Below are 72,089 nucleotides of genomic sequence, written 5' to 3' on the forward strand. Positions count from 1 at the left end.
TTTCGTTTATGAAAATTCTTTGTAAATCCTTCATTTCCTACGCGAAATGCTGTTCGTATTTTGGGAATATAAATCATTGATGATCCTTTGTTTAAAGTTATGTGATCTTCAAATTGTGTAAAGGGAAGATATTCTCTTAAAAAATTATTTTCTATTATAATGTCCATTCCTGATTCTATTTGATATATAATGGGTATTACAAATTTTGTTTCTTCTATCTCTATTTTTAATTTTTCTGCTACTGTATTAAGCATGATTATTGATCCATCTCCTATTCGAACTTTTAATCCTTTATCATATTTCTTCCAATAATGATTTGGAAGTATATGCTTGCTTCCTAAACACATACTTGCTCCTGTATCAACATAAACATGTATATGATATGGTTTATGTTCTTTGATTTTAATTTGAATTTTTATATATATACTATTTGGATTAGTTTTGTTTTTATTATCCATTCTCTCATTTTTATTTTTTTAAAGATAAGGGTAAAATTGGTATTTAGAAACAAAAGTTTCTCTCTCCAGGGAGTTGAAAGTAAGTTTTATTTATGTAGGGATTTATAAATAAGTTATAAAGTATTTTAGGGAGTGATTGACAACTAACCCATGATTTATTTATTAAGTTGTAATTTTATTAAATATAATATAATATTGATAAATAAAAATAGTTTATATATATGTTTAAAAATATTTTGAGTATTTAATTTATTTATTGAGATAAATTTGTATTCATTAATAATCATAATATCTTAATATAAAGATTATGATATTTATTTATCCTAATATAATTTTAAATAATTATTTATGATTTTTAAAAATTTAATCAATAAAATAGCATTTAAAATAAATATCTGTAGTCAATTGAATTTAATAATAATAATTGGACTTAAATAAAAATTTAGATTAAGGATAAATTTGATTATTTTTATATCATATTTCAATTAAGTTACTTACAATAATTTATGTACCAAATATTGTACCAAATGGCAGTTTATCGATAATTCATACGTGGAAAATGCTTTTAACTCAATTCCAAAATAGGATCATAACTTCCTTACATTTTTCTAGTAATTTATTACCATTAAATATATTTCTCCAAATCAGTTTAAGATAGTGGGGAAAATTAGCTAGACACATGTACGAACCTTCAATTTTTCTTTTCTTTTCAATTTTTTTTTAAAAATAAAATCCCTCCCGACTTAAGTAAACCAAATACTTTAAAAATAAATATTTCTCATACACATAAATTCCATAATATTTCTACTAGTATAATGTAGGTCTATTGTGGGATGATCTCATGAATTTTTATTAATGAGACAGATCAACCTTATCCATATTTATCATAAAGTAATACTTTTGACACAAATAACGAGTGATCTAAAAAAATAGACCCGTCTTATATAATTTACTCGGGCGCAAAAGTTTTTGAAACTAGTATATCATAATTTTTCATTATTGCAGTACGTCTCTTTTTTATGGGATAATCTCACAGATCTTTATTCGTGAGACAGATCAACCTTATCAGTATTTATCATTGATAAGTGAAAAAATCATATAAAATATAACTGCAACTTTTGGTGAGAAAAAAATTGAAAAAGATTAAATGAGGAGAAGAAGATCGAAGCAAAAAGGAAGTGTGAATATTGATGTTGGACCAAGGAAATGAGTGTAAAACAGGGTGCACCCGCTCTCAAGCTGTGGCGCACCCGTGCCAAGCGAGTGCATTTCCAAAGAAAAAGTGACGCCGATCAGCTCCCCTGCGCCCTACACTCAGTGCACCCACACGGAAATAAAAAAAAGTTGCGACGCCCCTGCACCTGGTGAGCAGCGCACCCGCGCCCTGGATGGATAAGTTGGCAGTGCCCCTGCGTTGTTTCTATAGCGCACCCGCGTTGTTGCGCAACCTCCAAATATGGAAAGTCTCTAGTCAATTTTAAATTGGATTATTTGGCTGATTTTAGAGTTTATCGAGGGTTTATCAGCAAGAAGGATGGCCGAGAGACTTGGAAGCACACAAGAGAAAAATATTTTGGTACAAAGACGGAAGACGGCGGCATTCGGGGACGGAGAAGATTCTTCTAGCTTCGTTTTTGCTACTCATTCTTATTATATATTTTTGCTTTGATGGATTGTTGGACAAAAATTTTTAGTTTATTGATTAAATTCATCATGAAATAATCTTTTAATCTAGAGGGTTGACGGATCTTGACTTAAAACCATACTTTTGATATTTTGATTTATATATTTGAATTCTTCGCGTAGTTTATTTGTATTTTTCCGTTCTTAATAATTTCAATTTATTTACCATAGATTGAATGATTTATTATTAAGAATTCATCACTCGGGAAAGGAGATTTTGAATACGGTATAAGAAAATACATTGTTGGTGTTTATATTATTCGGAAGAATATAACTCCATTAAAGTCATTGTAAGAATTTTTGTGTTATTTACCGGATTTGATATCTAAACTTTGATAGGAATATTGAACTTCTACTATCACTTGAGAAATAGAGTAGAAAATATTGGATTCTTGACTAATAAATTGGAAGAAATTATAATTAAGAAATCATTAGGAATCATGGTGGATAGTCAAGGCTATGAAGTTGAACCTTTAGAATTCGTCTCTCATTGAATTTCCGTCTTTGAAGCTCGTCGTTAATTAATTTACTCATTGCAATTTTTAGTTAATTCACTTCAACTCATCATCGTAGCTCTAAATAGGATTACGATTTCTTAGTTACAAATATTTACTATAACATCATTTTATTCATTCTTTGTGGGATTGACTTGGATTTATTCCTGAATTATAACTTGATACCATGCATGTAACGCCCCAAATTTATATTAATTTAATTTATTTGAGATAATCGGAGATTATAGTATTCAAGGGCCGATTTATTATTGATCAGGGATCTTTTTGCAATTTTCAAAATTTTCAGGGACTAAAATGCAAAAATAGAATTTGTTATAATATCTTGGACTTGTTGAATTGGTCTTCACTTTCTAATTTCTCCATTCGTCTCCTCCAACACGCCATCCTCTATTGAAGAAGAAGAAACGCCATCTTCAAGCTTTTGATCTTTGGTTTTCGGTCGATCCGTCCGGTAGGATTTAAATCCAAAGTTATTTTTGCGATCCCGGCAACGAGAGCTTCGTTCTATCATAAGTATTTTTTCGATCAGTTATATTTCATTTTTCGGATGTCGTTGGAATTCAATTCTTTTTTAGTATGATGTTCTTGAGCTAGCTCTTATCGTTTATTCTCAGTCGGATCAGAAAAAAACGTCGTTCGAAATTATTATGATTTTTGAGGCTTATTTAGAAATATGGAGTTTTGTGATTTGTTGGTATTGAATTGTTATTTATGATTTTTGAGGCATATTTCGAAATATGGAGTTTTGTGATTTGTTGGTATTGAATTGTTATTGATGATTTGGTATTGGTATGAGTTGGTTTCGATGTTATACTGTTGTCTGTGTTTTCGATTGATCAGAATATAGCCGTTATGCCGTCGGTTTGAGTTTTGGGTTATCGTTTGAGTTGAAATGATTAAACCATGTTAGTTTGGGTTTTTTTTGTCGTTGTTGATCCTCTATTGCCTCCGTACAGATTGGTTTGAAGATTGTTGAGCCCAGAGTTAGCGAAATTCGAATCGTCGAAGAGTTAGTCGAAGAACGGTAAAGAGTTCTACCTTGATCGTTTGAATTATTGGTTGAATATATTTTGATATAAATCTTTTATTGTAGCTTATTCAGAGTTGGAACTTTTGAATCGCAAAGGTATAAGCAGACATCGGTTAAGCGGGATAGAACACTCAAGATAGATGTTTTTTGAGTTTTTCCTAAATCACATACTTGCATCAATACTTGTTCTAGAGTGGGAAACTTGTATTTTGTTGATTGAACTCTTGTTAGTAATTGAATTATGGTTTAATGCTTTGCATTTTCTATGTGCATTCATCTCGAGCCTAAATCTGTTATTTCAGCGGGCTGAACGGCCCTTTTAGTTTAGAAGTTTTGGGGGCTATATTCGAGTGGCCTGGGTTGTATAAGTTCATCTAGTGTCAGCATACTCATTATAGTCGCACCAAAGTCTAGAGGATGAAGATACGTGACACCACCTCGATCGGGAAAGTAGGTGAGTAGTTACGTGATCTCATCCTTGGGATCCCAAAAGAATAGCAGAAATTCCTTCGATTATCAGAGTTGATATCCCGATTTTAAAGACATGCATTTCATTCGTCTTAACATTGAATATGTTGTCTTTATATCATGTTATTGATATATTACTTGTTATTGCATGTTATATTGCTTTTACTGGGAATATCATTCTCACCGGAGTTATCCAGTTGTTGCTTTGTTTTGTATGTGTACTTGGCGACAGGTGGGGTAGAATCAAGTCAGAAACATCAAGGATAGATCGAGATTGAGGAATAGAAGTGGAACTTCGGTTTAGAAGTTGAAAAACATGTCAATCTATTTTATGTTTTGAGAGCATATTTAGAACTCGAACTTGTTTGATGTTTGTTGTATCAAATATTCGAATATTGAGGATTGAATGTTGTCGGCATGTATTTATACCTCGTTATGTATTGAATGGAGTATGGAATGGAGTTTGAAATTGAGAAGTCAGTTTGCTGAGTTTAGATTTGGGCTCGCTCGATCGGTGGAAAGTTACCAATCGAGCGAGGAGTCCTCACCCTTTGAGGCATCACTTTTCTCGCTCGATCGGTAACTTTTTACAGATCGAGCGAGAAGCCCTGGAGATGTTGAGCAGGTATTTTCTCGCTCGATCGGTAAGAAGTTACCGAACGAGTGAGGCACTGTTCACCAGAAAAATAATTTTTTTATTTGCGTTTCATCTTGCTTCTTGTATGTTTAGTGATTGTTTTATCCGAGAATAGATGTTTAGAATCGAGGTCTCACATTAAGTGGTATCAGAGCGATAAGTTTTTGGTTTTGAACTAGAAGTGAGCGGGGTAGATCGAGTCCGCTTGTATTGGCTTCTTGCATGTGATTGAACTATTTAATTGATTAATTGAATTCCATGCGAGCATGATTTATTATTTGAGAATTATTTGAATTACATGATTATGTGATTTAATTTATAAAGCATGAACTACTTGAGATATAACTGTATTTGTTTCTCGACTTGTATCCGAATTCTTAAGAGGTTAAAGGGCAATGAATTATAGAGATTGAGATATCTCGTGTCATAACCCTTTGATTATCAGATGGGTCCTTGTCGAGTAATTAACTAAAACCCACCGCCGGTTACTCCTCGAACGAACAGGCTAGTACCGAAACTGATCAGATGGATGTCAACAACGCCTATGGAAACCTTACTAAAGAGGTTTCAGTCGTTTAAACCGCTAACCTTGAAGGGTTCTGAGAATGCTATTGACTGTGAGAGTTGGCTGGAGGACATCGATCAGTTGTTCGATTCTCTCGACTATTCATATGACCGCCGAATCAGGTTATTGATTCATCAGCTACAGGATGTTGCTAAAAGCTGGTGAATTTTGATGAAAAAGGCTCTGGAGAACCGATGTAAAGTTGTCTCATGGATTGTTCAAGACTGAATTATATAAGCGTTTCTTTTCAGTGTCTTATAGAAAGGACAAATGTGCTGAATTTGCTACTCTGAAGCAAGGGAACATGAATATTGAGGAGTATGTGTCTAAGTTTGATAGCTTGCTGAAGTTTGCACCGCACTTTGCCAAAAAAGAAGAAGAAAAAACCGACCAGTTCATTAATGGCTTGAACCCCGAGATCTTTATGTTGGTAAACACTACTAGGCCTAATAATTTTGCAGATGCTATGAATCATGCAAAGAGAGCTGAAGTAGGTTTGATGAGATAGAGAGGAGCCCAGTTTGTGCCTCAGCAGCCGATACAGTATCAGAACCAACCGTATCAGTATCAGAATTAGCCATCACAATATCAGAATCAACCACCGAGGAGTGAAGGGGATAGCAGTGGCAGTAATCGAAGAGATCACTTTCGTCCGAAAGGTAAACATTTCAAGAAGCCAGGGAGCAGTTCTTCTAGTTCCAGTGGCTCTAAGCAGTTCGGTTCAGGATAGAGTTCTGGATTTTCATCTATGTTTTGTAACAAGTGTGGAGGTAGACACCCCCAAGAGCAGTGTAGATGAGTTTTCGGGAACTGAAATATCTGTCAGCACCCAGGACACTTTACTAAGGTGTGTCCTCAATGAGGTAACGAACAAGCTCAGAGTGGGAGTTCTTCTAGACCAACAACTCAGCCTGAGAGGCAGACTTCTGCGGTTCACTCCTTCCAGCCTCAGCAACAGAATAAATAGATAGGTAACCCGAATGCGAACCAGCCTCCAAGACAGCATGCACTAGTTTTTGCTCTGACTGAGGATCAGGCTCATGCAGCACCTGATGATGTTATAGCAAGTAACTGTTGTTGTAGAACGCGGCGATCAGATCAATCAGAATTGATACCCGGTGCAGCGGAAGTTTAAAATTTTTATATGGAACGATTTCATAATGGGTATCAAAACTTAATGATTAAATTGTGTGTGTAAAAATTAAATAACAATTATAAATTTTTACCTCCAATCTCGAAGCGAGATTATGGACACCAACAGATTGCTCTGCTCTTGTTGTATATCCCTGGAACTGATGGACGAACTGTTCTTCAATCAGGTCCACGAACGGATAATTAATCCCTCTGATAGATTGCACTAGAAAATCTATCAGAAGTTTCTACGAAGAGAATTAACGAATTTGATCCGTTAAACCAGACTGTAATTCAAAATTCACAGATTGGATTTTCCGAGCAGAGAGGGGAGGGGGCGGCCACTGTCAGAGAAAAATACTAGGTTTTTCAAAAATTTGTGACCTGTTGTATGTAATTTCTGTACTGCAATAACTTATTTATAATGTAGGCCGCTAACAGCTTAGGGCCCATTAGTCATAAGTTCAAGCCCGACAAGCAAAGCCCGCATGTTCAGAAATTAATATAAAATTCATCATGACTCCGATTGATAAACCGATTTCACCAATGTGCACAGAAACCATTTCTGCACCTTTTAAAGTCAAGATAAATTTTTCTGAATCCGAATTCAGTGGTTTCCAAAAATGCCCATCCCTATGTCATTTTAGGAAATCTTACTCCTCTACTCTTAAATAAGAAGTCCAACTTCTTTGTTCATTAAATTTAACTCTTCAAATTTAACTATCTCAACGGGGATTAAAAATCCATTACTCTGTGTGACCCTCAATGGTTCAGGGATACAGCTAGCCGTGGGCTCACAACTCCTTGTGACTCGGAACAACAATTTCCGACTTGCCCATCGAATCATGGTAAGAGCGCCTAGCAACATCGCCCCATGATTCCCTAGGTATCACTGATAGTGCCTGCAAGAACCAATAGATTTTGGTTAGCGTACAGTACGGTCCCTTCATCCATACATCCCGATCGAATCAACAACCATTGGTAAATCGAGAGTCGTTCGAGATTCGATATCTATGCAATACATCTTGAAGATCAAATAGTGACATCGCATGTGTTACTAAGAAACCATTTCTTAAAACACATCATGTACTCTGGCCAGAGATTCGTCACACTAATATCTCCTCAGATCGCATAGGATATCCACACTCGCAAGTATGTGGTGAATCCTTGACAACAAAGCATCGACTCCTATATGTGTTGTAACTGTACCCAATCCCGACACCTGATGACCCCAATAGAGTCGGTAAACGAGTCAAAGCACAGTACTAGCATATAGAGTCTCAATGATGTTTCAAGTAGTAAGGACTAATGGTGTACAACCAAAACCGCGGACTTTATCCACTCGATAAGTGATAACCACTTGGAAAGTCCGGATAGGGTAGTTCGATCATTCATCGTATGAATATCCATTTGCATGCTTCGAACATCTCTATGTTCCTTACCAATGAAACGTGGTACTCTGCATCGCAAATGCTAGTCTCAAACTCGAGAAATCCTTATCCTTATTATCGGACGGCTCAATCGACTAGGAACAGTTTAGAATACACAGTGACTATAAGATATGTTTCATGATAGACATCCCCATGTTCTACCACATCTTACATACACTATAGTATATTCAAGGTCTTTATCAAAACAACAATAGTATATCACAATATAACAATATGAAGAAAGATAAAGTCATTGCCATTAATAAAAGTGTAAATTATATTAAACAAAAGATTGTTTATACAAAGAGTCATCAAAGCCCTTAGACACAAGTTGGCTCACCGGGCACCTACTCTTTCAATCTCCCACTTGCCCTAAAGCCAACTAGTCATACTACGTAGACCCATTGCTTCGCGATGTTTGTCAAATAATGGTCCTGGCAAGGGCTTAGTAAGTGGATCAGCGATATTGTCTGCAGAGGCCACTATTTCGACAGTGATGTCTCCTCTTTCCACAATCTCCCGGATGATGTGGTATTTCCTCAGTACGTGTTTGGATCTTTGATGAGACCTTGGTTCCTTTGCCTGAGCAACGGCACCCGTGTTGTCACAGTACACCGGGACTGGACCAACAACTTCAGGAATGACGCCCAACTCTTGGACGAAATTCCTCATCCAAACGGCCTCTTTAGCAGCAGCTGATGCTGCAATGTATTCTGCCTCAGTGGTGGAATCCGCTGTGGTGTCTTGCTTGGAACTCTTCCAAGAGACAGCACCGCCATTGAGCATGAACACAAATCCAGAGGTTGACTTCGAGTCATCCACGTCACTTTGGAAGCTAGAGTCGGTATAGCCTTCCAATTTTAGTTCTCTTCCTCCATATACCATGAACATATTCTTAGTCCTTCGTAAGTACTTAAGAATATCCTTCACGGCTTTCCAATGCATTTGACCGGAATTAGCTTGATATCTGCTCGTGACACTCAGAGCAAATGCTACATCCGGTCTGGTAGATATCATCCCATACATGATACTACCAATGACTGATACATATGGTACATGTGTCATTTTCTCTATCTCTTCATCCGTCTTGGGAGACATAGACTTGGATAGAGAAACTTCATGACACATGGGTAGATGTCCTCTCTTGGACCCATCCATTGAAAACCGTTTCAATATGGTGTCGATGTAGGTTGATTGAGTGAGTCCTATCATTCTCTTAGATCTATCTCTATAGATCTGTATCCCTAGAATATAGGATGCCTCACCCAAATCCTTCATCGAGAATCTACCTGATAACCATATCTTTGTTGACTGCAACATCCCTACGTCATTCCCAATGAGTAGGATGTCATCAACATAAAGTACTAAGAATGTCACTGCATCCTTAACTACTTTCTTGTACACGCATGGTTCCTCCGGGTTCTTGATGAAACCAAAATCCTTTATTGTTTCATCAAATTTCTGGTTCCAACTTCTTGATGCTTGTTTTAGACCATAAATTGATCTCTGAAGCTTGCATACCTTATGTTCGCTTCCCATGGATGTGTACCCCTCAGGCTGCTTCATATAGATTTCTTCCTTAATGTCTCCATTAAGAAAAGCAGTCTTCACATCCATTTGCCATATCTCATAGTCATACCAAGCACCTATGGCAATAAGGATTCTTATGGACTTGAACATTGCAACTGGTGAAAAGGTTTCATCATAGTCAACTCCTTGTCTTTGAGTATAACCTTTCGCCACCAATCGCGCCTTGTAGGTCAATACCTTACCATCAGGCCCAAACTTTCTCTTGTAGATCCATTTACATCCTATTGGAACAATTCCATCGGGAGGATCTACTAAAGACTAAACTTGGTTTGTATGCATCGAATCTATTTCCGACTGCATAGCTTCAAGCCATAAATTTGAATCCGCATCAGAAATTGCTTCCTTGAAGTTTCTTGGATCACATCCAACATCGGGTTCATCTTGATCCCCTTCAAGAAGAAGACCATATCGAATAGGAGGTCTAGAAGTCCTCTCGGATCTTCTAGGTACAGGCGTGTCTATCAATGGTTCCTGAGGTGTAGGATCGTTATTTTGTATTTCGGGTTCTTCTCGAATTTCTTCGAGTTCCATCATCTCGCCTTTCTTATCCAATAAGAACTCCTTCTCCAAGAATGTGGCATTCCTTGAAACAAACACCTTTGTTTCAGCAGGATAATAGAAATAATATCCGATTGAATTCTTCGGATACCCTACAAAATAACATAAGGTGGATCGACTATCCAACTTATCTCCCACTGTCTGCTTCACGTAAGCAGGACATCCCCAAATCCTCAAGTACGAATACTTAGGAGCTTTGCCATTCCATAACTCGTATGGTGTTTTGTCCACTGCTTTAGTGTGGACGTTGTTCAACAACAATACCGCCGTTTCAAGCGCATAGCCCCAAAACGAAGGTGGAAGCCCAGTGAAGCTCATCATGGATCGAACCATGTCCAACAAAGTTCGATTACGACGCTCCGATACACCATTCAGCTGTGGTGTCATAGGAGGAGTCCACTGAGAGAGAATCCCATTCTCTTTTAGATAATCCAAAAACTCGGTACTTAAGTATTCTCCACCTCGATCCGATCGAAGTGCTTTAATACTTTTACCTAGCTTGTTTTCTACTTCAGCCTTGAATTCTTTGAACTTTTCAAATGCTTCAGACTTATATTTCATTAAATATAAATACCCATACCTAGAATAATCATCAGTAAAGGTAATGAAGTAGGTGTGGACATATTGAGTACCAACTCTAAATGGACCACAAACATCTGTATGGATCAAATCCAACAGATTTTGACTACGCTCAGGTTTCCCCTTAAAAGGAGATTTAGTCATTTTTCCTTTCAGGCAGGATTCACAAGTAGGTAGAGAGTTAATATCAGACATATCAAACATGCCCTCTTCCACTAGCTTGTTCATCCTCCTTGATAAAATATGATCTAGCCTAGCATGCCAAAGGTTTGCCGGGTTTTGGTTATCGATTTTCCTTTTGTTTGTTGTTGCCGGTTTATCAACATAATTTATTGGAACGTCTTTTAGTTTTAAGTTATATAGATCATTTTCAAGTTGTCCATTTCCAATCAAACATTCATTCTTGTAAATATTGCAAATCCCATTCACAAAATTGCAAGAATAACCATCTCTATCAAGCATAGTAACAGAAATAATGTTTTTAATCAAATCCGGAACAAATAAAACATCTCTCAAAAGTAACTTAAAACCGTTCTGCAAAATTAAATAAATATCTCTCACAGCTTTAGCTTCAACTCTGGAACCATTTCCGAGCCTCAGCTGGGTCTCACCCATTCTAAGCCTGCGACTTCTTGTCATCACCTGCAAATCATTGCAAATGTGAGATCCACATCCGGTATCCAATACCCAAGAAGTAGTATTAAGTAAAATATTTATTTCAATATAGAACATACCCTTCGCAGTTCGCAACTGCTCTAGATATTCCTTGCAGTTACGCTTCCAATGACCGGGCTTCTTGTAGTAATGGCAAACATCCTTGGATTTTTCCATGTTTGAAGCCTTTGTCTTGTACTTCTTCTTGGGTTCGATTTTCTTGGGTGGGGCAGAACGTTTCTTACCCTTTGTACTTGGCCCCTTCTTAGCAGAAGAAGAGGAGCCCACCAAGAAAGCCGGTTTATCCTTCTTTAAAGTGGATTCATATGTCACAAGAATATTGACCATCTCTTCAAGGGAGGCCTCTATCTTGTTCATATTGAAATTCACCACAAATCCGTCAAACGAAGAAGGAAGAGATAGAAGTAGTAAGTCCACGTTGAGTTCATGCTCCAACACCAAATCAAGGGTTACCAACTTCTGTATGAGCCAAATCACTCGTACCCCATGATCACGGACCGAAGTCCCTTCACGCATGCGACACATCATTAGCTCCTTTACAGTAGCGAACCTTTCAGCCCTCGATTGAGCCCCAAAAAGTTCCTTGAGTTGTATGTGAATGTCAGCAGCATTCACGGTGTCCTCAAATCGCCTCTGGAGTTCATCAGACATCGAGGCTTGCATATAGCATTTGGCCTTGATATCATGGTCCCACCATGTATCAAGTTTGGCTAACTCTTCCGGACTTATGTCAGCTGGTGCTTCCTTCGGAGGAGATTTTTCTAACACGTAGAGCATCTTCTCCGAAGTCAAGACAATCTTCAACTTACGGAACCATTCCGTATAGTTTGCGCCAGTCAATTTATTTTGTTCGAGGATCGAGAAAAGTGGATTACGCGAATTCATCTTTATGAAATACTGAAAAGAAACAGACAAATATCAGTGATTGTTTAAGTAATTTACTAAGACATAAGATAGGCGAAATTTATTTTATGAATCTCACTCCCACTATTTTTACGATTTCACTACCCTCTAGTGAAAACGGGAAACTGTTTTCCTTAGTGAGAACATGGAGTCCAATTGACAAACTATGGTCCCGAATAATATTAGCCAACCATAATTTTCAAAAGGTAGAGCCCAATTGCTTCCAAAGCAACCTCCACGTTTTTACCTCATGTCCAATAAGGGCCCAATAATATGACGCCGTTTATTGTGACATGTCAAGATGACCCATCAATATTAAGTTGTGATGGACGGTCGCCATGTGGATCCCCCAATAATATGAGCCGATCCCATGGGAGTTCCACCCAACTTACAACATGTGTCGATCCAATGTACAGCTTTCCGAACGGGCCCCCCCAATAATATGAGCCGAACCGTATCCGCGGGTAGCATCTCATACATTGATCGTTGATGGAAGGTAGGAACATTTAAACAAATTTAAATTTCCTTTATTTATCTTGATATCAATTTTAAATCATATTTAAAATGAGGGATTTTAATTTTTGAAAATTTGTCTCATCATTTTTAAAATTTTGTATGCTTGCCGGATTCACACAATTTTGTCTAAAACATGCATACAACAATAATATCACATATTATATAGGATGATCGATTCCATTTCTAATCGACCCGTGGTTGCCAATCACGAGTCTTAGTCCAATCCTAGGTAATATGCAGTATGCAATGCAATCCTATTACATTGAGCTTCCAATTTACATTTCTTCTGTCTTTATTGTCTGCAGGGCCCACCACCGTCTTCAAATCTTCATCTCCCACTAAATCTAATGTATTTACAATAAATAACAATGACAAGTAGGGGATACATTTTTAAGGGGTGGGAACGGGCCATAAACCAAGCCCACTTTTATTACATATGACAATTCATATTGGGCCATAAACCAGACCCATTAATAAATCCAACAACAATAAAAACAAATGTAAATTCCTAACATACACCTACAAAATTGGTCATGGAAATCGATCATCCTTATCCAATAACATTTAATTCAAAATTAATTTATTGGATAACATGAAATGTCAATTTAAATTTAAAAGGATAAAATCATATTCCATATATAAAATCTTATTTTACATACAAAATCATATTTTATCTTTTTATCAAATAAAATCATATTTTATCTATAAAATCCAATTTTATACATAAAATCATATTTTACTCAATATATCCATAAGATCATATCTTATCATCAATTGTACCAAAAATAATTAATTTCAAAATTCAATTTAACGGATAAAATATTTAAATTTTCCAAAAATTCAAATTTATCCAAAAATCAATTTTAAAATTTTCGGACTCGAACAATTCGATCCGACGCCTCGTGGACCAATCAAAAACAATTTTCGATCGGACCAAAAATAGAATTTTAACATATTAAAATTTAATTTTAAAATTAAAAAATTAATTTTTCCGCGGGCCGCCCGGGACACTCCCGGGCTGCCCGGCTGCCCCTAGGGCAGCGATCACATCGCTGCCCATGGGCAGCGCCCTGCGCAGCGCCTAGCGCTGCGCTGGGCAGCGCACGGGGCAGCGACCAACGCTGCCCCCCCCCCCCCCCGGGCAGCGATCCAATCGCTGGCCGAGTTTTGCCTGAAATTTTTTTTTTTAAAATATTTATTTTGTTTCAAAAACCGAGGCTTAAAAATTTTTGTACAATCGATTAATTTAATCGCTTGATCTGAGCAAACTGGCTTTGATACCACTGTTGTAGAACGCGGCGATCAGATCAATCAGAATTGATACCCGGTGCAGCGGAAGTTTAAAATTTTTATATGGAACGATTCCATAATGGGTATCAAAACTTAACGATTAAATTGTGTGTGTAAAAATTAAATAACAATTATAAATTTTTACCTCCAATCTCGAAGCGAGATTATGGACACCAACAGATTGCTCTGCTCTTGTTGTATATCCCTGGAACTGATGGACGAACTGTTCTTCAATCAGGTCCACGAACGGATAATTAATCCCTCTGATAGATTGCACTAGAAAATCTATCAGAAGTTTCTACGAAGAGAATTAACGAATTTGATCCGTTAAACCAGACTGTAATTCAAAATTCACAGACTGGATTTTCCAAGCAGAGAGGGGAGGGGGGCGGCCACTGTCAGAGAAAAATACTAGGTTTTTCGAAAATTTGTGACCTGTGGTATGTAATTTCTGTACTGCAATAACTTATTTATAATGTAGGCCGCTAACAGCTTAGGGCCCATTAGTCATAAGTTCAAGCCCGACAAGCAAAGCCCGCATGTTCAGAAATTAATATAAAATTCATCATGACTCCGATTGATAAACCGATTTCACCAATGTGCACAGAAACCATTTCTGCACCTTTTAAAGTCAAGATAAATTTTTCTGAATCCGAATTCAATGGTTTCCAAAAATGCCCATCCCTATGTCATTTTAGGAAATCTTACTCCTCTACTCTTAAATAAGAAGTCCAACTTCTTTGTTCATTAAATTTAACTCTTTAAATTTAACTATCTTAACGGGGATTAAAAATCCATTACTCTGTGTGACCCTCAATGGTTCAGGTATACAGCTAGCCGTGGGCTCACAACTCCTTGTGACTCGGAACAACAATTTCCGACTTGCCCATCGAATCATGGTAAGAGCGCCTAGCAACATCGCCCCATGATTCCCTAGGTATCACTGATAGTGCCTGCAAGAACCAATAGATTTTGGTTAGCGTACAGTACGGTCCCTTCATCCATATATCCCGATCGAATCAACAATCATTGGTAAATCGAGAGTCGTTCGAGATTCGATAACTATGCAATACATCTTGAAGATCAAATAGTGACATCGCATGTGTTACTAAGAAACCATTTCTTAAAACACATCATGTACTCTGGCCAGAGATTCGTCACACTAATATCTCCTCAGATCGCATAGGATATCCACACTCGCAAGTATGTGGTGAATCCTTGACAACAAAGCATCGACTCCTATATGTGTTGGAACTGTACCCAATCCCGACACCTGATGACCCCAATAGAGTCGGTAAACGAGTCAAAGCACAGTACTAGCATATAGAGTCTCAATGATGTTTCAAGTAGTAAGGACTAATGGTGTACAACCAAAACCGCGGACTTTATCCACTCGATAAGTGATAACCACTTGGAAAGTCCGGATAGGGTAGTTCGATCATTCATCGTATGAATATCCATTTGCATGCTTCGAACATCTCTATGTTCCTTACCAATGAAACGTGGTACTCTGCATCGCAAATGCTAGTCTCAAACTCGAGCGATCCTTATCCTTATTATCGGACGGCTCAATCTACTAGGAACAGTTTAGAATATACAGTGACTATAAGATGTGTTTCATGATAGACATCCCCATGTTCTACCACATCTTACATACACTATAGTATATTCAAGGTCTTTATCAAAACAACAATAGCATATCACAATATAACAATATGAAGAAAGATAAAGTCATTGCCATTAATAAAAGTGTAAATTATATTAAACAAAAGATTGTTTATACAAAGAGTCATCAAAGCCCTTAGCCACAAGTTGGCTCACCGGGCATCTACTCTTTCAACTGTTTGATTTTTGGTTATTCTGCTCATGTATTGATAGATACGGGTGCATGCCATTCTTTTATATCTGAGAAATTTGTTTTGATGCATTCCTTACCTATTGAGCTTTTTCCTGCTGTAGTAGCTGTTATTTCACATTTGGGTGGGGGAATTGTGTCTGTAAGATGGGTTCGGAACTGTGAACTATGTTTCAAAGGTAATGTGATTAATTTCAATTGTATTGTGCTTGGGTTGTCAGATTTTGACTGTATTATCGGTATAGATGCTTTGACCAAGTACAAGGCTACCGTTGACTATTTTTAGAAAGTAGTCCGTTTTAGATCGGAGATGGCAGAGGAGTGGAAATTTTTTGGTAAGGGTTCTCGATCCAGAATTCCTTTAATATCTGTTTTGTTGATGACTCGTTTGTTACAAAAAGAAGCAGAGGGATTCTTGATATATGCAATGGATGTCCTGAAATCTAGCCCAGAATTGGTTGATATACCAGTGGTTAGAGAGTTTGCTGACGTCTTTCCAGATGAGATTCCTGGATTGCCGCCTATTCGTGAGATCGAATTCAGCATTGATTTATTGTCAGGTACTCAACCGATTTCCAAAGCTCCTTATCGTATGGCACCGGTCGAATTGAGAGAATTAAAAAAAACAGCTCGAGGATTTGATTGCCAAGGGATACATCAGACCTAGTGTGTCGCCTTGGGGTGCTCCTGTTCTCTTTGTGTGGAAGAAGGATGGATCTATGTGACTCTGTATTAATTACCACCAACTGAATCAAGCGACGGTAAAGAACAGGTATTCGTTACCTCGAATAGATGAATTTTTTTTTATCAACTGCAGGGTTCTTATGTCTATTCAAAGCGAGGTGCATTATTATTTTTTTTTTAAAAAAAAATTTGTCTTTATGCTTTGAACTTGTTTTAATTATGAATTAGTCATTAAGTGCCCTATGAATTGAATTAGCGACCCGAGCCCCCACAACAGGTGGTATCAGAGCGATAAGTTCTTGAACTGGATTAGAGTGAGCTGGGTAGATCGAGTCCTTTTGACTGACTTATTTATTCTTAAAGCATGATTATGATTTGAATTCATTTATTGCTTTACGAATTACATACTTGCTGAAATTTCTGATGTGATGGAAAGTATGTGTTATTTGAGAAGGGATCAGTATAGATTCTTGATCAGACTCGATCTCTTGTGAAGGTATGATTATGCTAATCAGAGGAGGACAGAGATTGAACTGCTGTCTATGATATATATTTCTGAATTGCACATTAATCTGTTTGATTATCAGATATTCCTTGAAGATTAGTGACTAGACAGACAGGCACAGTTCCAGTGCCAGAACAGGCAGTTGTAGCACCGACAGTGCCTCAGGTAACTGTAGCTTCTCGACCTGAACAGGGTAATACTTCCGGGGATCCGATGGATGTGGCTGCCACTCCGATGGAGACACTGTTGAAGAGATTCCAGTCATTTAAACCTCCGACTTTGAAGGGGACAGAGAATCCTGTTGAATGCGAGAACTAGTTGGAAGATATCGATCAAAGGTTTGAATACCTCGATTACACTGATGAACGTCGACTCCGATTGGTGATACATCAACTACATGAAGTTGCCAAGAGTTGGTTGATCAGTACCAATAAAACTCTGAAAACAAAGGTACGACCGTGACTTGGAATCTATTTAAAACTCACTTTTATCAACGATTTTTCCCAGTGTCGTACAAAAAGGACAAAGGAGCCGAGTTTTCCACATTGAAGCAAGGCAGTTTGAATGTTGAAGACTATGTGGCAAAGTTTTCAGGTTTATTCAAATTTGCTCCACATGTTGATGATAATGAAGAAGCTAAGGCTGATCACTTTATAAATGGATTGAATCCAGACATATTTACTTTGGTGAACACCGGACGACCGAATAACCTTGCTGATGCACTTGACAAAGCAAAAGGTGCTGAAGCTGGTTTGGTCAGACAGAGAGGAGTACCATTCATACCACCTCAAGCTATACCTGTACCATCTTCTGATCAACCACCACCTCGATTTGAAGCAAGTGATAGTAGTAACAATAGAAGGGAATTCTCCAGGCTTAAGGGAAAGCAGTGCAAGAAGGCAAGTAGTAGTTCCTCAGGTTTTAGTAGCCAACGACGATCCAATTCTAGACAGAGTTCTGGTTCTTCTGGTGTGTATTGCAATAAATGTGGTGGAAAACATGCTAGCAACCAATGCAGAGGGGTATTTGGCAGTTGTCATATATGCAATCAAACCAGACATTTTGCTCGAGTATGCCCACAACTTGGTTCCGGAAGTTCACAGGATACTGGATCATCTCGATCGGTAACTCAGCCTGAGAGGCATGCATCTTCTGTTCACTCATCCCAGCCACAGACACAATCACAAAGCAGAGTAGGAGGAAGTCAGATAGTTAGTCAATCTCCTAGGCAATAGGCTAGAGTGTTTGCCTTGACTGAGGAGCAAGCACAGGCGGCACCTGATGATGTGATTGTAGGTAACTGCTTTATTTATGGTTATCCTGCTTATGTATTAGTCAATACAGGCGTTTCACACACGTTTATTTCTGAACAATTTTCTTTATCACATTCATTGCCTGTTGAATTTATATCTACTGTTGTATCAATCTCTTCACCTTTGGGGAGAGGTATCATATCTGTGAAATCAGTTAGGAATTGTATGCTACAGTATGAAGGTAACGAGATTGAACTAGACTGTATTGTGCTTGGTTTTTCCAACTTTGATTGTATTATCGGCATCAACATGTTAACCAAGTACAGGGCTACAGTTGATTTCCTTCAGAAGGTTGTGAGATTCAGACCAGAGATGACAACTGAATGGAAATTTTATGGTAAGGGTTCACGAGCCAGAATTTCTTTGATATCTGTTCTTTCGATGACTAGTTTATTGCAGAAAGGAGCAGAGGGATTCCTCATTTATGCAGTAGATGTGTTGAAAACTAGCCCAAAATTGGCTGACTTGCCAGTGGTTAGTGAATTTGCTGATATCTTTCCTGATGAGATTCCAGGATTTCCTCCGACTCGAGAGGTAGACTTCAGTATTGAGTTAATGCCAGGTACTCAACCAATTTATAAAACTCCTTATCGTATGGCTCCTGTTGAATTGAAAGAACTGAAAGAGCGGTTAGTAGATCTTCTTGCCAAAGGGTACATCAGACCGAGCGTTTCACCTTGGGGTGCTCCGGTTCTGTTTGTACGAAAAAAATATGGTTCAATGAGGCTTTGCATCGACTATCGGCAACTGAACAAGGCAACGGTAAAGAATTGATATCCTTTGCCTCGTATATATGATTTGTTTGATCCGTTGCAGGGTTTTTCAGTGTATTCAAAGATTGATCTACGATCTGGTTATCATCAATTGAGGGTACGAGATGAAGATATCTCTAAGACTACTTTTAGAACCAGGTATGGACATTATGAGTTTATTGTCATGCCTTTTGGTTTAACGAATGCACCAGCCGTATTTATGGGATTGATGAATAGAGTATTTCAGAGATATCTTGATGAATTTGTGATTATCTTTATTGATGATATTTTGATATATTTCAAGAATCTGCATGATCATGCTGACCACTTGAGAATTGTTTTGAAAACATTGCGAGAAGAGAAATTATATGCCAAACTGTCAAAATGTGAGTTTTGGTTGCAGAAAATTGTGTTTCTCGGACATATCATTCCAGGTGATGGTATTTCAGTTGATTCGAGTAAAGTTGAGGCAGTGATTAATTGGCCGAGACCGACATCTGTACCAGAAATACAAAGTTTCATGGGATTAGCTGGGTATTACCGTCGATTTATCAGAGATTTTTCTTCTATTGCGAAGTCTATTACGCACCTGACACAGAAAAATGCACCGTATATTTGGTATGAAGCTTGTGAAGCCAGTTTCCTTGAACTGAAGAACAGATTGATGAGTGCACCAGTCTTGACAATTCTTCAGGTACTGGTGATTTTGTTGTATATTGTGATGCTTCTCAAAGGGGACTAGGATGTGTTCTTATGCAGCGAGGTCATGTTTTTGCGTATACCTCAAGACAATTAAAGCCGCATGAAATTAGATTTCCGATTCATGATCTTGAATTGCCAGCTATTGTCTTTGCATTAAAGATTTGGTGACACTATCTGTACGGTGAGAAGTTTAAAATCTTTTCTGATCATAAAAGTTTGAAATATCTATTTACACAGTCCGAATTGAAAATGAGACAACGAAGATGGCTCGATTTATTGAAAGCCTTTGATTGTGAAATTAAATATTATCCAGGGAAGTCCAATGCAGCTGCCAATGCATTGAATCGAAAGAGATGTTCTCTTTCTTTATCTACTATTGGTATTTCTCATTTAGTAGATGATTGTTGTACTTCTGGACTTATATTTGAAACAGATGTGAAATCTATTCGAGTATGTGCTATTCGAGCTAAGCCAGATTTGTTGGTTAGAATCAGAGAAGCGCAGAAAAATGATCAAAGTATTCAGAATTCGATTGAGATGATCAGAGCAGGACATCAATCCGAATATAAGATCAGTGCTAATGAGGTTCTTTATGTGAATAACCGTATTGTTGTGCCGATTATTTCTGAGTTGAGACGGGATATTTTGAAAGAATCTCACTGCAGTCTATTCAATATTTATCATGGAGGCAGAAAAATGTACAATGACTTGAAGAATCAGTATTGGTGAAAACAAATGAGTCTGATGTGACTGAGTTTGTGTCTAAGTGCTTGAATTTCCAACATGTGAAGGCTGAAAGAAAGAAACCAGGTGGTTTATTGCACAGCTTATCTATTTCAGATGGAAATGTGATCACATTTCCATGGATTTCGTAATGAAGTTACCACGATCATCCCGAGGATGCGATGCTATTTGGGTGATTATTGATCGATTGACGAAATCCGCGTGCTTCATTCCGTATAAAATGACATATAGACACGATCAAATGGTAGATTTATATGTCAAGGAAGTGGTAAGACTACACGGTGTGCCTAAGTCTATTGTATCTGATAGAGATCCTTGATTCACATCACACTTTTGACACAATTTGCAACAAGCTCTAGGTACGAAGTTACATTTGAGTGCTACTTATCATCCTCAAACTGATGGACAATATGAACGAACTATTCAAAGACTTGAGGATATGCTTAGAGCTGTGGTGTTAGATTTTAACACTACTTGGCAAGAATCATTACCACTGGTGAAGTTCTCATACAACAATAGCTATCAAACGAGTATTGAGATGGCTCCATTTGAAGCGTTGTATGGGAAGAAGTGTAGATCACCATTGTATTGGGATGATGTATCTGACGTTCCTAATATTGGGCCTGATATGGTCAGAGAGATGACTGAGAAGGTGGAATTGATTCGAAAACGAATGAAGATGGCACAAGATCGACAAGCGAAGTATGCCAATATCAGACGAAGACCGTTGTGTTTTGAGAAAGGAGACATAATATTTTTGAAGATCTCACCTTTCCGTGGCACAGTTAGATTTGGCAAGCGAGGGAAGTTATCTCCACGATTTATTGGTCCGTACGAGATTCTCGAGAAGATAGGCGATCTTGCTTATCGACTCGCTCTTCCTCCATCTTTGTCTAGTATTCATGATGTATTCCATGTCTCTATGCTTCGAAAATATCAGCCTGATGAATCTCATATCTTGCAACCTGATGAAGTTGAGCTTGATGATACTCTTAGCTATTTTGAGCGGCCTATTCAGATACTTGATCGAAAAGAAAAACAACTCCGAACTAAGACCATTCCACTGGTGAAGATTCAGTGGAGTCGACATGGAGTTGAAGAGGATACTTGGGAAGCTGAAGAAGATATGAGACAGAGATTTCCAGAACTTTTCCATTGATGTGAGTCTTATTCTGTTTTTCCTTATTTCAGTATTTATGTGCATACACATTTATTGAGATTTAGAGGACGAAATCGTGTCTTAGAGGAGGAGAATTGTAAAGCCCCGAAATTATTTAATTTTAATCTGAGACTATTTAATTTGGGAATATTTGGAATTTAGAATTAAATTCTAATATTATTAAATTATTTAGGATTGAAATTGAATTATTTTGAGTTTTCGGGGACTGAATTTCAAATAGTGGAAACTTGAGGGGCCAAAGTGCAAATTCTGAGTCAAGTGGAGGACACATGGCTGTTAAATATATTTATACGTGTATGTGCATCTTTCCATCAGATTTGTGAGATTTTTTCAGCAGCATCAAGCAAGAACCTCATCTTCTTATTGTCATTTCATTTTCAAACTTTCATATCTTTTGATCCGGTCGTTCGATTTTAATTTTGAATAAAGTTTTGGAATCCTCTCTTAGAGAGATTTGAAGTGACGTAAGTTTCTCTATGATTCCTTGATTTTGAAACTTATGTTGGGAGGAATCAGGTTTTGATCATGAATTGGTGTTTTTTTGAGCTTGTATATCTTATATATTCGAAACCGGATCGAAGAACATAGATTGTTTGTGTTTCTTATGGTTTTTCAGCTATGTTCGAACCTATATGTTTTTGATATGCTGAGATGTTTATGATATCTTATTGATATATGTTGGTTTGAAGTATATATGATTGATATAATGAGTTTGATATTGTTTCGGTTACCGGTTTTCAGTCGTTATGCCGCCGATTTACGATTTGATGCGGTTTTGATCTCTTGTGATTGAGTTGAAGTGTTATTTGGATTGTTGCTGATGTTTGTAGCATATATATCCTTTCTTTCAGATTAGTATTAAAGGATATCGACTCGAGAACTTCAATTTTAATCGGTGAAGATTTGATCAAGGTTTGAAGTTAGTATGATTTGTCATGACTTGGAGCAGAATTTGATATGTGTTCTTGACGATAGGTTTTCCAATTTGAAGCATTTAGAACCGAGAGATTGAAAAGGTATAAATTGGTATCGAATGAAAATGGAATTTGATACTCGAGGTTGATGAATCTTGAGTCTTCCCAGAGAAAATCACATACTTGATCTTTTATATGTTCTTGATTTAAACTTTGAGTTGTTGATCCATCACAGGTAGTGGATCTTTGATTTTAATTGATATTAGCTTATCATCGAATCGATTACGATATGAGAAGATCGGATATATCCATATCAAAAATCGTATACGAATCTTGGTACCGAGGTTCAGATGTGAATCTTGAGGCCGTGATTGGCTTAAAACATCTCGATGATTGAAGTTTATTTACGAAGCTCTTATCGTTTTTATTTATATCTTGAATTGATATTATTGATATCGCATGTATATATCGTTTATACTGGGAATGATTTTTCACCGGAGTTTATCCGATTATTGTCTTGTTTTGTATATGTGAATGGTAATAGATGGGGCAGGAGCTGGTCAGAGACGGCCTTGATAGCTTGGGAGAGAGATTTAACACGTGTGGACTCGGGTCTAGATGTTGAAATGCTGTCAAACATGTTGTGTTGAACAAGTTTAGCATGTTTATGTTTCTAAGTAGTGAATAAACGTTGTACTTGGAATTTGGAACTAAACTTGTATATTTCTAGCATTCATGAGTATTTTTAGTTGAGTATACATGTAAACCTTCTTGTCCTAAACTTGTTCTTGATGATATAACATGTCTAGAATTGGTATATGAAGTTTGGAACAGATTTTGACAGCACAGAAATCTGCATATTGTCGAGCAGGGTATGCTCGCTCGATTGGTTGCTTTTGACCGATCGAGCGAGACCTGTTATTTTCAAAACCGAGAGTTTCATATTTTTGCTTGCTCGATCGGTTGATGTTGATCGATCGAGCGAGGTGCATTATTTTTTTAAAAACAAAATTTGGTCTTTCATGCTTTGAACTTGGTTTAATTATGACTTAGTCATTAAGTGCCCTATGAATTGAATTAGCGACCCGAGCCCTCCATCTTTATCTGATATTCACGACGTTTTTCACGTCTCTAAGTTGCGAAAATATCATCTAGACCCTTCTCATATTCTTCAGCCTGACGAGGCCGAGCTTGACGAGACTCTAAGCTACTTTGAGCGATCGATTCGGAACCTTGACCGAAAGGAGAAGCAGCTCAGAACCAAGTCGATTCCTTTAGTGAAAGTTCAGTGGAGCCATCACGGAGTCGAGGAAGCGACTTGGGAGACAGAATCTGACATTAGACAGCGATTTCAAGAGTTATTCTGATGATGTGAGTTCTTAATTCTATCTTATGTGATTGATTCAAATTGATTTCGAAGACGAAATCTATTCTTAGAGGGGGAGAATTGTAACACCCCAAATTTATCTTAATTGAATTTATTTGAGATAATCGGAGATTATAGTATTCGAGGGCCGAGTTATTATTGATCAGGGGTTGTTTTGCAATTTTCGAAATTTTCAGGGACTAAAATGCAAAAATGGAATTTGTTATAATATCTTGGACTTGTTGACTTGGTCTTCAATTTATACCTTCTCCCTTCTACTCCTCCAACACGCCATCCTCCATTGAAGAAGAAGAAACGCCATCTTCAAGCTTTTGATCTTCGGTTTTCGATCGATCCTCCCGGTAGAATTTAAATCCGAAGTTAGTTTTGCGATCCCGGCAACAAGAGCTTCGTTCTATCGCAAGTATTTCTTCGACCAGTTATTGTATTTTTTGGATGTAGTTGGAATTCAATTCTTTTTTAGTATGATGTTCTTGAACTAGCTCTTATCGTTTATTCTCAGTCGGATCAGAAAAAGAACGTCGTTCGGAATTGTTATGATTTTTTAGGCATATTTTGAAATATGGAGTTTTGTGATTTGTTGGTATTGAATTGTTATAGATGATTTGGTATTGGTATGAGTTGGTTTCGATGTTATACTGCTATCTATGCTTTCGGTTGATCAGAATATAGCCGTTATGCCGCCGGTTTGAGTTTTGGGTTATCGTTTGAGTTGAATTGATTGAACCGTGTTAGTTTGGGTTTTTTTGTCGTTGTTGATCCTCTATTGCCTCCGTACTGATTGGTTTGAAGATTGTTGAGCCCAAAGTTAGCAGAATTCGAATTGTCGAAGAACGGTAAAGAGTTTTACCTTGATCGTTTGAATTATTGGTTGAAATAGAATTTGATATAAATCTCTTATTGTAGCTTATTCAGAGTTGGAGCATTTGAATCGCAAAGTTATAAGAAGACATCGCTTAAGTGGGATAGAACACTCAAGATAGATGGTTCTTGAGTTTCCCCTAAATCACATACTTGCATCAATACTTGTTCTAGAGTGGGAAACTTGTATTTTGTTGATTGAACTCTTGTTATTAATTGAATTATGGTTTAATGCTTTGCGTTTTCTATATGCATTCATCTCGAGCCTAAATCTTTGATTTTTGCGGGCTGAACGACCCTTTTAGTTTAGACGTTTTGGGGGCTATATTCGAGTGGCCTGGGTTGTAGAAGTTCATCTAGTGTCAGCATACTCCTTATAGTTGCACCAAAGTCTAGAGGATGAATATACGTGACACCACCTCGATCGGGAGAGTCGGTGAGTAGTTGCGTGATCTCATCCTCGGTATCCCAAAAGAATAGCAGAAATTCCTTCGATCATCAAAGTTGATATCCCGATTTTAAAGACATGCATTTCATTCGTCTTAACATTGAATATGTTGTCTTTATATCATGTTATTGATATATTACTTGTTATTGCATGTTATATTTCTTTTACTGGGAATATTATTCTCACCGGAGTTATCCAACTGTTTCTTTGTTTTGTATGTGTACTTGGTGACAGGTGGGACAAGATCGAGTCAGAAACGTCAGGGATAGATCGATATTAAGGAATCGAAGTGGGATTCTATTTAGAAGTTGAAAAACATGTCAATCTAGTTTATGTTTTGAGAGCATATTTAGAACTCGAACTTGTTTGATGTTTGTTGTATCAAATATTCGAATATTGAGGATTGAATGTTGTCGTTGAATGTAATTTATACCTCTTTATGTATTGAATGGAGTTTGGAATGGAGTTTTAAATTGAGAAATCTGTTTGCTGAGTTCAGATTTGGGCTCGCTCGATTGGTGGAAAGTTACCGATCGAGCGAGGAGTCCTCACCCTTCGAGGCAGCACTTTTCTCGCTCGATCAGTAACTTTTTACAGATCGAGCGAGAAGCACTGGAGATGTTGAGCGGAGATTTGCTCGCTTAATTGATAAGAAGTTAACGATCGAGCGAGACACTGTTCACAAGAAAAATAAATTTTTTTATTTGCGTTTCATCTTGCTTCTTGTATGTTTAGTGATTGTTTTATTCGAGAATATATGTTTAAAAACGAGGTCTCACAGTGCACTTGCGAGAAGAAAATACACTAAAATCATAAAATAATACTTTTGGCATAAACAATGAGTGATCTAAAAAAGAGACATGTCTTATATAATTTACTCGGGCGTAAACGTTTTTGTAACTAGTATATGATAATATGTCATTATTTCAATTCGTCTCTTCTTTTAGTTTCTTATATAATTAGGGAAAATAAAATGCGTTCACCGTTATATGATAATTGTTGGGTGCAATAATTATTTCTGCTGGTTAGAGCAATCGAATCAAGACGCTTGGACTGTTATGCGGTTTAAAAGATTTGACTTTTATTATTACCACCAGCTATAGCTTTTGGTAAAGCGACAAGGGCTCGGTCCTACAATTGGTATCAGAGACAAGGTCACGAGTTTGATTCCCATTGATTGTAAGGAGTGTAATTATTTGGAGGGAAATTGTTGGGGTGCAATAATTGTCCCTGTTGGATAGAGCAATTGAACCATGACGCTTAAGCTGCTGTGCGGTTTAAAATATTTGAGTTGCACCATTACCATCAGCTATTGAGTGACAAACGCTCGGTCCTACAATAATGAAATAAATAAAATCACAATCAAATATTTATTTTAAGAAATCTTGAATGTGAAGAAAATCAAATAAAATAGTTCTTCTACAAAATTTTGACTGCAATCGTAACATATGTAAACTGAAGATCCTCTACTTTAAAATTAGGTCTATATAAAACGGTCTTACGTGTGTGTGTATATATATATATATATATAATTCAGATCGACAAAACTTGTATTTACAATAAAAAGTAATACTTTTGTCATAAAAAGTAAAAACTAATACTTTTCATGGGCTAGGTCAAGTCAAATCAGAGACCGTATCACAAAAAGTGATATCTTTTTATGGGTCAGGTCAAATGATATGGATCGAAAAAAATTTAAATATTTATAGTTTAAATAAAGTTCTAATAATAATTACTTCCAAATAAATTCAATAATAAATGATAAATTTTACCAAAACTGAATTATTTTTAAAAAAAACTTCTTTCTTTTAATTTGTATGTTTAATATTTAAGAAAGAAATTCTAAATTCAGATTTGTTTAAATCATTCAATAAATAAAAATATTCAAAATAGCACATAAAAACAAGAGTATGTATTTTGAGAGACAGTCTCACAGATCTATGTGCTGAAATTAGCAGACCTGTTCCATAACTGGAATGAAAAGAAATACTTTCGACATGAAAAAAAATAATTTTTCATGAATTGAGTATCTAAGAGATCTTTTTCACAAATTTATATCGCGAGTAGTTCTCACAAGAGTTTTTGTGTAAGCAAAATTATTATCGGATTGAGATTCTAAGACTATAAAATTTATAGGAACTAGCAATCGAGGCACACGCGATACGTGTGCGACGTTGTACATGAATATTGTGTAAAAATCTGCTGAGATTGAAAAAGACCTAAAATAATAAGTGTATCTTGCCTCACGATTGCAACGACATAATTATTGATAACACAAGAAAATTGACATAATTTTCCATCAATTAAAATTTTTCAAAAAACCATATCTAAAATAAACACTATGAATTTTTCATAATAATCATTTCCAAAAAAATAAATACAACACCACCAACACTAAATGGTCGAAATTAATATTCTAGATTCTAAGTTATAAATATTTGTAAGCTCTAAAGAATCTCTACTCTTCAAAACGCAAATTTAATATTGTTTCACAACCTCTTATAATCGTTGTGCATTGACAAGTTCTCTGTACAAACACAAACAACCTTAAATGAAATTAGTGCAAATAAATAGTATTAAACCTGCACTTATGACTAAAATATAACAAAATAAGTATGTGGAAGTTGAACTTATGATTTTCTAGCAAATTAAATGACAGAACATCGTCTTTTCCAAAATATCTTAAATAGAGAAAATGAAAATAACTTTAATTCAATGTAAATCATCTAAAGATATTAAAAAATTCAAAGAAAATGTGAAGAAAGACTAAAAAAAGGTAGAAAGTCACAAAATCTCATCAATATATTTTAATGTTGAACACAAATTAAACACCATAATGAAGAAATATTAAACAACATGCTCATGAAAATGGAAAATGTAACAAATAGGAAGTTAATATTATATGAAATCCCAAATTATGAATCATACGCAACAATTATAAGCCAAAAATATATTGGGTAGTGTTTGCAACCTCTAAAAATTAGTGATTATGGAGATTTTCTTCACAAATTTGTGAACTGAATATCCATAATCAATTATTTTTAGAGGTTGCAAACATTGAGTAATTTACTGAGGGAAAATTCTGTCACGTGAGTAATTTTTTAATGTTGTCCTAAAAGAAAAAAAAGTTTACAACAAACATGATCATAAAAAAATAAAAAAAAGCCAGGCAGAAGATTGTGATGAATCGATTACCGAGTAAAGGCCTCGTATGTTAAAAGAAAATCGAATAAGAAGGATTTCAAAGCTTGAGGTATGAACCTGTAGAGAAATTAATCGTCAATTCTTGAACATGCACAGATTGCGATGAATCAATTACGGAGTAAATAAATTATAAAACAGAACGATGTTTAAGAAAAGAAAAGAAGAAGGCCCCGATCGGTATCAGAAGCCAAACAAAAAAATCATTTTTTTACTAATTTGTATTGTGTTTAGATTAGTTTTTTAGTGCTAAAAAGCATTTTTTAATTTAAAAATAGAGTTTTTTCAAAAGTTCAAAATTAAAGATTAAAAAAACTTTTATTTTTTTAAAAAAAGTCTATGAAAAGCAAACGGGCTCGAAGGCTTGCAAACCTGGAGAGATTAAATTGTAAAAAAGCTTGGTGAAAATACTTTTCGACCATGATCTGAGAGAAAGGAAAACGATCAATCAACGTCGTGTCCTGATTTCGTCAATTAATCTTGAACACGCATAGATTGTGATGAATCGATTACGGATTAGAGAAAATATAAAACACAACGGTCCCATGTTTAAGAAAGTCAAAGAAGAAGGCCAAACCTGAGAGATTGATGTAAAAATTCTAGGTGGAATACTTTTTCAAAGCGAAAGAAGAAACAAAACTATGCTTGATTTGAGATTGTTCGATTGGAGAGAATTTGATGTTTTGATTTTTTTTTTTTTTTTTAGAGAAACATATGGGTCAACAGGAGAGAGGAGAAAATGAAAACATCAATGAAGAAGGAAAAAAAAGAGAGCAACGCCCTATGCACAATCAGTAATTCGGAAGGAAAGGAAGTAAGTAAATTGAACGTGGTGGGTGGGTGGAAGAGCATTTTTGGGTTTGGAAAAACAAGACCAAGACACCATTCAGTTTGTATGCAATGCTTAAATGTAATAAATAGCAAAAGATTGTTATAAAATCAAATATGGTACTATGTACTAACTTAAATAACACGAGATAGACTTCAAAATAATAATAATAATAATAATAATAATTACATATTTTAATGTATATTTTCAAACATAATCTTAGTTTTTTTTGGAATTTATTTTTACATATAAAATTATGGGAGAATGTTACAGGCTGAGTTACACATTCAGTTTAATATTATATAATTAAATGCATTTGGTATAGTTCAAATGCGATATATAATCTAACGTGTCTCCTTGGATGTACATGTCATATCCATAACGGATTATATTGGAAACCACTGATTTGATCCAGTTCCACAGATCCACCAGTCTGTTGGCAACGGCCATCATCGGCACAGCGACGAGGTGGACCAAAATAGCAAAGAAGCCAACAGGAACAAATTTGGCAGCAAGGCCGAAAGGCCAAGAAACCATCGCAATTGCAATGCATATTGCCCATTGTTTCCCATCCAATCTCTCAAAATACCCAATTCTTGCAAGAATTTCGACCAACACAAAAGGCACCACCATGAGCCCGGCTACAAGCCCAATGAACCGCGGCCGTATGCCCGAAAATATGTTCTTTTCCTCGATCTTCCTTGCACTGATCATGTTAAGAACTTGGAGGAATATCGGTACCACAAAAGTTGTTGCGTCCAATGCTTCATCAGCGAAGCCAAAAATGGTCCCTTTGAATTGTAGCACGCCGAAGGCTATTATTTGATACGCAGATTGAGTCATTATGTTCCTTAACATGTAGCCAGTCAAGATCCAAATCTTGCCATCTTCTGGTACTGGTTGCTGTGGCAGAGTAACCGAGCTGGGTCGTCGGTGCTTCTGCCGTCCGAAAGTTATAACAGCGATAAAACCCATTCCTGTACTCACCCATGTCTGTTGAACCACTTGATATCCTAGTGCCTTGTTCACTCCTGATGTTTTTACTGGCAACACCAAGCGAACAAAGGCATCGGCTATGCTGGTGGACATTAGAGTGAGCTGGAATTGTGTAAATGATCGTGTGTTGTGTAAAATACCTTTAGACCACGTTAAAATCAAAGATGTGGGGATTTTTCTATCCAAGATCATGATATCTGAAGTCCCCGTTGTTTCATCTCCTTGTATACCCACAGAGATTGATTCTGATGGTGCCGTCGTCTCAAGATTAGTAGCATCTGAATTCATCTCTGTTTGGCGGAGTTCAGCTACATCATCAAAATTCTCCTTTTGGACAACATCTTGCACTATCTCCTTCAAAACCACAAATCCCAATAGATTGTAGCAATCCTCATTCTTGTCCGAGTTCGAATCGTCTTTCAACTCTCCGTTAGGAACCTGCTGTCTAAATGCAAGAGCGATGGTTTGCGCCCTGCTATCAGAGTTGATGCTTTGAAGTTTCTGCTCAAGTAAACTTCTGGTATCTTCGTCTAGAGTATGTTGGATTCCCGCATCGTCGTAATAGCCCAAACACATTGCTAGGATCACTTCAGCAGGTCCTCTTCTATGCTCAAGAAAAGAATCATCCTTTTTCACCAAAATGACTCTAACTTGATTCTCCAAGTTTTCGACTTTGACAATGGCACAGTCATTCATCAGCTTCTCCCAATCCATGTTTGATTCAAGATCTGCTTCAGATAAAAACGCTCTCTCACTAGGACTTCCCAAGAACTTAGTCCCGCACTTGTGTTGTGCGTGGTTAGAAATTCCTGTCGTGTTTAAACCAATTCCCTGGCGAAGCAATTGAAGAACGTCGGGAGAAACGTGAGATGAAACTTCCTTGTTTGCGGTCATTTGCGGGACAAATAGAAAATTTGAAATCATCAACCGGTTCAAGGCACTGAGTTCATGATCAGTCACGTTTATGGTAGCCATACCAACTCCTATTTTCTCCCAAGAAGGAAGGTTCCGGACAATAACATCGGAAGCCGCCATCATATTAATGGCATGAGAGAAACAAACCTTCAAAGCCCAAGAAAAGCTCTTGGCATCCATAGCCATGAAAATTACACCAGCCGCAACAACATACTCCACAATCGCATACGAGACTTCAAGAGTACTTGTTCTTCCACGATCAAAGAGCGAATACCCTTGATCATCTTCTGCTCTCCCAGCCGCATAACGGGAAACTGAAATTAGGATGGAGCTCATTGCAAGAAGCCATTTCATTATTTCCACTGATCTGACAAGATAATCGATTTGAACTCTTAACTTTGTCTTCTCAATGATGCCACTAGTGTTCGTCCCCACAACACTACTAGTAACCATCATTTTAACTTGCCCTTCCCCCACTTTGGCTCCAGCTCGCAAGAATGGATCGGAATAAGTAGTTTCCACAATCTCCCTATCTTGGGATTCGCCCGATTTCAATGACTGATATCCTCCAGATGCCTCCAAGAGAAGCCCATCAGCTGGAATCCTGTCCCACTTTGTCAATAGAACAATATCTCCCACCAGAAGGCTTGAGACAGGAATCTGATGTTTAACACCATTCCTCAAAACTATTACTAATTGGCTTCCTTTTATTGCCTTGTCGAAATAAGCCCCAACTCCTTTTTCAATGGTCGAAGATATCACAGATAAGAATAAGGAAAAGACAAAGCCATACGTCCCGTCTTGCCATCCATCTTCCCACCCGTACAAGATGATTCCGACTATAATAAGATACACAGAACATGCACATAGGAAAAGAAACGAAATCTTTTTGAATCTGCGTAACATGGCCAATAAGTACTGATAGCAAACATCTCTAGTACTTCCACAAGTGTTGGATGCAAAAAAGTCAATCCGGTTGCGCAGATCAGCATCATCTCCACGAATTCCGTAACCGGCATGCGTCTTGAGTGACAAAATGATTCCATCAACACCTCCAAGCTCCCTCAACATCTCATGATTCTTGCTCTTTGCGAGTTGCTTCAGCTTTTCCTTGTCGACGTTGTTGAACGGAGAGCTGCTGTCTGTTGGCATCCACACGATCACAAAAGAGAGCCTACGGAGCCTTTCCATGATTATCTATGCGAAAGACGAGTTCTTTGAAAGTTCCTTTGAAATTTTTCATTTCTGCAATATCAACACGAACAACATGCTACTTGCAATTTGCAAAATGTTGTTTTCCGAATGTACATAGAATTGATGTTGGGCCCTCCGAAAATAATAAATTGTGGATAATGGGCAACCGCTACTTGCACACCCCATTAATGTTGGGCCCAACTGCTTATTTTTGTAGCTACGACCTTAGATTTGCAGATGGGCCACTGTCTAAATTTTTTTTTTTTTTTCAAAATTATCCAAGAATTTTCTTATAAATTTCATGGGCCTCACATGCTCTTAATGCTAATCTTATTGTTGATTTTGTGGACTCACTTCCGATGTATCTATCTTCACATATTTCCACACTGATTCCTATTGAATGAATGATAAACTTTTTTTTTTTAAAAAAAGAATTGTATGGGCTTCATTTTGTTCAAATTCCAGACATATTTTAACTCCAAGTCTCTTGTTTCTAACAATTCTATTATAAACTCTAGCAACTTTCCTTGGTTCTTCAATTGTCTCATATCTTTTATTTCATTTGATTCTACTAAAATCATTTTAATATATTTCAATAATTTTTTAAAATCATGATTTGAGGAGATCGGGCTTGTAGTCCAATTAGTCTCACCTGTCTTACCAATTAATTAACGGATACTTGAGTTATAGTCTTCCCCTCATATTTTTTAATAATATAAATATAAATAAATAAATAAATAAGTAAATAATGATTTGAAAAATTTCTCTAAAAAAAATGATTTGATAAATTTACTGAACAAATCTCCGAAAAATAAGGGATTGCATGTAATATTGGATATATATGTATATGAAATTCAAGAGGTTACCGTTTGTACATGTACTTTAAAAATATTTTTAGTGTTTTATGAGGGAAAAAATTTTAAAATATGTTTGGATAAGATTTTAAAATGTGTTTGGACCTTCTCTGGTTTTCCTATTTACATGAAATAACGCAAAATATTAAATTTAAGTGTATAATTTATTTATATTTAGTAAGATTTCGATTAAAATAAGTGCAAATTGCTCAAAAATCCCCAATGCAAATATGTTTTGCTCTGCACTCCTTAGCCATTTTTTTGTACCACAATTTTGGTTAATTTGTACCACATTTTGTATGATTTTGTACCACATCTTGTATTGTTTTGTACCACAGTTTATGACTAGGGACCCCAAAGCAAAACATGTTTGCATTTGGGGATTTTTGAGCAAATTGCCCTTAAAATAAAATCCTTTAATTGGCACGGAAAATAAAATATTGAAAACCACAATTTTGTTGGAATCAATCTTTCTTTCATACAATAATGTAATGAGTTTATGATAAATTATTTGTTACAATATAAAGATCTTTTTTAAAAAATTAATCACTACTAGAAAAATCGCGTAAGACTTCGGTTAATAACCGAAGTCGTAGGACCTTTTTTTTTTTTTTTTTTTTTTTTTTTTACCGAAGTAGTGTCACGTGAAGTAGGGTACTTTTTTACTTCGCTGAATCGCCGAAGTCTTATACGTTAAATTATACCGAAGTCTTTGGTCATTTTTTGAAGGCAGAATTGGACCGATGCCGAAGTAAAAACATATATTTACTTCTCTCATTTAATAAGCTACGAAGTCAAAAATATACTTATACTTCGGTAGTTAATGAATTTAATGAAGTAACAACTATGATTATACATCAGTTTTTATACGAAGTGAAAGATTATGTTTTACTTCGGTAATTTCTTTTTTTACCGAATTAAAATTCAATCTTCTACTTCGCTTATTAATGAAATTACTGAAGCCATAGAATTTCTTTTACTTCATCAATTTCGTTAACAGACGAAGTGATATAATCTCTTTTACTTCGTTAATTTTCTATATTACCGTAGTAAAATGTTTTCTTCTACTTCGTCTATTAATGAAATTGCTGAAGTAATAGAATTTGTTTTACCTCGGTATTTTCATTAAAATACGAAGTAGAAGATAATGATTTACTTCGTTTATTCTAAAATTGCCGAAGCAATAGAACACATTTCTAAATTAAAAATTAAGATACAATAATGGCATAAATATATTTTTGAAACTTAAAAATACACTAATAATTAATAAATCCATCCCAAAACGACACATACATAAATGAACAAGTACTATATCCACCAAAATAACCCGAAATTATATGCACATATCCACACATATTTTCTCAAAACTATACGTGTACACATCCACACGTATTTCCTCAAAAAGAAGTATTATCCCAATTTCAAATGCAATATTCAACCACCTAAACATGTATACATCTACACGTATTTCCTCAAAACAAAGTATTATCCCAATTTGAAATGACATATTCAACCACCTACATGCGAGTAGACAAATTCACTCCATTCACTTCTAACTTCATCAAATTGTTCTTGACTGTACGCCTTATTCTTGATGCATCCTGCAAACTGAAATTCAAAAAAAATATAGGAATGTCACGGTAAACCAACAAGACAACTGGTTGCAAACTGAAATCCAAAATAAAGAATAAGCAACAACCTATTTGGTATGCATGCTGACATATATGATTAGCTTGTTATGGGTTTTAAAAATATCCAAGGATTCTCAAACATCGAAACCATGTAGCAGTTAATTCTTCAGTTCATGAGAAACTAGCTAAAACTCACACACAATCCTAATTTATTCTCATAGCAAGTAAAAGCATGCAAGTGCATTGAAGCCTAGGCTCAAGAGACTAGGCAAGGGAGGGTTTGAGACAAAGCAAACTACCGCATTATATTAAAAACTCTAATTCACCTAGAAATTTTGCCATATAAAAACCATCACTAATGAAAATTGTGCCTCGATCCTTTAGCACATGTGATTCAGAAGCTATAGTGCTGAAACCATCACAAACAGAAGCTAAAGTGCTGAAAAGCCATCACTAACAGAAGCACTAACAGAAGCACATGTGATTCCTTTTGCCATATGGTAATAAAAACCATCACTAACAGAAGCTATAGTGCTGAAAAACCATCACTAACTAGGGCTTTTGGAAATACGTTTTCTTTTTTCTACTAATCACACTTGAGAATTTTAGAAAAGAAATGCAAGTTATGGCTGAGAGCAGTGTCGAAGCAGTTTAAATGGTTTGCTGAGCCTCAGTTTACCAGGCATGATTGACACTCCCTATATTAATGAAGCAAGTTGAATGTCTTACATAACGCAGACATAACATAGGCATTTAAAATCAAATACTGAAGCATGATTCTGAAGGATAACAGATATGGTATTGGAAAATGATTCAAATTGCATAAACATAAAACTAAACAAATTTGCAGTTGGCTATATTGCTAACGTTATGCTTAATTGGCAAGCATATTTTGAAAGGAACCAGAGCATAAAATAAAATTTGAAACTCACCATCATTTCCACCCGTAGAACTTCACATTCAACTATTTTCTTCATATACCTCATCACATAATATCCATATTCAACACCACCACTTTGTTTTAGATTTCCCTATAATAAAATTGAAACGCAATTGCATCAATCACAATCCAAATAATATTTCCCTATCAATTCATGTCATTCATACGTAAGCACACAACATGCCAAATCCAATTGACATAATTTTGAATAAAACCATGAAAAAAAGATGCTCTCAAATGGACGTAACCGGTCTTTTTTCAGATTTATACATTTGCAACAAGGACAATGAATTAAATTGGGGTCAACGTGGAGATTTTGCAAACAACAGCTGATGAACTGTTCAACACCCTCCTGATACTATTTAGATCTTCTATCCGAGCGAATCCAAGATTTATCCATAATTCACACTAAAAAATAACACATTTGAAGCAATTAAAATATGAATCTTTTGGTTGTCTTTTCATAGCTGTCTTAGTTCAAACTAAAATCTTTCCACTCAATATCTAAAAAAGAACCAAAGCACAATATTTGGTATGAGTTAATTTGTATGATTTGTTAGAAAAACTAAATTAGTGTCTATAATTGTATTTGCAGATAGAGGGGACATGGAAATTTAATTTGTTTAATTATGTTGGGAAAAAAATTTAGTCTCTACAATTGTAATTGCAGGTAAAGGGGGACAATTTCCATGATGCGTATAAATAACAAAAACGTAGTAATTGGACAAGATGTGTCCAATGTTCTTTTCAATATCCAGATAATTCACCTATTTGGTGGAAGTTAACAAAGTTGAGTTACCTTTTTGATACAGCTTTACCAATAATTCTTGAACTCGAGGATCCTAAAAAATGACACTAACAGTTAGAGCAACGACTTCCTGAATAATTGGAAAAATATATCCTCATCAATTGAGTCAACTGATATGAAAATATTTTCTCCAAGAGTCCTAAACAAACATTTGAGGCAACTCCTTGATTTAAAAAATAATAATTTTCCTACTTTGGTGAAGTTATGCAATACCCTAGTCCAGCAAAAGTGAGATTCTACACTTAGTTCATGACCACAGTAAGTCAAAAATGCTTGCCTCAAGGAGTCCACAATGCTTCCCAGTAAAAAATCAAAAGTACATACTTTCGAAAAAACAAAAGAGGAACAAATTAAAGCAAATAAAAGCATGTAGAAAATAGAAAGTCATGTGAGCAATTACAGTATATGATGAAAATTTATATAAATAATACTTAAAAATATATTATTTATTTTCTTCGCAACAGTTGTCATCATAGTTAAAAAAGTGGAAATCAATATAACTTCGCAACCTCCAGAAAGCCTTTGCAGGTGTCCTCAAAATTAACCTGTTATCATAAAGAAACTCTTTCAAAAAGATGAACATTCTCCTGTAAATATATGATAAATCCAAGCATAAATATTATTAAATTAATGCCTCGATCTCCTAAAAAGTGAATCAACAATAAACAACATTATACTATAAAGCGAGTTGGCAACAAGACCAATTCTCCAAAAATAAGCAGCTATAAACAAGACTAATATTCATGACAGATTAGAGTTTTTTTTGGCTCACAGCTAGAGTTTTTTTTAATAATCAAATTTATGAAGTCTGTACACATCATTCACAACCTTGATTTGCTTCTTTATCTGAAATCAAAGAAATAATATACCAGTCCTACATCATTTTAAGCACAAATGATAAAAGTTACTCAGGCTTCACAGGCCTACGATTTGCATTCATATCGTAAAAAACTCTTTATGTCAGACGTATTTCAAGATGCATGATGTCATGTGGGAAGATTTGGACTCATCTTTACATGAGAACAACATGCTGCTATATCAAAATTGTTCGAACAATTCTGTAGTTCTTAAAGTAATACCTAAACCAGGCTTAGTAACTATAACCAAAGAGCTTTCTGTGGCCTATTCTCAAACTAAAACAGCCACCATATTTGAAAGCGGCCAGCAAGATCTATGTGCATTTCAAGATTCAGCAGTTCTTGAGAGAATGTGATAACTTTTTTAGCCTATCTGCGGGCCAATAAAGCCCCTTCTTTTGTACCCATTTTCACACACACATGTACAATTCCTATCATAACCATTTCATACCACGCATTACTGCTGCTTTTTCCATTTTGTTAATATGGGATCGTGACAGACCCGTTGACTGAATGTTAGTTTATTGTGCCATAAAAAATGCAGCACAAGATTAACCGAGAACAAGAGCACATTCCTTCTAATTCCCATATTTTTTGACTTGATTATTTTGCTAAGAGTGTTAAATTTGCAAAAATCCACATAATATTCCTACATAAAGCTTTTCACGAAAAATAATGATTCAACATTGTACCTCAGTTAAGCCTCCAGCGGTAACTTCCAAAAAAAGAAATGTCCGGGTATAATCATCATTGACAAATACTACCCACTTAGTAAAATCAATCAAGTATCTAAATTTTAAGAACAAAAGTCAGCCATGAACTTCAAACTTCTAAAGTATCGACCATTATATAAAAATGTTAGCTTCTTCCATTGTCACTGCGAAAGGGCAAGGGCGAGGGTGAAAAATTACATTTTTCAGAAAATTTTCAAGTGAAAAACTAAAAAATAGTCTAAAACATAAAAATACATAAAAATATTCTAAAACATAAAATTACATAACATAGAGAAGGATGTACCTGTTGAATTCTTGGGCAACTACATAAAGAAATTGAGCATAATTTCTTAGCAAAAGGGAATTGCTGGGATCTTGCGCCAAACCTGTCATTGAAACAAAAATTTGATGTAAAAAGGTAAGCCATACTTACATCGACAAAGAAGGTTCAGAGATAGAAAAGGAAACAGACTTTCTGCACTGAAATATTCCAAAACATGTAAAACCTAAATTGAAACAAAAATAGAGAGATTTAGACCTTTTGCTTTCGAAATAGGGCGTTGGCGTCGGTTCCCGGCGGTGGTTGATGGTGGCCGGCTGAAGAAGAAAGGGATCGAGCAGCTAGGTTTTCTTTCCCATGACGAAGAAGAAAGGGGATCGGATCGTGATTTGTTTTTTCACAAGTGTTGAAAAAGTTAGGAACAAAATATCCGGTTAATCCTTTTACTTCATCAATTATAATAAAAAATATTAATTCTTTACTTTTTACTTCGTCAATAATAGTATGCCGAAGTAAAATACTGTCCAAAATAATAAGTAAAGCCCGCGTTTTTCAAGTACCAAAGTAAAAGTTGCGTTTTTACTTCATCCGTGTTATTACTGAAGTAGATTGTTACATTTTACTTCGTAATTACTAATTGGCGAAGTAAAAACTGGCTAAGTAAAAGGTACAAATTCTATTAGTGAATAAAACAGTTTATATTTTATGTTGAACTTGAGAGTGTCTCAAACTTCTGTTACGCCCCTGATTTCATTATCCTTGTTGGATTGGGCCTGACCAATTATGTCAACTGGACTCAAAAGTTGTTACAAGGGTTGTGTGGCAACCCAACTGGTGCGTGGATGTCTTGAAGGATGACAACTAATACCGATCCCTTAGGGAGTACTATAAGTTTCTGGGAAGCTTCAAGGATCAAATTATATACAACAGAGAACTTAGTTCAAATACATAAGAGATAGATCAATCGAAGGAATCTCGAGTCCAAGCAAGAAGATACAGGGCAGAAGAGTTGCATGCAAGGGTTTGATTAAAAATTTTTGTATTCTTGGTGAATCTTGTATTTTATTCATACATGGTTATTCAATAAAGATGGTTATGGTGTTCTACCGTGGATGTACGCGTGCAAAGATGGCTGAATCATGTAATTGCTAGTGTCCCTTCGATTACTCATATTGAATGCATGTGTTTTGTGTTAGTTCTTTACAAATTAAGGAGATTGGTGAATTCATGTGATCTGCTAAGTGATCGAGGTGATAGGATCAAGAAGTGTTTTCACTGAAGCTTGTTGATTGATTTCATTGTTCTAAATTAAACATTTAACGTCGATGATTTGTATTTGGTCTCTAATTTTGAGACATATTGCAGTCTCAAATTTGAGATGGATTATTTTGTTGGTCACTGAAATTAGGAGAGAACCTTTTTTTTAATGTAAATTTTAACTTAATGTGTGCTGAATTTTGTAATTACAAGACAACTGAGAAGGGAAGGGACTAAGCAAAATTGAGAATAATATTAAGAAACAAGAGAGTTCTTTGATTATTTTCCCTAAATTTTTTTTGTATGAACACATCAATTGACGCCGTATATGGGAACGAAAATTAATCCCACGAGTATAGTCTCAACGGTGTGATTGAATTGCGAGGGAGGGTTGTCTTGGATACTTCGTCACTCCGTGTACCATCCCTCTTATTCTTGACGCACTCTAATAATTTGATGAATTATTGAGTTAATCACACTTTAGCAAGGCGCTACACGAGTCGATAGAATGTCGCTTCTCAAATCCCCGGTACCGATTTAATTAATCATCAGAAATTTGAAGAATGGTTAATGTGAGATCTAGCAAGTTCGCCTTCAAATTTGGGTCGGTTCTCTCGGAGCTAGACCATGTGTTAATTTGGAAGATGCCTCTATCTCGATTTTGCTAGGAGTGCTCGGATTCTACAATTCTATATCAACAAGATTTTTTGGAACTTCCCAAAATAAATACATCTGAGCTTCACGACAATCGAAAGCTGGTTGCGGTCTATGTCGGCAAGTTGGTTGCCTATATCTGTTTCTCATCCTTGAGATCATGAAAATCAGCATCATGCGTGTAAATCCCACGTCTCAATTCCTGTCAGCACGTGTGTTTTGATAGATAAGTCTAAAATTCATTCTACTTAATTGCATGAAGTTTATTCTTATTTATAGATCTTTAATGATGGAATATTAAAAAATTTTAATTCCTTGAAATTCTCGGCCTTGTGAATATCCCATATTATTTTATTTTTCTTTTTATACAAGTTAAATTTTTTTTGTAAAATATTGTGTATAATTCGAAATCTATGAGAATTATATTTACCGTGTTCAAATATATCTTGATAAGGAAATTTAGAGATATATTCTTGTATGATATTATCAAGATATGATTTGATATGATTAATAGAGTTTTATTCCTACTTAAAATTGGTTTCTTATTCATGTAAGACTTTATTCATGGAAATCAACTTACATTGGATTCAAATCTATTTAAAGAAAAATTCCACGCACAAGTTGATACGACTTCAGACGACAACTCATAGAGTTATCTTTGAAGAATTCCGATTGAAAATTTGAAGGTTTCTGAAGACGATTTTGCAATCATCGTTATTGCATGTCTCCGTATTGCTGTTGGTGTTGAAGACATCATAGACAACATTAGTGCTTAGTATTGATCGAAGATCTTTTCTGTTCTTTAATTTAGGCTTACGGGTGTTGCATCTGATTTTTTTTATACTCTGATTATTTAGGATGCAAGTATGATTTTTCAACTTGTTGAAAAATTTAGGATTTATTGATTTTTCGTAAAATCACTAGTATTACTTTGTAAGACTAATCTACGCTTTTATTTTCTTTACATTGTGTTGTTGACCGCGTTAATCGGTGTGAATAAATTCAACTGGCAAGCGTACCAGGTCAAGTAATAATATAGTGGACAAATGTCCAAGTGTCGAACCCACAGGGACTGTATAAAAATGATTACCAAAATCTATTTATTTCTACTTAATCTAGACTAATGAAAAAAGATGTTTTCAGATTTTAAACTAATGAATAAAATTGCAAATAAAATTAAATTAAATAAAAACGCAGCAGACAACTTTGGATTACTTAAAATTTGGGAAAAGCTTCGATCAAGGACACACGTAGGTACCAGACAATTCGTGTAACAAGCAGTCAATCTAAGATATCAGACTTAATTGTAATTCACGGGAATTTTCCTAATTTGTTCGAAGGACTATTTCTAGAACAATCAAACCTATTCAAATATTGATGAACTAATCTTTCGTAATTCTAATCAAATTTGAATGCATAAATTGCTGTGAAAATTCAGTAAAAACCTAAACCGCATAATGAAACCGAATTCTATTTCTAGTCAGTTTTACACTATGTTGATTATCGAAGTGATCAAAATCGAGACCTCCTCTGTCGACTTGGAATCGATTAACAAGCAAACAAATAACTGGCCAAGAAATTTGTAAGACAAATATAAATTCGATAATTAATAAAATCAAATCAAGTCTAAAAATCTCAAATAAACAAACGAGTTTTCTACATAAATTGTCTGGCCCAATCACGTGGCCTTGATCGAAAAAGAAAAACTACTCACAATTCATAATTCAAAACCAAGTTTTAATCATGAATTGACAAATAAAATAAAATAAAAGAGAAGAGAAAAAACTCCCAAGCCTGTGCCGTAGCCGCCTCTCGAAATCTCCTCTAAAATTCTGGAAAATTTGTGGAACCCTTGTAAAATAATAAAAACTCCTATTTATAGTGTTTGAAAAGCCTTAAAAATTAATTTCCTAGTTGAAATATAATTTTTGGAATTTTCTGGCCCGTCGACACGCGCGCGTGCGCCTTGGAGTCCTCTCGCGCGCGCAATTATATAAAACAGTGGCCCAAACTTCCTCTCTCGCGCGCGCTCCACTCACGAATCTCTGGAATTTTTTTTTGCGCGTGCGCGAAATAATGCCCTCGCGCTCGCGTTATTTATTTGCTGAACATGCGCGATAGCGCTGCTTCTTGCGCCAACCACAACCATAAAGCGCGATAGCGCTAATTCTTGTGCTAACAACTTGTTTCTCAGCGCGTTAGCGCTTCTTCCATGCTTATCAGCGCCTAGACAAGGGCAAACGCGCAACAACTCTCATCATCAGCCCAACCTTCAACCTGCTCCGAGCGACGATTTTGAAAAATTCATATCTTGAGTTCTAGCCGTCTGATTGACCTAAAAATTGGACTGCAGCTTCAAAACATCTTGATCCTCATTCTGACCGGTGGAGATCGGATTTGGTTGTCTCAAAAATGAAATATGATTTTTAGATCAAGACTGCTCCGTTATTCACTCTTCAAAAATCTAATTTCCTACAAAATTAATCGGGGAAGTGAAATACACACACATGAACTAAAACACATAAAAACACATAAAAATAATATGAATGCACACAAAAATATATATAAAAATATCACAAACTAATGCATACAAACTGCACTTATCAACACCCCCATACTTAACTCTTGCTCGCCCTCGAGCAAGACATGCAAAAACAAAATGCAAACAAAAACATAAGTAAGGACAAGTCATGAATGTGCACAGCCTCTGAGAAGTTCAATTACCAACAAAAATCACAGACATGCTCTCAACTTTTCATAATACACTTTCGGTTTTACGTAAACGTGTGTGTGTGAAATGTCATTCCAGTTTCATACAACTTAGACATAATTCGTCTCAAATCTGCTTAGCAACCTATGACAAATCAGTGCAAGTTTCACTTTTCAAGTGTCCATTCATTCCAACGATCTCTAGACATACCCACCTCCCTTGAGATAATGAATTACACACCTCTGGATTTTGCACCCGGTATTGCATTAGCCCCAATAATTACCCGCTGACTTAGCTACAACTGGATAGGATATGAAAAATCATTCTATTTTTTTTTTCTAATCCCCTCATCTATAGCCCGGATGGAGCATCAATCCCATTTAACCCGCATACTTAGCCTTAAATTTAATCTTTTATAGGATTTTAATCCTTTCAAGGCCCGGATGGAATTGTATAAAACTCTTTTTTTTTTTTTTTCTCTAGGTGCGCCCAAGATCATAAGTGTAAACTAGAGCCTCATCAAAATTCATAGTACACAATCAAGATTCACAAACCACCTATTGCCGTGCAATGGTCAAACAGACAAAAACTTCATCAAATCTTTTGTTACAGTCCACTGGTCTAACATTAGTGCTTAAAAATATTCACGGTTCAACCTACAGTTTCTCATGTCAAGCCAAGAGCAAAATTTTTCAATTTTTTTTTTTTCAACATAACTTCATCATCATTGGCTATCATGACTCATCTTACTCATGCAATGTAAACAACAACAAAAACACACTATATGCAAACAAAAACGAAACACGACAAATGCAAAACAAACACACAAATGCTATAAATTAGTCTACCCCCCATACTTATCCAAAGCATTGCCCTCAATGCTTCAGAACAATGAACAGAATGCAAAAAAACACACAATGTAATGAAAAACAAAAATAACACTCCCCTGGTTTTCGATGCATTCTCTTCCTTCTTGACAGTATCCTCTGGGACGGTATCAGTAGTCTAGATTATCGGCGGACACGACCAACTGGCATGGGAAAGAAACAATAATCAAATAAAAACAAAAATAAAAACCAAAAACATAATAAAAAAAAACAAAAACACTGGGTTGCCTCCCAGTCAGTGCTAAATTTATAGTCTATAGCCCGACTATACTCCTCTTTGAGTGGTGAAATTCAAGGTGGTTTATCCACCGTCTGTGAAAAACTCGAATCAGTCCTGCACTTGCATGCTACATCATTAAAGAACTTGTGCAAGGGATTAATTCCTGTAGACAACTGCACCTGCAGACATGCACCAACATCATGCATCTCATCAACCAAACGAATAACAGAACAAGATTTCAAAATTGGGCTCTCAGTAGCCGACTTAGACATAGTAAAAACTACTTGTTCATCGTTCAATCTCAGAACCAACTCTCCCTTCTCAACATCAACTAGGGCTCTACTAGCAGCAAGAAAAGGACGCCCTAAAATCAGTGGAACCTCACAGTCCTCATCCATGTCAAGAATAACAAAATCTACAGGGTATATAAAGTGTTCTATCTTGACTAGAATATTTTCCACTACTCCTCTTGGATATTTAATAGAACCATCAGCAAATTTAAGAGAGATAGCAGCAGGTTCTATATTTTCAACTCCTAATTTTCGAGCAATAGAATAAGGCATTAAATTAATGCTCGACCCAAGATCACACAACACATTCTCAAAAGACAAACTTCCAATATGACAGGGTATAGAAAAACTCCCTGGATCCTGAGATTTTGTTGGAAGCTTCTTTTGCAACACCGCCGAGCACTCTTCCTTCATTGTGACTTGCGTAAGATCATTCAGCTTCTTTTTATTTTTCAGCAAGTCTTTCAGAAACTTTGCATATCTCGGCATCTGAGCTAAAGCATCTGCAAAAGGTATGTTAATATGCAGTTTCTTGAAAATTTCAAGAAACTTCTTAAATTGAGAATCAAATAATAGTTGCTTAGCTCTAAGAGGGAAAGGTAAAGTAGATAAATCAACATTTTTATTAACTTTAAATTTTGAAGTCTTACCTTTCTTAACTGTCGTGGAGGATTTTTCTGTACGCACCTCCTCTTTTTCTTCATCAATTTTCGGCCCTTCCACAGCCTTCTCGTCTTCCGGTTGCTTCTCAGACTGTTCAGATTGTGATCTCGTCACTACCATAATTGCATTCACGCTTTTGGGATTGAGCTCAGTGTTGCTCGGTAGAGATCCAGTAGGACGATTTGACAATTGGGAAGCAATTTGACCCATCTGACTTTCCAACCTCTGCATCATAGCTTCTTGATTTTGTAAACGAGCCTCAGTACCCGCCACATATTTCATCATTATTTCCTCGAAGCTCGGCTTCTTCTCCTCTTGCTTGGACTGCCAGTTCTGATTATAATTATTGTTGTAGGAGTTGTACGGCTGGCGTCCTTGATTTCCCATAAAATTTACAGCATCAACTTCAAACAACTGCTGATCCTCTTTCAGATTCCCTTGTGTTGGCGCTGTTTTCATGAGTGCCACTTGATGTGTTAGAGAGTCGATCTTAGCGTTCAGGGCCATCAAAGCATCGACCTCTAGAATTCCACCCTTCTTTTCCTTCTTTACATCCGGCCACCCAATATTACTCTCTGCCATGTCGCCAATGATCTCCCAAGCTTCAGCTGGCGTCTTCCTGAATAAGCATCCATTGGCGGCAGCATCCAGCATAGATCGAACCGACTGATCGGCTCCATTGTAGAACGTCTGGGTCTGCTGGCTTTGAGTAAGATTATGCTGAGGACATGTCCTCAACATCTTTTTGAACCTGGTCCATGCCGCATGTAGAGATTCTCCCTCCTTTTGCTTGAAAGATATAATATCAGAGAATAACTTAGCCATCTTCGTAGGAGGGAAGTATTTCTTTAGGAATTCTTGGACAAGACCCGTCCAAGTAGTAATACAACCAGTCGGCAGGTCATCAAGCCACTCCAAGGCTTCGCACTATAGAGAGAATGGGAATAACCGCAGTCTCACTGCATCAGAGGTTACCCCATTAAACTTGAATGTGTCGCAAATCGACAAGAATCGCTCCAGATGAGCGTAAGGATCCTCAGTAGAAGTGCCTCCAAATCGTGCTTGAAGTTGGATCATCTGAATAGTTGAGGGTTTAAGCTCAAAGCTGTTCGCCTCAACAGCGGGGCGAACGATGCTGGATCCATAACCTTCAACCGGAGGCCTAATAAGATCCCAAACAGTGCGGTTGTCAACTTCTTCTGCCATTTCTTCCTCAGACTCAGAATCAAGCTCCAAATTAAGATCTTTCCTAGCTCTCCGAATCCTACTAAGCGTGCGTTCTATCTCCAAATCGAGTGGTAGGAGATTTTTGAATAGTCGAGATCGATGCATGCACTAGCAGATGAGTACCTGACAAACACAAATAAAATAAAAAAAATTCAGAAAGCAGATAAATAAAAAAAAACAGTCTAATCTCAAGAGAAATAAAAATTTTGATATCAAACAGTCCCCGGCAACGGCGCCAAAAACTTGACCGCGTTAATCGGTGTGAATAAATTCAACTGGCAAGCGTACCAGGTCAATTAATAATATAGTGGACAAAGGTCCAAGTGTCGAACCCACAGGGACTGTATAAAAATGATTACCAAAATCTATTTATTTCTACTTAATCTAGAGTAATGAAAAAAGATGATTTCAGATTTTAAACTAATGAATAAAATTGCAAATAAAATTAAATTAAATAAAAACACAGCAGACAACTTTGGATTACTTAAAATTTGGGAAAAACTTCGATCAAGAACACACGTAGGTACCAGACAATTCGTGTAACAAGTAGTCAATCTAAGATATCAGACTTAATCGTAATTCACGGGAATTTTCCTAATTTGTTCGAAGGACTATTTCTAGAACAATCAAACCTATTCAAATATTGATGAACTAATCTTTCGTAATTCTAATCAAATTTGAATGCATAAATTGCTGTGAAAATTCAGTAAAAACCTAAACCGCATAATGAAACCGAATTCTATTTCTAGTCAGTTTATACTATGTTGATTATCGAAGTGATCAAAATCGAGACCTCCTCTGTCGACTTGGAATCGATTAACAAGCAAACAAATAACTGGCCAAGAAATTTGTAAGACAAATATAAATTCGATAATTAATAAAATCAAATCAAGTCTAAAAATCTCAAATAAACAAATGAGTTTTCTACATAAATTGTCTGGCCCAATCACGTGGCCTTGATCGAAAAAGAAAAACTACTCACAATTCATAATTCAAAATCAAGTTTTAATCATGAATTGACAAATAAAATAAAATAAAAGAGAAGAGAAAAAACTCCCAAGCCTGTGCCGTAGCCGCCTCTCGAAATCTCCTCTAAAATTCTGGAAAATTTGTGGAACCCTTGTAAAATAATAAAAACTCCTATTTATAGTGTTTGGAAAGCCTTAAAAATTATTTTCTAGTTGAAATATAATTTTTGGAATTTTCTGGCCCGTCAACACGCGCGCGCGCCTTGGAGTCCTCTCGCGCGCGCAATTATATAAAACAGTGGCCCAAACTTCCTCTCTCGCGCACGAGAAATAGTCCCGCTCGCGCGCGCTCCACTCACGAATCTCTGGAATTTTCTTCTGCGCGCGCAAGATAATGCCCTCGCGCGCGCGTTATTTATTTGCTGAACATGCGCGATAGCGCTGCTTCTTGCGCCAACCACAACCATAAAGAGCGATAGCGCTAATTCTTGTGCTAACAACTTGTTTCTCAGCGCGTTAGCGCTTCTCCCATGCTTATCAGCGCCTAGAAAAGGGCAAACGCGCAACAACTCTCATCATCAGCGCAACCTTCAACCTGCTCTGAGCGACGATTTTGAAAAATTCAAATCTTGAGTTCTAGTCGTCGGATTGATCTGAAATTTGGACTGCAGCTTCAAAACATCTTGGCATTCATTCGGACCGGTGGAGATCGGATTTGGATCTCTCAAAAAGTAAATATGATTTTTAGATCAAGGCTGCTCCGTTATTCGCTCTTCAAAAATCTAATTTCCTACAAAATTAACCGGGGAAGTGAAATACACACACATGAACTAAAACACATAAAAACACATAAAAATAATATGAATGCACACAAAAATATATATAAAAATATCACAAACTAATGCATACAAACTGCACTTATCAGTTGTCTCTAGTGTTGTAACATCAATTACAACACTGTCTATTTTGTTAACAAACTTCATATATCGCGACTTTCATGTGACATTAGAGCCACCACTTGACATTACTAAATGAGTTCTTGATTATTGTTGCAGGTTTGTTATGGATACTCCGTAATCCAATGTTACAATTCGTCCACCAATTTTGGATGGGACAAATTACGGCCCATGGAAACTGAATATGAGCATATACATACAATCTATTGATTCCAAGGCTTGGAAACGTGTTGTCGATGGTTGGTCGCCACCAATGAGAGATGTAGAAGGGGGTGGACCCAAACCAAAATCACAATGGACGACTGATGAAATTTCTTCTGCTAATTTTAATGTTAAAACTATTAATGTTATTTTTATATTTGTTGATATGAACATGTTTAATCTGATTTGTACTTGTGTCTCTGCTCAGGATGCTTGGGACAAACTTTAGAATCATTGTAAGGGCTCGGAAAGTGTTAAGAAAACAAGGATGCGTCTCCTAACTTCAAAGTTTGAGAAATTAAGAATTGAGGCAAATAAGACCATCATGCAATAAAATGTTAGATTGAAGAGCCTTACTAATGAAGCATCTGTTCTCGGTGATCCTATCTCTAATGAACGTCTTGTGAGCAAAGTATTTTGTACTGTTCCAAAGATGTTCAGCACTAACTATGTGCAATAGATGAATCTAAGTATATATTTATAATGATATTGGATGAACTGATAAGTTTTCTTCGCACCTATGAGATGGAGATTGAAGAACAAGATTACTATAAAGGTAAGTCCATTGCTTTTCAAGTGTCTAAAGATTCTTACAATGATTTTCTGAGATGAAGCAGGAAGTAGGTAAATTTGATATGGAAGATGACTCTATTGTCGTGATCACAAAGATATTTGATGATAGCTTAAGGTGATGGGAGAAAATAAGAAAAGTGAGAAAGGTGCACAACCTTCAAAATTTCCTAGTCTACCTACTTCAAAAAAACCTCAGAAACCAAGAACTACTCGAGGACCTCGTCAAAAGTATGAAAATAAAAATAAGTACTCAAGTAAGAATTTTGATGGTATTTAATGTAGGGAATGTCGTGGGCATGGACATTATGTGTATGAATATGTCAATCGGCTTTGAAAAAGTATGATGTCTCTCTAAGTGATGAGGATTCTGAGGAAAAATAGGAAAAAGATGAACATGTAGACCTTATATCTTTTACTGCTTTGTTGAAAGGTAAGAAAAATTTTCAGGTAAATCCACTTGATGTTGACTCTGATGTTGCACACATGGACCCAATACAATTCAAAATTATGTATGTTTTGTGGATTCTAATGTTGATAATTCCAGTAATCATGAAGAATAGGTAGCTGAAGAGTTTACTCTGGAAGGTGTCCAGAAACTTTATGAGGAGTTGTATACTAACTGGATTAAAAGAACAAGCTATATACAACTTTTTTTTAAAGAGAATGCTGAATTAAAAGTTGTTGTGGCTAGGCTAGAAGTTCTCATAAGCAAGAAAGACATTGAATTGGGATTGCTGAATAGTGAACTTGAAAAAGTAAAAAAAAAACTCTTGTTAGATATAATTTGAGTTCAAGCAAACTCGATTCTATTCTGACAATGGGAAAATATCATAAGTTTGGACTTGGTTTTAAAGACAATGTGTTTGAAATTGGTGGATCTTCTAAGTCACCAGTGTTTGTGAAGGAAGGTAGTAAATTGTAACGCCCCAAAATTAGCATAATCGGGATTTTAAGAATTAAATATTGATAATTGGAGATTAAGAAATTCAAGGATTAAATCGGAAGGTTTGAAAAAGTTGATTGAGGACTAAAGTGCAATTCCTTATTTTGACTTGGTCAAAGATAGATATATATATATGTGTATATTATATATATATATATATATATATATATATATATATATATATATAGAGTTATTTTATGGTGCCCAACTCCATGCCCACCATGTACAATATGTGATAAGTCAACTCATCAATTGTGTTGGTCAACTGACATATTGTACATGGTGGGCATGGAGTTGGGCACCATAAAAGAACTCTATATATATATATATATATATAAAAGGGTGAGTGAGAGTGTGACTCATCACTCTCTTCCCTTCTTCTTCCTCCTCCTCCCCTCTTCTTTCTCCACGCAAACCCCATAGCCGCCCCATCTCCAAGATATTCCTCCCGATTTTGTGCTCGATCCGACCGGTAGATTTCTAATTCGAAGTGAGTTTTGCGATCCCGGCAACAAGGGCTTCATTTTAACGTAAGTATTTCTTCGATCGGGCATACTTCATTATTCGGATGTTATTGGAATCGAATGATTTTTGGATATGTTGTTCTTGGGCTAGCATAGATCGTATATTCGAAGTCGGTTTGGAAAAAGAATGAATTTTCGAATTGTTATGATTTTTTGGAAGAAAATTCGAAAATAGGAGTTTTGAGATTTGTTGAGATTGAGTTGAATTGGATAAGTGATTGGTGTTATGGGTTGTTGTAATTGATATATTGATGTTTGTATTTCCGGATATTCGAATTTATAGCCGTTATGTCGCCGGTTCGAGTTTTGAATATCGTCTCATTTGAATTGATCGATTTGGGTTTTGTTTGAATTGAGAAGTTGACAATGGGTCTATATTAATCTCAATTTTCAGATTTTGTTGAATTTAGTCGGGCTTGAGCAATGATTTGAAGTTGATTTGTTAAAAGTCTAAGAACGGTTTGTATCAAATTTTATTTTGAGGATTTAATGACTTGGATAGTTGAATGAATATTGATTGAGGAATTATTTTTGTTCCAGATTTGGAGCATTATCGAATCGAGAAAGGTAAATGAAGACATCGAATTAAAAAGGGATGAATACTCGAGTTGATTGATTCTCGAGTCCCTAAATCACATACTTGCATGATTTTTATTCGATTGATTAATTTCATTGAGTTGATTTATTTGAGATTATGTTTTCATATGCATCCATATTGAGCCGAGTTATTTGTATCTATATTGGAGTGGCCTTGGATTTCGAGATTTTCCAAGAGCTAGAATGCTCCTTATTTTTGGATTTAGATGATTTGGGGACTTTAAGAGAGTACTTGGGTTGTTGACGTCTCCCAAGTTCTACATACTCCTTATAGTTGCTCCAAAGTCTAAAGGAGCGAGATATACCGCTTTCACCTCGATCGAGAGAGTCGGTGATTTGTGGTGATATCTTGGCCTCGAGATCCCTACCGACGATTCGAAAAATAATTTCCCTTGATTATTCGATTTAAATGATCTTGAACCCCGATGAAATGCATTGCATTTTATTGTATTTCGAATTTATTCTTTCATGTTATCGATATAAGACTTGAGATTACTTGTTTGTTGACAATATATCATGTTTCGATGTATTACTTGATATTGCATGTTATGTCTCTTTTACTGGGAATATTATTGTGGGACCTCGGGTTGCTAATCTCATCTTAGGATAATTAATGATTAATAAACAATTAATCAAGTGTTTAAAAGAATACTCAAAAAAAAATGAAAGTTTTTTTTTTTTTCAAAAACTTGGACCTCGCTCGATCGGCAAGATCCTACCGATCGAGCGGCCAAGAAAATTCAACTCTCGGGTCTGAGCATATTTTGGTCTCGCTAGATCGGTCAAATCCTACCGATAGAGCAGCAAGAAAAATCAAATTCTCTGCCTGAGAAAAGCAGGCCTCGCTCGATCGGTGAAAACTTGCCGATCGAGCGGCCTCAAATTCCAGAAAACTCTGCATAATATTTTTGCTGTCAAAACCATACACTATCAAATCTCATCACCAAAATCAATACAAGGCATGGTTTAAAAGTTCCAAAACTTGAATTTACATATGAACAAGGTCTCAAGCATTTATACATGCATTTTATTACATCAAACAAGTCGCTAAAGATTGGTAAACGACAACAACTATCTCAAGTTTCATACAAGTAATCCAAAACCAATAAGACCAAGGTTTAATGCTTCTAAAGTTCAAGACCTCATCTACAACCCGAGTCCTCACGTGCTAGACTCTCTCCCAGCTGTCAATGACATCGATGACTAGCTCATGCCCCATCTGTTGTCATGCACACATACAAAACAAGACAACAGCCGGATAAAATCCGGTGAGAAATGATTCTCAGTATAACCAACATATAGAAAAAGCATTAAATATATCATATCGACTCTATTTAAAGCTCGACTCAACAAAATAGAGTAATTAACGCTTTGAATAATAACTGATTCATACAACTTCGTGGCCATCAAGATTCATAAATGATGTTAACATGGATATCCATCTATCTTAGCCATTCCGGGCTAGAAAATAAGGTTAATCGCAACCTTGGCATAGAATCAATTCAATAGACAATCATATTGACTTAAACTTAAAGATCCACTACCTGAGATGGATCGATAACATCAAAATAAATCAAAACATAACAAGTATGTGGTTTTTGCGGGCCAACTCAAGAATAGTCGTTCTTGAGTTTCAAAGTCCCTAACTCGCGATGTCGTCATTATACCTTCTAATATCTCGGTTCTGAACTCTTCAATATGAAATATAACAACCAAAATACTCATATCAAACTTCATTCAAGATTATTATTTCAGAAATAAATCAAAACCATTAATTGATCGTCAATCAAACTCATTTCAAACCTCAACTCTTTCTTCTTCGGTTTAACTCGGCTTCTTGAATTGTTGGCCTTCAAACTCGACTGAAATTGAAGAATAAAAATGCTATAACATTCACATCATTAAGATAACAACTTCAGCTCAGATATAGGCTATCAAAACGATCCAAAAACTCGAATCGACGGCGTAGCGATTGAAAATCGGTAACCGACGTAATCCCGAAACCATTTCTAACTTCAAAACCTATTGTACGTGTATTCAATTCAACAAACCATCTGATATATCATTCCAAACCTCATCTCAATAGCTATAACAATTGATAAACATGCTGGAATCATGCTTCAACATAAATAACACAAATTCATCAATTCGGTTTTGAGATAGAATCGCATATACATCGAATAACATGATAAAAAACTCAACATCTTCTATCTGTCAACTTTCGAGCTTCAAACCATGCTGCAAGATATAAAAACTTACACTAAATCGAAGCCTCGTCGTAAGGATTACAGAACAATTTACGGAATCAAAATCGGACAACCGATTCAAAAGATATAAGGATTTTAAAATCACAAATGCAAAGGAAAAGAAGAAGCTCGGCTCCTCTGTTCTTATTTTCTGAATTCTCTACCAACAATACACGTGCACATGCTGAGTCTTGCATAATAATCTGATAACATTCAACCAATATTGCAATTTAGCCCCTCAATTCTTCAAAAATTGCAATTTGGTCCTCGGCCCTTATTTTAATTCAATTTCAATCCTAAAAAAAATATACTCGGATTAAAATTAAATAAATTTGGATTAATATTAATTAATCCCGGGCCTTACATTTCTCCCCCACTGAGACATGAGTTCGTCCTCGAATTCATAAACAATATAGATATGCAGACTGCTTGCTCATAAGAATGAAGAATAACTGAAAACTGAATAAGAAATCACATCAGTGAAATAGGTAAGGAAATCGTTGCTTCATATATTCTTCGACTTCCCACGTTGCTTCTTCAACTCCGTGCCGACTCCATTGAATCTTCACCAATGGAATGGTCTTCGTTCGGAGTTGTTTTGTCTTCCTATCAAGAATCTGAATAGGTCGCTCGAAATAAATGAGAGTATCATCCAACTCAGCTTCATCAGAACGAATCACATGAGACGTATCAGATATATACTTTCTCAAAATCGATACATGAAAGACATCATGTATTCCAGATAAAGACATAGGAAGAGCGAGTCGATAAGCTAGATTGCCTATCTTTTCGAGAATCTCATACGGCCCAATATACCTCGGAGATAATTTTCCTCATTTGCCAAATCGAACTGTGCCCCTGAATGGTGAAATCTTCAGAAACACTCTATCTCCCTGATCAAAGGATAATGGCCGTCGTCATATATTCGCATATCTGGACTGTCTGTGCTGTTCTGTGCTGTTCTCATTCTCTGCTGTATCAGGTTTACCTTCTCAGTCATCTGTCTGATCATATATGGCCCTAAGTCAGGTACCTCAGAAACATCATCCCAATACAAAGGTGATCGACACTTCTTCCCATATAATTCTTCGAATGGTGCCATCTCTATACTCGTCTGATAACTGTTGTTATACGAAAATTCCACGACTGGTATAGAATCTTGCCATGTAGTACCAAAATCAAGTACCACAGCTCTGAGCATATCCTCAAGCGTCTGAATAGTTCGTTCAGATTGACCGTCAGTTTGAGGATGGTAAGCAGTACTCAAATGTAAGCGCGTACCTAGAGCTTCCTGTAGGCTATGCCAAAAATGCGAAGTGAATCTCGGATATCGGTCAGAAACTATCGACTTTGGCACACCGTGTAATCTTACCACTTCTCGAATATAGAGATCTGCCATTTAATCATGACGATAAGTCATTCGATAAGGAATAAAGCACGCAGATTTTGTCAATATGTCGATGATCACCCAAACAGCATCACATCCTCGAGATGATCGTGGCAACTTCGTTACAAAGTCCATGGAAATGTGATCCCATTTCCATTCAGGAATCGATAAACTCTGTAATAGACCACCTGGTTTCTTTCTTTCTGCCTTCACCTGTTGGCAATTCAAACATTTTGATACAAATTTAGTCACATCAGACTTCATTTGTTTCCACCAGTATTGACTCTTCAAGTCGTTGTACATCTTCCTGCCTCCAGGGTGAACACTGAAGCGACTGCAATGGGCTTCTTTCAAGATATTCTATCTCAAGTCTGCAATATTGGGAACAACTATTCGGTTATTCACATACAAGATATCATCATCACTAACCTTGTACTCAGACTGATGTCCTGATCGAATCATTTCAATTGATTTCTGTACATTCTGATCAGTCTTCTGCACTTCTTTGATACGAATCAGCAATTTTGGCTCAACACTGATTGCATATGCTCTTATCGGCCTTCTATCTGTCTCAAATACATACCCAGAAAAGCAACAATCTTCAATCAAATTAGATTCACCTACAGTAGACAAGGATAGAGCACACACCTTTCTAATCAAGGCATCTGCTGCTGCATTAGATTTTCCCGGATAGTACTTGATTTCACAATCAAAATCCTTCAATAAATCAAGCCATCGTCGTTGTCTCATATTCAATTCGGATTGTGAGAACAGATACTTCAGACTTTTGTGATCAGAAAAGATTTTGAACTTCTCGCCGTATAAATAATGTCTCCAGATCTTCAATGCAAAGATGATTGCAGCCAATTCAAGATCATGAATCGGATACCTGACTCCATGTGGTTTCAGTTGTCGAGAAGCATAAGCGACAACATGTCCTTTCTGCATTAAAATACATCCCAAACCCTGGTGAGAAGCATCACAATAAACAAAAAAATCACCAGTACCTGTAGGGATTTTCAAAATCGGCGCTGTAGTCAATCTCTTCTTTAGTTCAATAAAATTCCTTTCACACGCCTCAGACCAAATAAACGGTGCATTCTTCTGTGTAAGCTGTGTAATAGGCTTCGCTATTGATGAAAAATCTCGGATAAATCGACGGTAATATCCAGCTAAGCACATAAAACTGTGAATTTTTGGCACAGATGTCGGTCTCTGCCAACTAATCACCACTTCAACCTTACTTGGATCAACTGAAATGCCATCTCCTGAAATTATATGACCAAGGAAAACAACTCTCTGCAACCAAAATTCACATTTGGATAACTTGGCATACAATTTCTCTTCTCTTAATGTTCTTAGTACAATTCGGAGATGATTCGCATGTTCACACAGAATCTTAGAGTATATCAAAATATCATCGATAAAGATAATCACAAATTCGTCTAGATATCTTTGAAATACTCTATTCATCAATCCCATAAAAACTGCGGGTGCATTCGTTAGACCAAAATGCATGACTATGAATTCATAATGGCCATACCTGGTTTGAAATGCAGTCTTAGGAATGTCCTCTTCTCTAACTCTCAACTGATGATAACCGGATCGTAGATCAATCTTCGAATATACCGACGACCCTGCAATTGATCAAATAAATCATCGATAGGAGGTAAAGGATAACGATTATTTACCGTTGCTTTGTTCAATTGCCGGTAGTCAATACATAATCTCATTGATCCGTCCTTCTTTCGAACAAATAACACTGGAGCACCCCAAGGGGAAACACTCGGTCTGATATATCCCTTGGCTAACAAATCTTCAAGTTGATATTTCAGTTCTTTCAGTTCAATCGGTGCCATTCGGTAAGGTGCATTCGATATCGGCTGAGTACCTGGCATCAATTCAATACCGAAGTCTACCTCTCTGTACGGTGGCAATCCCGAAATCTCGTCAGGGAATACATCTGCAAACTCACTCACCACCGGTTTATCAGTCAATTTCGGACTAGACTTCAGTATATCAACTGCATAAATAAGGAATCCTTCTGCCCCTTTCTGTAACAAGTTAGTCATAGAAAGAACATATATCAAAGGAATTCTGGTTCGTGATCCCTTACCATAAAATTTCCATTCGTCAGTCATATCAGGTCTGAACTTCACAATCTTCTGAAAACAGTCAACTGTTGCTCTGTACTTGGTTAACATATCGATACCGATTATACAGTCAAAATCAGATAAACCAAGAACAATAAAGTCAAGCTCAACTTCATTACCTTCATACTGTAGTACACAGTTTCTAACAGACTTCACTGATACTATACCTTTTCCCAACGGTGAAGATATAGACACTACAGTAGCTAATGACTCAACAGGCAATGAATACAACGTAACAAATTGTTCAGATATGAAGGTATGCAACGCACCAGTATCGAATAAGACATAGGCAGGATAACCAGAAAGAAAACAGTTACCTGCAATCACATCGTCCGGTGCTGCTTGTGCTTGCTCTTTTGTCAATGCAAACACTCGTGCTTGTTGCCTCGGAGGTTGATTCACCGTCTGACCTCCTACTCTACTCGGTGCTGCAGGCTGTGGTTGAAAAGAGTGTACAAAAGATGTAGATTGACCCACCGCTCTCGATGATCCAATACCCTGTGCACCCTCAGATCCTCGTTGTGGACACACTCTCGCAAAGTGTCCCATCTTGTTGCAAATGTGGCAGCTTCCAAATACACCTCGGCATTGTTCATTGGTATGGCGACCCCCACACTTGGTGCAATACACATCGGACTTCTGTCCAGCTTTAGACTGTCGGGAAGTACCTGAACTAGAAGAGCTACTACCACCAGATCTCTTGAATTGTTTACTCTTTCCCTTGAAGAAATTCTTCTTTTCACTGCTGCTACCTCCAGCTTCAAATAGAGGTGGCGGTGGAATCTGTGGCTGCTCTTGGGACGGTCTCACTGGCTGTGGCATAAACTGTGCTCCTCTTTATTTCAATATCCCTGCTTCTGCACCCTTTGCTCGATTCAGAGCATCGGCAAAGGTATTTGGTCTTCCCGAATTCACAAGTGTAAACACATCAGGATTCAAGCCATTGATGAATTGATCGGCTTGAGCTTCATCACTAACAGCAATATGTGGAGAAAACTTCAACAGGCTAGTGAATTTTGCAACATATTCTTCGATATTTAACTGTCCCTGTTGTAAACTTGCAAACTCTGCTCCTTTGTCCTTGCGATAAGACACATGAAAGAAACGCTGATAGAAAGCAGTTCGAAATACAGACCAGGTAATAACAGTACCTTGGTTTTCCAACGCTTTCTTCGTCGCTATCCACCAACTCTTGGCAAGGCCATGCAGTTGATGAATTACCAGTCTCACACGACGATCATCTGTATAATCTATAGACTCGAATAACTGCTCAATATCTTCCAGCCAATTTTCGCACTCCACAGCATTCTCAGTTCCTTGCAATTTCGGTGGTTGGAATGACTGGAATCGTTTCAGAAGTTTCTCCATCGGATTAGCATCGCTAAACTCATCAGTAGAAGTACTACCCTTTCCATGTTCAGTTGCTGTCACTGGGACCTGTGCAACATTCGTCTGTTCAGGCTGATTCATAGCCAATGTCTGTCTAACCCTCGGTGCTGGTCGAGGAGGCATATCTGATAAACAAATAGATTAGTGCACAATTCATCATATCATAACACATTTCTGTTTCAGTTCCTCCTCTGATTAGCACAATTATGCCTTCTCAAGAGATCGATTTCTGATTCATCCTCATTCAATACATGCTATTACTTCAATCAGATAATCAGATAGCATGTAATTCAAAACACTGTACGGCATATTATTCACAAATTATCACAACATCATGTGACAAAGTAACATCTGTAATCAAGGAATCATATACCATACAAGTATGAAAGCAATAAATAAATCAGAATAGAAGACTCGATCTACCCCGCTCATCTATTCTCAGTCCGAGAAACTTAAGCTCTGATACCACCTGTTGTGGGGACCTCGGGTTGCTAATCCCATCTTAGGGCAATTAACGATTAATAAACCAAATGAAATTTTTTTTTTCAAAAACTTGGACCTCGCTCGATCGGCAAGATCCTACCGATCGAGCGGCCAAGAAAATTCAACTCTCGGGTCTGAGCATATTTTGGTCTCGCTCGATCGGTCAAATCTTGCCGATCGAGCGGCAAGAAAAATCAAATTCTCTGCCTGAGAAAAGCAGGCCTCGCTCGATCGGTGAAAACTTGCATAATATTTTTGCTGTCAAAACCATACACTATCAAATCTCATCACCAAAATCAATACAAGGCATGGTTTAAAAGTTCCAAAACTTGCATTTACATATGAACAAGGTCTCAAGCATTTATACATGCATTTTATTACATCAAACAAGTCGCTAAAGATCGGTAAACGACAACAACTATCTCAAGTTTCATACATGTAATCCAAAACCAATAAGACCAAGGTTTAATGCTTCTAAAGTTCAAGACCTCATCTACAACCCGAGTCCTCACGTGATAGACTCTCTCCCAGCTGTCAATGACGTCGATGACTAGCTCCTGCCCCATCTGTTGTCATGCACACTTACAAAACAAGACAACAGCCGAATAAACTCCGGTGAGAAATGATTCTCAGTATAACCAACATATAGAGAAAGCGTTAAATAAATCATATCGAATCTATTTAAAACTCGACTCAACAAAATAGAGTAATTAAAGTTTTGAATAAGAACTGATTCATACAACTTCGTGGCCTTCAAGATTCATAAATGATCTTGACATGGATATCCATCTATCGTAGACATTCTGAGCTAGAAAATAAGGTTAACCGCAACCTTGGCATAGAATCAATTCAATACACAATCATATCGACTTAAACTTAAAGATCCACTACCTGAGATGGATCAATAACATCAAAATAAATCAAAACATAACAAGTATGTGGTTTTTGCGGGCCAACTCAAGAATAGTCGTTCTTGAGTTTCAAAGTCCCTAACTCGCTATGTCGTCATTATACTTTCTAATATCTCGGTTCTGAACTCTTCAATCTGAAATATAACAACCAAAATACTCATATCAAACTTCATTCAAGATTATTATTTCAGAAACGAATCAAAACCATTAATCGACCGTCAATCAAACTCATTTCAAACCTCAACTCTTTCTTCTTCGGTTTAACTCGGATTCTTGAATCGTTGGCCTTCAAACTCGACTTAAATTGAAGAATAAAAATGCTATAACATTCACATCATCAAGATAACAACTTCAGCTCAGATATAGGCTATCAAAACGATCCAAAAACTCGAATCGACGGCGTAGCGATTGAAAATCGGTAACCGACGTAATCCCGAAACCATTTCTAACTTCAAAACCAATTGTACGTGTATTCAATTCAACAAACCAGCTGATATATCATTCCAAACCTCATCTCAATAGCTATAACAATTGATAAACATGCTGGAATCATGCTTCAACATAAATAACACAAATTCATCAATTCGGTTTTGAGATAGAATCGCATATACATCGAATAACATGATCAAAAACTCAACATATGATATCTGTCAACTTTCGAGCTTCAAACCATGATGCAAGATATATAAACTTACACTAAATCAAAGCCCTAGTCGTAAGGATTCCAGAACAATTTACGGAATCGAAATCGGACAATCGATTCAAAAGATATAAGGATTTTAAAATCACAAATGCAAAGGAAAAGAAGAAGCTCGGCTCCTTTGTTCTTATTTTCTAAATTCTCTACCAAAAATACACGTGCACATGCTGAGTCTTGCATAATAATCTGATAACATTCAACCAATATTGCAATTTAGCCCCTCAATTCTTCAATAATTGCAATTTGGTCCTCGGCCCTTATTTTAATTCAATTTCAATCCTAAATAATTTAAGAATATTATAATTTAAATCAAAACTCTAAATATTCCCAAATTAAATATACTCGGATTAAAATTAAATAAATTCAAATTAATATTAATTAATCCCGGGCCTTACAATTATTCTCATTGGAGTTATCCGGCTGTCATTTTTTTTGTATGTGTACATGATGGCAGGTTGGGCAGGATCTAACCAGAGATCGTATGACTAGATCGAGATGTGGAATGATAGAGTTAGGACTTGGTTTTAGAAGTCGTACTTCGTATTCGAACTTCTTTGTATTGCATTTAGAGTTTTAGAACTTAGAATTGATGTATGTTCTACACTTTTTATGTATTTAAATACTTTGTTGTTAAAAAAATGTTAGTTGGATCATGTCGGAGCCTTTCTGGGTATGATATTACACTTTTGGAGTCATTTTTGAAGCAGAAACAGCAGACCATGCGCGCCCGCGTGTCCTGCACTCTTCGGGACACCCGAACAGGTCGTTATGCGTGCCCGCACCTCGTTTGGCGCGCCCGCGCGTTACTCCATGTAAAAAAAAATTGCCTTCTTTTTGCGACGTGATTTTGCGTCGCCGAATGTAAGGTGTGCGTCGCCAAATGTCTTATTGATTATTTCCTTTTCTTTTGATTGCATGATTTTTTCTAATTAGATGATTCGATTCCGGGTCCTCACATAAATCTTTGAAACATCCTTCAATTGCTGCCCAAGGTAAGAAACCTATTCTGAGAAAACTAGTCCTGACCCTAAGCCAAAACAATGGAATTAGCATCCTTTTGTTTGTCATTACTGTCTCAAACCTGGTCATATCAGGTCATTTTGTCGTAAGCTCAAAAATGAATATCTTCTGTGGGAGTCTAAACAGGTGTTGCCCCCTGTGTTACCCAACACCAAGCGCAACACTAACCAAAAAGGACCCACAATGAAGAAAATTTGGGTACAAAAGTAAAAAAGTGTAGTGTTTGCTATTTTAATTCATTGAAAGCTAACACTGTAGGAAATTGATATTTTGATAGTGGAAGCTCCCATCACATGACAGTTTTGAAGGATCACCTCACTGACTGAGTTGAACATATAGGTGGTAGAGTGACCTATGAAGGTGGTGCAAAAGGAAGAATTATTGACAAGGGAACACTCAGTGTGGAAGGGTTTCCAAAGCTTCATAGTGTATTGCATGTTGAAGGACTTGATGCGAATTTAATTTTGATTAGTCAATTGTGCGATAATGAATTGCATGTGAAGTTTGATAAGAATACTTGTGAAGTTTTTTGATAATGCTAACAGATGTATCATTACAGATACAAGATCAATAGACAACTGTTACCAATTCGGTGAGGAATTGTCTTGCAAACACTCAAAAGTTTATTTTAGTTTATGGCACCAAAAGCTTGGTCATGTGAATTTCAAGACTTTAAATAATCTGAGTAATTAAAGTCTGGTGTTTCATACATCTGTGGTGCATGCAAAAAACGTAAGCAGACTCATGTGTCGCACCCCGTGTTACAACACTGTGGGATAACATGGTGTCTCAAACTTTTATATATGAACTTGATGGGTCCTATGGATGTTAAAAGCTATGGAGTTAAGAAATATTCGTTAGTGTGCATTGAAGATTTTTCTCATTTTACATGGGCAAGATTTATTAGAGAAAAGTCAGAAACTTATGATGTTTTTAAGAAGTTTTTTTTAATAAGATCACCAACTTGCATGCTTTGACTTAGCAAGGATCAGAACTGATCATGATAAGGAATTTGAGAACTCATCTTTTACGTCTTTGTGTGACAAGAAAGATATATCTCAAGAGTTCTCTGCTCCAAAAACTCCTCAACAGAATGGTAAGGAACGAAGATGACTCTTAGATTTATTTTTGAATTTAAGTTGTAATTTTAAATTTGAATGTAATTTATGTTGTTTAATAAAATTAGCTTAAATTTTATATTCTCTCTTGTTTTATAATCATCTTTTTTATTATCGCAAAAAAGTGGAAAATAAATTTGGTTAAATAATAATATATTTGGTTAAATATTAATTGCATTAAAACTTGTGTTGTTTACATTGATGGGAAGTTATTTTAATGTTTATGCTATTTACTTTAATGCATATTTATTTATCCTATTTAACCAAATTTTGTGATCATCGAAAAAAGGGAGATTTTTACGCCTTAAACAAATCTCATGTTGTGAGATTAATGTTTTTATTGCATTAAAAAGTTTCAAATATTATGTTTTGATTATTATAAAACTAGGTTAATCGTTACTAATGTTTTCAGTGAACAATTTTCAAAATTATAAAATAAAATTGAACAAGAGTTCAAAATATTGAAGAAAATAATTATGCATACTTCCGAAACAAATTTAAAAATAAAAGTTGGAACAAATTTGGAAGTACAGGATTGGAAGCACCGATCTCTTTCGAAAGCACCGATTAATATTTGTTTTTATTTAAAGCTTCAAATGCAGATCAAAAGCAATGATTGGGAACGATCGAAAGCTCTGATCACGATAAGAAGTTCCGATCCTTAGCCATCAATATTTTATTCAATGGAAGCAGATCAGAACCAGCGAAGGTGCACGATCGGAAGCTCCGTTTGCAAGATCGAAAGTTCTGATCTCCACCGGCGAGTACATGATTTGTCCGTAGACTTTTTCCCGACAGAGTATTTATTGCAGCCGATTAATTGGAAGCCCCGAAGTTCTGAATGGAAGTTCCGATCTCTCCTTGGTGCTTTAAATTCAAATTTGAATTTGATGACATTTGTAAATCTCCGAAGATGGATCAGAGGTTCCGATATCAACCAAGTTGAACGCTATAAATAAAGGTATTCCGAGGCCATTTGGAATCAAAACTCAACATCCTACTCTTTCATTCATTCAAGCACCATTTGAGCGATCCTTCAAGCATTCTAAGCCTATTTCAAAGTCCCTAGATATATATTTCTGTATCGAGTTGTATACATGCTTGTAAATTGTAGTTGTGTATATTCGAGTGTGAAGCCAAGTTTATCGAGTTGCTGTGGCTATTCTTGGAGCCCTTAAGGCCAAGTGTATCGAGTTTTTGTGAGGCTATCCTTGGAGCCCTCAAGGCCAAGAGATGCGGTGATCGTGTTATTGTTGTATTGGCTATACTTGGAGCCATCAAGGACAAATTAAAGTGCTAGTGATACCTTGGTTAATCTAGCTTAACCAAGAATGAAAGACGTAGACGATTTATCGTCGAACTTCCATAAACATACCCTCTGTGACGCCCGAGCCTAAAGAGGCGAGGAGTGATCACCAGTGCCAAGAGATTGCATGGAAAATGAGCGGCTCCTGGTAGGCTTCTAGGCGGAGAGAGACATGAATGAACCGATCCTGCCGGAATGAGTGGGATTCTGAGACTGTGTAGGTATGAGACTGCATAGTCGAGGAGAGGTTAAAATATTTCATATGTACTACTCATATCAAGAAGGTGCATCTTTTTTTTTGGGAGCTCATCACATAATAACTCTAAATTTAAGTGTGCTTGACTTGGGAAAATTATAGGATGGGTGACCCCCTGAGAAGTTTCTCAGGGTGCGTGTGAGTGAGGACATAAGCACGCTGAAAAGGCTCGTCTTGATACAGTGGGTCGTTACACTCTCTCTTATTTATCGCTTTATTTATTTTTAATCATTTACTTTATTTACTTACTTCATTTATATTTGACTACCTTAAGTCTTCAGCTTGTGTTTTGCAAAATCATTTTAAATTGCTAAAGTTTCCAATAGAATCTAATTCCCCTAGATTCCAACAATAACTTTATCGTTTGTGGTTTTTTTAGTGTCGGTTGTATTCTGTTGGTTGTTTTGTTGTCGTATTTTAAGTTTCCACTAATTTTATCGGTTTAAGTTTATTATTAGGTTAATTTCATGCTTTTAGTTTTACTAGTAAGTGATCCCGGAAACGGGTTGCTACAAAATCTAAATTTGAGTTTCTAAATAAAATCAAGATTATTTTAATGAAAATACTTAGGTAGTGTTTTCAACCTAAAAAAATAAGTGATTATGAATTTTTTATTAACATAACACATTTGTTACGAATAATTCATAATCACTCTTTTTTTTTTGTCAAGAAATATTTTATAATCACTTATTTTTTAGAAGTTAAAAATACGACCTTAATATGGTTTGAAATTGCTTCTAAAAAGTACTTCTTAGGAACGAAAAAACTCAAAAGCGCTTCTTAGAAAAATATCAAACAATACCTTAATTGCAAATTTGATATCATGAATATATTTTGATCAAAATACTCCAAACTTATTTATCACTTATTAAAATTTGTCATGTACGTAAAATTTTCTCGCAAGTTTTACACCACAAATAAAAATATATTTTTTTAAAAAATTATTATCAGATTGAATACATGATGGTAAGATTACCTAGTTTTCTTGTGATCTACATTCTTTTCATGTACTTTCAACGGATACTAGCCCTAAAAAGTGATTTATAATAAGTTTTAGAGAGTGTTTGTAAAAGATTATGCTTTTGTAGAAGTGATTAATCTATAAATTATAAAAAAGTTAAGAAAAATCAAAAGTTGGTAGTGTTTGGAAACAAATGTGAAAAATCTAAAAATCAAAGTTGTTAGCGCGCACACAATTTTCAGAAATTAAAAATTAGAGGAAAAATGGTCTATTGGTTTTGATTTTATCTGGTTTCGACAATAATCACTCCTAATAAATTTATTTTCATGAATTACTTTCAATTAATAGCCAAGAACACTTAGATTATTCTGTTTCTCTCTCCCAAACAACAAATAGAGTGTATCAACTACAGTTCAATTCCAATATCTCTATTAAGAATCTAATTATAGTGATATATGTAAAACAATATTTTTTAAGGCTTTATTAAAGTTATATACTCTTCCGAGTTATATAAACAATTAATATTGTATTTTCTATTGATCCTATTCAAAATCCTTTCTCCTGAGTGCCGGATTCCAAATAAATATGACAAATCAATTTATGGCCAGTAAATTGAAAAGACAATCGAAACTAAAAAAACAGTTAATTTAGGAAAATTCAATCCAATAAAATTAAATAGTTGTAAACGTGTCTCAACCAGACTACATCAAACCCCTAGACTATGAAAATTTAGTTCATAATCAAAAATAGATAAATACCATTCATGTTTTTCAATCCAAACATATTTTAGAATTTAAAAGAATAAAGATAAAATAACAAATCCAAAGACTTCGTCTTTGTCACGGTTGAAGATCTTCACGTCTTGCACAGATTTCTCTCTTTGAAACTCACGATCAATCTCTCAAATATTTTTTCTGATGTGTGGCAGCTACTTCAATTTGATGTATTGAATATCTTTTATATGTTTCTGAAAACCCCAAAAATTCAGCCAATGGATCGAGTCTCCAAATATTTCCAAATGTCTGTAGTGTTTCCATGTATATGCTGATGCGCATAAACGTCATTTTCCAGCGCAGATGCGCTTACTCTGTTTCATCAAAAATCTCACTCAGCACAGAGGCGCTCTTCATTTCCCGCAGCTGCGCTTCATGCCCCAATCTTCAACCGCGCGGCTGCTCTTCTCTCATAGCGCAGATGCGCTGAGTTAGTTCCCATTTCCCAATTCTCTACCTTTTTGCGCAGAATTCCTTTTCTTATAACGCAGCTGCGCTTATTGTTGCGTGTTTTTCGCTCGCAAGCGCACGATGTCAAGTTATAATATAGGAATTAAGTCCAAGTCGATCCCATAAAGAATGAATAAATGATATTATATCAAATTTTTGCAACTAATAACATCCTAATCCTATGTAGAGCTACGAAAATGGTTTGATTTTAATAACACTAAAAATTACAATAAATAAAATTAAATAACCACGAGTTCAGGAGATGAAAATTGAATAAGCGATGAATGCTAGAGGTTCGATTTCACTTGACTGTCCACCACAATTTATTTTTAATGATTGTTCTATTATAAAATCTTCTAGTTTATTAGCCAAGAATTTCTATTATTCTCTACTACCTCTCTCGAGTGTCAAGAAGAAATTCGTATTCAATAGCAAACTCAATATGTCTATCTAAGTTTAAATATTAAATCCGGTAAATGGCACGAGAATTCTTCTAACGACTTCTATAGAGTTATATGCCTCTCGAACAATATAAACACCAAAGATGTATTTTCTTATGTCGTATTCAAAATCTCTTCTCTCGAGTGATAGATTCTAAATAAAATATCATTCAATCTATAGCCAGTAAATTGAAAGCATTAAAATCAGGAATACACAAATAAACTGTGCGAAGAATTAAAATATATAAATCAAAATATCTCAATCATGGTTTTCAGTCAAGATTTGTCAACCTCTAGACTAAGAAATTAGTTCATGACGCAATTAAAAATCAAATAAAATATGTTTTTCCAACAATCAACAACCAAGAAAAATAGATTTCAAAGAGAAACAAGAACAAATTAGAATGAAGCTTCTCCGTCGCCGGATGCCACCGTCTTTCGTCTTTGTACCAAGTTCTCGAGATCTTGTGCAATCCCTATATCTCAATAGCCATCTCTATGCTCTGAATCCTCTCTAAACCCTTTTATCTCTCAACATAAGCCATAAAATCCTTTTTAAACTTGATTAGAGACTTTTTCATATTTTTGGAGACTACGCAGCGCTGGAGCACTAATTCTTAGGCGCTGGAGCATGAAAGTTTCGTATTTTATTTTCAATGTAAGACGTCTGGCATTGGAGCGCTCATAATGAGGCACTGGAGCGCACTGGACATGAATTTACGGGCGCTGGAGCTCTAGGAATATGGCGCTGGGGCTCTACTTGTTCTTCCATTTCACCATCTGCGCAGCATTTTTGTAAAAATCATAACTCAAGTTTTAACCGTCGGATCAAGCTGAAATTTTGAAAAAAGATTTAAAACATCCTAAAATTCAATTAGAACGGTGAAGATCGGATTTGGATGTTTCTAGAAGCTCTTGTAATTTTGTAAACTTTGCAGCTCCATAATTTCTTCTTCCATCTCTTCTCGATACTTTTTTTCCAGTCCTTGCATTTAACAAAAACAACAACAAATACGCATAAAATCCACTAAATACATCACAAAATCCAAGTTAAATCATATGCAAATTAAGTGCATACAATGCACTTATCAAATCCCCCAAACTTAGACTTTTGCTAGTTCCGAGCAAAACAATAACAAGTAATATAGTCGACCTCCGAATTTTTACATTCTAAGATTCAATACACATGTCCGCTAATTTTCTCAAGAGTTTTCGTGTGTGTGTGATTTTCCAATCTTGTCTATCCTCCTCGCTTTCGATACACTAATACAACAAGTTTGTTTCATAGATTCATCAATTCCGCTCTCTAGTTTCAAAACACTCTCCACCAAGTTCAACTTCTACTCACTAAGATCAAAAGGATTTTTCAAGTTATATCTTAGTTTTTTCATAACATCGCTGGATTTTGCACCAGTTTTATTTTAGCCCCATAAATTACCCGCAAACTTAGCCATAACTAAAGATAGGATTCGGATTTCAATCCCCTCGTCTATAGCCCGGATGGAGCATCAACCCCATTTTTGTCCGCAAACTTAGCCATGGATTGGTGATTAGGATTTCAATCCCTTTCCAGGCCCGGATGGAGTTGTAAATGTTTTGTTTTCTATGTTGCTTTGGAAACTTTTTAGTTATTCATTTTTAAAATTTTTTTTTCCTAAATCATTTCTAAGATCATAGAAGTCTACCTCGGTTTTGAATACAAATCACCAAAGTTAAGAATCAATCATCCAATTCACTCACAAAATCACAAAGCTTCTCTAATCACTAGAGTGTCAACAATCAAGGCATAGTGCATAAGAGTGAGAACTCAAGACAAAATATAACTAACATTGACCTTTCAGCACAAAAAAATTATTTTCATTATAGGCCAACACAATTACACATCATGCGTTTAACTCAAACTAACTCATGGAAAATTTTCAATTTTTTCACAATTTTTAAACACCCCCCAAACTTAAATTGTGCATTATCCTCAATGTAAGATAATTCAATAACAAGAACGAATGAATGCACATACCTATGGCATGACCGTCAATAGTCATAGCTTATCATAATTTTGGGTGCAGGTACATTGATACACGATATTTCTTTACAAGGACCTAGAGTAGAAAATTCAATGTTAGCGCGCGAACAAGACATGCCCTCAAAAAATTAAAAATTAAATAAATTAAAAATTAAAAATACTAAAACAAAAAAAAAAAAACTTGGGTTGCCTCCCAAAAAGCGTTTGGTTTATAGTCGTCAGCCCGATTTGAAGCTGATTTTAGCCAATTCCTGTCACTTTATTGGAGGTTTTGTTCCTCTCTTTCACCCTCCAAACATACTCAAAAATCATCTTGGACTTATCTTTATTTTTCACTTTATTCGCCACCTTCGGATCTCGCCCACTCTTCAACTCTATTCCTACACCAAAATTATTCACAGAAGAATCAAATAAATCAATGAGATTACAAGCAAGTACCTCATCTTGGAAATTCGTGGTTGATGCGATCATGGATGGCTCGCATGCTGATCAAGTGGCTAAGGATCCGTTGGAAATGCCAAGAGGACCAGTTACGAGGGGTCGAGCTAAGAAATTCAAAGAAGCGCTTCAGTCATTGATGGTGAATTGTCAAGAAGGCAATGGAATGCTTGAAGATCACTTTGAAGGATGTTACAATATTATTGAAGTCCAAAGAAGTCAAGAGAGCGGAGAAAATGTCAAAGAAAATACAAAAATAGGCAACACAACCCGAGACGCATGCGCACCCGCGCCTTGTCCACGCGTGCCCGCGCGATGCCTGACAATTTTGAAAATTGAAGACAGAATGTTATGTGTGCCCGCGCTTGTCTGAAGCGCGCCCGCGCCTAAGCCGAGTGTTTTCAAGTGTTCTGGACAGAGTTCTATGCGCGCCCACGCCTACGAATTTTACACAAAGTTCGGCGTGTTGTGTGTGTGCGAGACTTTTTGATATTTTGGCATTATTTTCTATATTTTGAGTCTTTTAATTATACTAGAAAACTTTCTAGATGATATCTTTGATATCTTTAGACTATATTTTGCATTATCTTTATTTTTGATTGTAAACTATAAATACTTTTGTTTATTTCATTAATAAGAATTCAGATTCAGTTTATACAAAAAAATATTAAAATTCTCTCAAGAATTTTATTCAAAGCTTTGCTTTGCTTTTCAAATCAAACTTTCTCATTTAATTACTTGGAAGCGTTTGTCGATTGTTTCTCACTGAAGATTGTCAGATACAAGTTATCTGAAGGTTTTCTTTGTTTTCAATTGTCGTGATTTCTGTTGTTAATCGTACCGTCGATTAAAGGTGGAAATCCAAAAATCCTATCAATTTTACTTGTTTCAAAGATTGGGCAAAACTTTGGGTCTTTTGTTTATTGATTAGAGGGTGCAATTCCAATTGTAATCTTGTTTGCTAATCTTACACTTCAAGATTCATATCATTGGTCTTATAAATATTAAAATTGACCGCTTCACCACCAACTCGCAGAGTTAATTTACCCTCCTGCACATCAATTAAAGCTCTTCCAGTTGCCAATAATGGTCACCCCAAAATTAGAGGGACATCTTGATCTTCTTCCATGTCAAGCACTAAAAAGTCAGCGGGAAAAATAAATTTATCTACTTTTACCAATACATTTTCCACAATATCGCGAGGATAAGTCAGAAAACGGTCAACCAACTGCAGAGTAATTGTGGTTGCTATTAACAGTTGCACCACCAATAATACAAGGAATAGTAAAACTCCCTGGATCTTTCAATTTTTGTGGTAGTTTATTTTTTAGGATGGCGCTGCACTCTTCGGTCAAATTCACCATCTCAAATTCTTCAAGCTTTCTCTTCCTTGCCATCACATCCTTCATGAATTTTGCATAATGTGGAATCTGCTCCAAATCATCAGCAAATGAAATGTTTATATGAATTTTCATGAAGATGTCAAGAAACTTAGAAAACTTCTCATCCAACGCTTTTTTCTTAAACCGCTGAGGATATGACGGAATATCTTTCGGCACATGCGATTTCTCAGGCATAACTGCAGACTTGCTAGAATTTTTACTGACAGATACTTCAGATTCAACCTCAATCTCTTCAACTCGATCCTCATCATCCACTATTTTTGGTTCATTTACCCCAACTTCCTTACCACTTCTCAAAGAAACAGCCTTGCATTGCTCTATTGGATTCACCTCAGTGTTGCTAGGAAAAGATCCTCTCTGCTGATTCGTCAAGGAATTTGCAAGTTGACCAATTTTTATTTCAAGATTTTTCATTGAAGCACCCACATTGGTCAAGTGTATCTCCATATTATCAAGCCTATTCTCAGTTCTATCAAATATTTTTGTCGACTCAGAAATAAAATTACCAACCAAATACTCTAAAGATGACCTGCCCTCATCCTTTTTATTATTGAACCCCTATGGAGGATTCAACACATTATTATAATATGCATATGAAAAATTCTCATGATTGCGCAAACTAGGATGCTATTGATTTGGTACAGGATTACCTCGATAGTTGTTGTAATTTCTGTTGTTCACATTTTGAGCTTGCTCCACACTCTCAATCCATCAGCAGAATTTACGGTAGTCGCCAGTGATTTTGTCTCAGTAGAAACTTGATTCCTTTTTGTCAGCGCACCCAACTGTGTAGAAATAGTAGTCATCTGAGTAGTCAAAGCAGTGAACGCATCAACCTCATGAATTCCAGCAGGATTTCTTATCGCAGATCTCTCACTTGGCCACTGATAACTGTTAACCGTCATTTGATCAAGCATCTCATAAGTTTCAGCAGGAAATTTAGACAATATCGAACCTCCAGCTGCAGCATCTACAGAAATACAATTTGGCCCATTCAAACCATTGTAGAATAATTCGATTTGTTCCCGATCTGGAAAATTATGGTTTGGGCACTTTCGAAGCAATTCCTTGTAACTAGGGATGGCAACGGGGCGGGTCTGGGGCGGGTTTTGCTAAACTCGGGACCTGCCCCATCTCCCTTTAGACCAGCCCCGCCCCGCGAACCCGGCGGGTCCAATCCGGGTTAGATCCGTTGGAACGCCATAAATTAAATAATTTTAAATTTATTAAAATAAAAAAAATAAAAAGTTTAAAAATTAAAAAATATCATTAAATTTAATTTTAAATATAGATTTATAATATTTAAGACAAAAAAGAAATTATTCTCACAAGTTTAAATTTATTAACTTGTAATTAATTAATATTTATTAG

The 72,089-nt window shown here is 36.1% G+C and overlaps 2 protein-coding genes and 2 long non-coding RNA genes across 4 annotated transcripts; 1 reads left to right on the forward strand and 3 right to left on the reverse strand.

Moving 5' to 3' along the window:
- The first annotated feature begins 18,979 nt into the window (after positions 1-18,979).
- On the forward strand, positions 18,980-20,568 carry LOC140874312 (uncharacterized). The gene is made up of 3 exons (XM_073277588.1): positions 18,980-19,147; positions 19,541-19,775; positions 20,153-20,568. The coding sequence occupies exons 1-3, from the start codon at positions 18,980-18,982 to the stop codon at positions 20,566-20,568; spliced, it is 819 nt and encodes a 272-aa protein (XP_073133689.1).
- A 7,646-nt stretch (positions 20,569-28,214) lies between these two features.
- On the reverse strand, positions 28,215-29,286 carry LOC140888415 (uncharacterized). The gene is made up of 3 exons (XR_012152091.1): positions 29,152-29,286; positions 28,947-28,999; positions 28,215-28,634 (listed from the first exon to the last, which is right to left on the reverse strand). It is a non-coding gene; the product is annotated as an uncharacterized lncRNA (long non-coding RNA).
- A 423-nt stretch (positions 29,287-29,709) lies between these two features.
- On the reverse strand, positions 29,710-32,505 carry LOC140874313 (putative calcium-transporting ATPase 13, plasma membrane-type). The gene has a single exon (XM_073277589.1). It carries the CDS (start codon positions 32,503-32,505, stop codon positions 29,710-29,712), a length of 2,796 nt encoding a protein of 931 aa, XP_073133690.1.
- A 2,124-nt stretch (positions 32,506-34,629) lies between these two features.
- LOC140875328 (uncharacterized) lies at positions 34,630-38,991 on the reverse strand. Its single transcript, XR_012148398.1, has 6 exons — positions 38,850-38,991; positions 38,616-38,697; positions 37,251-37,286; positions 36,733-36,775; positions 35,926-36,024; positions 34,630-34,970 (listed from the first exon to the last, which is right to left on the reverse strand). It is a non-coding gene; the product is annotated as an uncharacterized lncRNA (long non-coding RNA).
- Positions 38,992-72,089: the final 33,098 nt, after the last annotated feature.

The sequence above is a fragment of the Henckelia pumila genome, chromosome 1 (genome assembly GCF_033568475.1).
Source record: "Henckelia pumila isolate YLH828 chromosome 1, ASM3356847v2, whole genome shotgun sequence".
Lineage (NCBI taxonomy): Eukaryota > Viridiplantae > Streptophyta > Magnoliopsida > Lamiales > Gesneriaceae > Henckelia > Henckelia pumila.

What these genes read in the sequence shown, in the direction of transcription:
- LOC140874312 (XM_073277588.1), top strand. Translation starts at nt 18,980, where the DNA reads ATGGCTCCTGTTGAATTGAAAGAACTGAAAGAGCGGTTAGTAGATCTT. An exon ending in GGCAACTGAACAAGGCAACG is followed by an intron (nt 19,148 to 19,540) that starts GTAAAGAATTGA and finishes TTTTGGTTGCAG; the next exon opens with AAAATTGTGTTTCTCGGACA. An exon ending in GTATGAAGCTTGTGAAGCCA is followed by an intron (nt 19,776 to 20,152) that starts GTTTCCTTGAAC and finishes AATATTATCCAG; the next exon opens with GGAAGTCCAATGCAGCTGCC.
- LOC140874313 (XM_073277589.1), bottom strand. Translation starts at nt 32,505, where the DNA reads ATGGAAAGGCTCCGTAGGCTCTCTTTTGTGATCGTGTGGATGCCAACA.